The following is a 68,396-nucleotide window of genomic DNA, read 5'->3' as shown; positions in this document are numbered from 1 at the left end:
TCCTGTCACACCCCCTAAAAATATCATCACCGCACCAACACCACCCCCCCCCCCCCCAGATCCCAAGATCCCATCACCCCACCAACCTCCACCCTTTCCCAAAACCCCGATCCCTCCCACACCTGCAACCCAAATCCACCACCCCCCAACTTGCAGAAGAAGAAGAAGAAGAAGAAGAGAGAGAAGGAATTAAAAAAAAAAAGGAAGAAGAAGAGAGAGAGAGAGAGAGAGAGAGAGAGAAAGGAAGAAGAAGAGAAAGAGAGAGAGAGAGAGAGAAAGAAAAAAAAAGAAGGAAGAAGAAGAGAAAGAGAGAGAGAGAGAAAGGAAAAAAAAAAAAAAGAAGAAGAAGAAGAAGGAAACCCAGTTCGTCTGTATCCCCTCCCCCCCAACCCAACCTGCAGAAGAAGAAGAATAAGAGAGAGAGAGAGAGAGAGAGAGAGAGAGAGAGAGAGAGAGAGAGAGAACAAAAAAGAAAAAGAAAAAGGGAAACCCAGTTCGTCCCTCGCCCCCCAAAGCCAACCTGCAACAAAGAAAGAAGAAGAAGATGAAGAAGAAGAAAGGGTAAAAAAAAAAAAACCCAGTTCGTTCATCCCTCCCCCTCACCCAGCCTGAAGAAGAAGAAGAAGAAGAAGAAGAAGAAGAAGAGAGAGAAAAGAAGAAGAAATTTTTTTTTTTACTTTTTTTAAATATTTTAATATTTAAAATATTAAAATATATTTTTTTTTTTTTAATAGAAAGTGGGTCTCGAATCAAGTCACATCAACATTTAACTGAAAAATACATAACCAAGTAACGGAAGGTATAACATTAGACCAAATTCTAAAGATGAGGTATGACATTGTCAATTTTAAAAGATAAGGTATGATAGTATCGTGAGACCAATAGTTGAGGTAGTTTTTTGTAATTTACCCAAAAACATTGTATGTTCATTTGCTCCAACAAAACATCAAATTGTAAAAAAAATTTAAAAAGAAAATCCAATTAGTAAAAATGAGCATTTTTTGACATTTAGTTGTAGAAGGATCAATTTTTAGTAAAAACAACATATTGATCATATATTGATATCTCAACGATGCATTAACAACCACACAACAATAATATGATGACAACATAATAAACACTAATCATTTATGCAACCAAATGTCAAAAAGTGGTTATCTTTGCTAATTACCCAAAAAGAAAAGACATGCAAATTGTCACCAAATTAAGTATAGGTTTTACTTTTAGAATTATTGGTTGCCATAGTAAAAAGAGCGTTATTCTTCAGTTCATTGTGTTTAGAGTAGCAATATTACTTGTAGTTGAAAAGAAGCACCGCTCTTTCTCTCCCAAAGTCGAGAACCCCTAAATCAAATCTTACATTCAGCCGCCAACCCTTCCTCTTGGGTGAGGTCGGTTGCAACCCCATATTCTTCTTCTCGAATCCCTTTCTCCTTCTTTCCTAACCCTATCTTCTTCTTCTTCTTCTTCTTTTTAGCCTTGATTTATGGTAGTTTTACCAAATTTCCTTGACCTTTGTCTCAATTGTTGGCAAATCCTGTTGCTGATCAAAGTTTTATGCCTTTTGTTTCCAAATTGTTATTTTTAGTTGCGAGCTACTGCCCACTTAGTTCGGCTATTCAGCTTCTCGACTTCTTCCTCCATGGACTTTGGTTCGAGGCTTGCTTTGGGTTTCAGTGGCTGCTAAAGTGCAATTATTTAGTAAGATTATGGCTTCTAGTGCAGGTCGCTTGTCCATTCCTATTTGTCCATCCTTTCAGTTTGTTGGTTCTTCTTCCTAATGGCGACAACTTGGCTATGATGGTGTAGCTATTTTGGTGGAGTAGGCTGGTTTTCGTTTTCAGATCTAGAATCTTTGGCTTAGGCATTGTTATGGGCTCAATTGGGGGCTTGTTTCCTTGTTTTACTTTTATAGTGGGGTGCAATATTACTTTAGGGTTTTGGATTGTTCTTGAACTTACCTCACTTTGTATTAGTGTGCTTTATTTTTAATGAAATTAGTGGCTTGACAAAAAATAAAAAGAGTTTTACTTTTTTTTAGGGATCTTTTGATATAGACGTCTCAGTTTTGAATATTCTAAATTAAACATCCACGCCTTTTAGTCATTTGATTAAACTTTTTTTTTTTTGTCATAATTTTGGTGCTATATGTATTAGAATTAATCATTTTCGTTATCAAAATTGCATGACATGTCACTACCCATCTTTACTAAAATCTGACGCCACATCATATTGAAACAAATTTCCTATAATCTAGCCTTTTGATCTCCTCCATTAGACATAATTGTTAAAAAAGTAACTTTTTTTTAGAGTGCAAAAAAGTTGGTTAGATTTAATTTATTTTCACAATAATGCTACAATTAGCAATAATTATCTATGATTTAAGGAAATTTTCTTCTCCAAAACAGTCTAAAATATTTTTATATCCCACAAAATCAAATGTACCAAAATAAGTTTTTCTTTTAGTACATTGAGAGAAAATAGGATTCAGAACAACATAAACGTACCAATACACAATGTGTACGAAATCGAACATACCAAAATAAAAATATTGTACTAATCTCAACAATAAGTATTAAATCAAACGTACCAAAATTGCAAAACAACATACCAATCGATGATTTTTACAAATTTAAACGTACCCGAGATAAAAAATAGATAATGTATTGTACCTAATAATAAGTCATCAATAACTACACATAAAAAACAGCAAAAAAAAAAAAAAAAATTCACAAAAGAATGCTGAGATGACTATTGATCAAAGCACTTTAATCAATCTTAAAAATGCAAAGATGTTTAATTTAAATGATATAGAAAAATTGTAGAGGATTCAAATTTTCTCTTTTTTTTTTTTTTTCATTGACAGGGTTATTAATTGAGGAAACGACTGCAACCTTTTGCGATTAAAATATTAGTTTAACGTTAAGTTAATTACCTTTTGAAGCATGTTTGTAGCCTTTATGTTTTTAATCAGCAAGCACATTAGTCATGCATACGACGCAATAGCAAGCAATTAGAATATTAATTTTATTTGAGTTCCATCCTACATATTATATGATAATGCTTGTGTCCCTCCTAGGAGACTTATTTATCTACTGTTTACAATTAACAAATTTTTACTGTTTAAGCATTTGAAGATTGTTTAGTTACTATGCATAAACAAATGAACGGTACATTCTAAAAATGCTACTTGTTATCAAAATTATTAATTGGTTTAACATGTACGGATGACTAAACAATCTCTAAATTAAATGATTTTGCATATATGATCCTTATATAATTATGAAAAGAATAAATAATTCTGAAAATTATGTTCAGACAATAAAAAAACGTTTATCGTAGGTGAGACAGATATATTTCCCATGAAAAATGCAAGCATTAAGCATAAACTCGTGGAGTAAAGTACAAAAACAGATATGCCAATTACAAGCAGCATAATAAGGCATATATTCCTACACTTTGAGGAATCAAATGGTATCCACACAATCTCTCAAATTATTTCAAAAATGATCTTACGTAACACATGTTCTTAAGTAACACTGCATATAATCGAAAATATTAGCAACATATAATATGATTAATAATTATTTGCTACTGATGGTATAACGTGACAATTTTTCATCACTAATAATAATGTTTTTGAGAACACCAACTATATTAGCAATATTATGTCAGAGCATTTTTAGCATTTTTTTTTCTAAATTGTAATCTTTTCTTGATGCTATGACAAAAGACTTATTGCTACGTGACAACTTTTTTCCATTGTTTTTTTATTTTTCGTTTCAATGATCTCAAATTTTAATGTTTGCCATGAAGCGGAGGCCAACGATTTGTTCATTTTCGACGCATTAAGGAAATGAACCTAAATAAATTACAAAGATTGATAAAAACGCGTTGGAATTCTTTATGTTTGTTTTCTTAAACAACAATTAGACAAAAATGAAAGCTCAACCACTTAAGTTCTTAACGACGTAACTGTTGAAAGTATCAATTTTACATTGAGAAAAGGAATGTTACACCACTTAAGTTCTTAAGGACGTAATTGTTGAGAGTATCAACCTACATCGAGGAAAGTAGGGATTTTGCATGTTGAAGAATGTTGAAGCTCCACCATAAAACCAATTGTCAATATGAAGAATAGCAAACTTACTTATAAGTCCATGCAAGGTCCCTTCTCCCATCAATGTAGGATTCATTCTCAAACACCCTTTCACATGTGAGGAATTTTCAAGCCTAACACGTGGACAACACAACGGGGTTACGTGGAGCGTGTGTGACAGTTTGGCTTCACACGTGAGACAATTTGCTCTGATACCATGAAAAAAGTTGGAGTTCCACAATAAAACCAATTAAAGATATGGGGAGTAGCCTAATATACTTATAATCTCATGCAGGTCCATTTTCTCATCAATGTGGGATTCATTGTCAAAACATGTGCTTGAAGTAATTAGACTACTTTCTATATTGCTAATTGATTTTATAATGGAACTGTAGACATCGAAATTTCAGTAAAACAAATGTTCACCCAACGCATTAAAGTCTTGACGTGTCAAGGCATACATGGCATACGCCACGTGTCGTACAAATTGTACACATGGCATGTGACTCAACAAAATAGGAAGAAATACCCTTGGATGATTAAACAAGGTTTTTCTTCTCAATTTGGGCAATAACAAGGTAAGCACACTTCAATCCATTACGGATCAAAGCAAGTTTTTCTCATTTGGGCAATGACAAAGCATACACATTTCAAGTTTAAAATGGTGTTAAGTGGGAAATTAGGCCATAAGTTAGACCACTTCAAGTTTAAAATGGTATTAAGTGGGAAATTAGGCCATAAGTTACACCACTTCAATTTCAATATTGCATTAAGTGGGAAAATTAGGCAATGGTGCTTGGAAAGGAAAAAAATATTTTGTGGTGGTGATTCATTCTCAAAGCCTATAAATAGGCTTCTCCATCAAGGTATCAAGCATCAAGGAATTCACAAATACATTTCTCTACTCCCAAATTGGAAGAGAATTCCCCAAATCCTTGAAGCTTTGAAACTCCAAAGCTCTCAAGCATCCAAATTCCCAAGAATTCCGAAGGATCAAGAAAGCACTATTCGTTCTTCGTCAAATCCTCCTTCAAGATCAAGCCCCAACGGCCCTTGAAGAACTCCCACCAACTCAAGATCAAGCCCCGACGGCCCCTTGAAGAAAGTGTTCATCATTCATCATCCGTTCATCCTAAGATCAAGCCCCAACGGCCCTTTGGATCAACAACCTCAACAAACCCATACACCCATTCTTCAAGATCAAGCCCAACGCCCCTTGAAGATCCGTTCAACAACTGTTCATCCAAGATCAAGCCCCGACGGTCCTTGGATCAACAAACAAATCCACACATCTATTCTTCAAGATCAAGCCCAAAAGCCCTTGAAGAAAACCAACTGTTCATTCAAGATCAAGCCTCGACGGCCCTTGAAGAAAACCAACCGTTCTTCAAGATCAAGCCCAAAAGCCCTTGAAGATCCGCTCATCCATCAACATTCAAGATCAAGCCCCGAAGGCCCTTGAAGAAACTTACAACTGTTCATCCAAGATCAAGCCTCGACGGCCCTTGGATCAACAAATCTAGATCTTACGGAGATAGAATCAGAGGACCAAATTTAAGAGAGATCGTAACCCCAAAAATCATAAACACAAAAATATTATTTTGTACACGTTATTCTGGTTTCTTGTTTCAAGGAATCTTTCGTGTTCACAAATTTGGCACGCCCAGTGGGACCATCTCTACCTCTCATCTCTGTCTCCGTTCAAGATATTCAAGCACAGTCCATGGCTTCAAACAAAGAACAAGTCATGACTATCGGCACTACCTCCATTGAAAAACAGCTGGTTCAGATGAAGGAAACAGTTGCAAGGCTGATAAAGACTGCAGAGGAGAAAAACTTGCAAACCGCCGGACTCATCAACCGTCTGGAGGCACAGCATGGCGTCAAAGTGAAACCAAGCTCTCTTCCAACTAAGAAAACCGAAGAAGGCTTTGACCCAAATGCCTACGAACTCATGTCAAAGGCTAGGCATGACTTTGCTTCCTCTTCAAATCTTGGAAAGAAGGTTTCAAACACTGTCAACGACAAAGATCGTGACCTCACCGAGACTCAAAAGAAGTTGAAGGAGCATGATTACGGAGTTGACAACAACAAAGCTGGACTTGGCTTCACACCAAATGCACTCGTGAAGATTTCAAGCAAAGCGAAAAACGCTAGCGCTCAACACATCAGCGTGAGCATTGAACAAAATCAAGAGGAGCCTAAACCTCATATTCGAGTGTCAGTCTTCGATAGGCTGAATCATTCAAAACCCAGAATTTCGGCACTTGATCGTATTGGTGGGCAAGACCGAACTTCCGTCTTCAAGAGGCTTAACGCGCCAACATCCCAAAGCTCTGTTTTTGAAAGGTTGTTAAAGCCTAAGAAACAAAGCAACACAGCTATCTCTCCTCTGCGACGATCAGCTTCGGAAAGATTTGAAGATAATGAGAAGCCTTTTGGAAAGAGGAAGACAACACCAAAGGAAGAAAAGCTCGATGGGTTAGCAGAAAAAGGCGACGTTCGAAGCTTGATTCCTTCAAGGATGAAGCGCCAAGCAATCCTAGAGGTCGACACAAAAGGACCACTGAAGGTAAAGAGGCGCATCATCGTCCACACTGGCAAATCTTCATGCCAACAAACCCAAGAGGACGGCACTGAAGATGAAATCCCTAAGAAAGATGTCACTTCTGGCTCTTTCGACTCAAGGTCTTCACCTCGACTGTTGGGGGCATGCTCCAAGTCAAGTGAAATTGAAGGATGGACTCATGTCACTCCGAAGAAACTGCACGAGAAACATATGTCTTCTCCACAAGTGCACCAATCGGAAAGGGAGCAAAGCAGCTACTGTCAACCTTCAAAGCTACATGAAAATGTTGAGGATGATGAAATTACAACACAAAGATCGTTCATGCGGGATCTTTTCTTCCTCGAAGACGTCTTCAATTACTCGATCAAGGCTCCTTGCTATGAAGATTGTGAGGAATGCAGTTCAAAGATCGCTTCGAAGAAATTGGACAAGCAGCAACCATCTTGTCCACAAGTTTATCAGTCGAAAAGGGGGCAAAACAGCTCTTGTCAACCTCCAGAACAATGTGAAAGTGTTGGAGATGATGAAATTTCGACACAAAGATCGTCCATCCCCATCACAATGTGCGACCTCTTCCCAGAAGACTTTTTCAATTACTCGGTCAAGGCTCCTTCCTATGAAGATTGTGAGGAACGCCTCTCCCAGATCGCTTGACAAATCCACAACAACAACCAAAGCTCCTCGTTCGCACGAGCCTAAAAGGTGACACCAAAAGCTCCTTGTCTGCACGAGTTGAAACTGCAAACGACACCACAAGCTCCTCGTTCGCACGAGCCTAAAAGGCGACAACCAACGCTCCTCGTTCGCACGAGCCTAAAAGGCGACAACCAACGCTCCTGGTCCGCATGAGCATAAAAGGCAACAACCAAAGCTCCTCGTTCGCACGAGCCTAAAAGGCGACAACCAAAAGCTCCTTGTCTGCACGAGTTGAAACTGCAAACGACACCACAAGCTCCTCGTTCGCACGAGCCTAAAAGGTGACACCAAACGCTCCTTGTCTGCACGAGCTGAAACTGCAAACGGCACCAAACGCTCCTTGCCTGCACGAGCTGAAACTGCAAACGGCACCAAAACGCTCATTGCCTGCACGAGCTGAAACTGCAAACGGCACCAAACGCTCCTGGCCCGCAAGAGCATAAACTGTGTACGGCAAAATCATCAAAAAAAAAAAAAAAAAAAAAAAATCATCACTCATTTGAACTACGTCATGACTTGATCCCTCCTCAACCAAGGGTACGTAGGCAACTTGAAACTTCAAAACTTCAAGTACAGTCACATCATCAAAAAAAAAAAAAAAAAAAAGAGGAAATAACACATCTTGGTGATGTATATGTTTTATCTGTATTTAGCACAATACACTAAATAAGTAAAGCATGTTCATTGATCTCCGAGAAATTACAAGTGCGTACAAAAAAAAAAAAAAAGATGGAGCTTTCATAAAGGTTGTTCACGTGAAGCCCCACTACTTGGGAAAACTACAGAAGCGGGAGGCATCAAAGAAGAGGCCTCAATACTTGGTGGAACGCTAGATGAGCCAGGAAAAATGTGCCTCTGAAAAAAAGCAGCAAGCCTTTGACGGTCACTTTGAATTCGACCACTGGATTCTTGCAGCTCATCAAGCTTCCTCTTCATGCCCGTCGAATAGTTATTTGCAAGCACATGCAAACTTCTATTCTCGTGCTTAAGCTGTTTGATCTCTTGCTTAAGAGTTTCCACCTCCGCCATCAATGATTCCACTTGGCGGGATCGAGCAAGTAGGCGTTGGCCCATGTTGGACACAGAGCCTGCGCACTGAACACTGAGAGTTAGGGACTCTTGAACGGCCAACTCATCGGACCGTTCTGAAAGCAGCCTACTATCTTTTGGAGTGAGGAAGTTCCTAGCTACTATCGTAGCTGTTGTTGCGTCCTTCATCACAGAATCTTCACCTGTCAAAGGGCCATTAGAAGATAAGAAAGAAGGGCACCATACATTTACCTGACGCGGCGCACTCGGATCACTGCTGAGACTCAAATCTAAGCAAATGTTAGACGGGTTAGCCATTGTCAAAAGGTTAAAAGAGAAAGGTGGATGGAGTAAAATCAGAAAGGGCCGAAGACGATTTTCACAAACGGGCGATCTTCAAAGTGTGCATGTTGGAGGTAATCGATACCTCTATAAAAAGCCAAGGCGACACGACCACCGATTCAAAAAATCAGATTTTCCTGCGTGAAGTTTGGCGACGCTTTCACGGCTTTTCAGATAACGCGTTCAACTTTGTCAAAAGATCTCTGACAAAGTTGAAAACACGTGAAGGTTATTATCCCAACTACGCGCCTTTGCCAACAAGCGTGGTGACAGAGCCGCACCCGTGACTACTTTTTCGAAGAGGCGCTCGCTCAGAAATCGAAGAGACGCTTGTTAAAAAATCGAAGAGACGTTTGTCGACAAGGGTAAAAGAATATAACCACCACTTGCTATTGGGAAATCCCTATATATGTCGACCTTCATCTTTTATGGCAAGGAAGACCTGAAAAAAAAAAATGCCCAACTCTTCCTCACCTCTGAGGGCGCACTCCCAGCAAAGCCTTTCGAAATACTCAATTTTTTCTTCTTCCCCAAAGAAGATACCAGATGCCTGGAGTACAGATGACCCAGGAGGAAACGGTAGATTGAAGTATGTGGAGACAAGCACAACAAATACATGTGCTGATCCATTCGCCGCTTCTTCAAAAGCAAAGGTATCTCATATCATCAAGGTCGAAAGCAAAGGTATCTCATATCATGCTTTTTCCTTGTCTTTTCCTTTGTCCTTGTTCTTACTCGCATGGCAAAGTGAAAGAAGCAATCAGCCGGCACTTGGAGTCAGTCTTCCGATCTGGAACCGACTGCCTGGAATCTATTCCCTGGTTGCTTACCTAGCGTTGCTCTCGAGTAGTCATCTTCAACGGTTGATACACTTCCAGAGAAGGGACCACTTCTGCAAAGGGGAGCAAGTAAGGCAAGTGAAAATGATACATTAAAGCATGTGGAGACAAGCAACAACTGCATATGCTGAGCTATCCTCTAACCCTCTTCAATACGAATTGGAGAGATTGAACAAAGAAACAGAAAAAAAGAGTAAAGCTCAGACCTTCGGGGGAGACCAAAATTTCCTGCTGCCCAGTTCAAGAGTAGCACAAAGGAAAATCAACGATTGGAGGAAACCAGAAAATCTTCCAGTCGAACTCAAGATCAAGCCTCGATGGCCCTTGAAGAAATTTCCTGCTGCCCAGTTCAAGAGTAGCACAAAGGAAAATCAACGATTGGAGGAAACCAGAAAATCTTCCAGTCGAACTCAAGATCAAGCCTCGATGGCCCTTGAAGAAATTTCCTGCTGCCCAGTTCAAGAGTAGCACAAAGGAAAATCAACGATTGGAGGAAACCATAAAATCTTCCAGTCGAACTCAAGATCAAGCCTCAATGGCCCTTGAAGAAATTTCCAGCCCAGTTCAAGACTAAGCCTGTGGAAAATCAACGATTGGAGGAAACCAAAAAATCTTCCAGTCAAACTCAAGATCAAGCCTCAATGGCCCTTGAAGAAATTTCCAGCCCAATTCAAGATCAAGCCTCGACGGCCCTTGGGTTGACATCTACATTAAGGGACTTCAAAACGCATCTTCTACACGTGACAAGCACATGTCTACGACGCGCCTTGAAGTGGGGGCATTTGTAGACATCGAAATTTCAGTAAAACAAATGTTCACCCAACGCATTAAAGTTTTGACGTGTCAAGGCATACATGGCATACGCCACGTGTCGTACAAATTGTACACATGGCATGTGACTCAACAAAATAGGAAGAAATACCCTTGGATGATTAAACAAGGTTTTTCTTCTCAATTTGGGCAATAACAAGGTAAGCACACTTCAATCCATTACGGATCAAAGCAAGTTTTTCTCATTTGGGCAATGACAAAGCATACACATTTCAAGTTTAAAATGGTGTTAAGTGGGAAATTAGGCCATAAGTTAGACCACTTCAAGTTTAAAATGGTATTAAGTGGGAAATTAGGCCATAAGTTACACCACTTCAATTTCAATATTGCATTAAGTGGGAAAATTAGGCAATGGTGCTTGGAAAGGAAAAAAATATTTTGTGGTGGTGATTCATTCTCAAAGCCTATAAATAGGCTTCTCCATCAAGGTATCAAGCATCAAGGAATTCACAAATACATTTCTCTACTCCCAAATTGGAAGAGAATTCCCCAAATCCTTGAAGCTTTGAAACTCCAAAGCTCTCAAGCATCCAAATTCCCAAGAATTCCGAAGGATCAAGAAAGCACTCTTCGTTCTTCGTCAAATCCTCCTTCAAGATCAAGCCCCAACGGCCCTTGAAGAACTCCCACCAACTCAAGATCAAGCCCCGACGGCCCCTTGAAGAAAGTGTTCATCATTCATCATCCGTTCATCCTAAGATCAAGCCCCAACGGCCCTTTGGATCAACAACCTCAACAAACCCATACACCCATTCTTCAAGATCAAGCCCAACGCCCCTTGAAGATCCGTTCAACAACTGTTCATCCAAGATCAAGCCCCGACGGTCCTTGGATCAACAAACAAATCCACACATCTATTCTTCAAGATCAAGCCCAAAAGCCCTTGAAGAAAACCAACTGTTCATTCAAGATCAAGCCTCGATGGCCCTTGAAGAAAACCAACCGTTCTTCAAGATCAAGCCCAAAAGCCCTTGAAGATCCGCTCATCCATCAACATTCAAGATCAAGCCCCGAAGGCCCTTGAAGAAACTTACAACTGTTCATCCAAGATCAAGCCTCGACGGCCCTTGGATCAACAAATCTAGATCTTACGGAGATAGAATCAGAGGACCAAATTTAAGAGAGATCGTAACCCCAAAAATCATAAACACAAAAATATTATTTTGTACACGTTATTCTGGTTTCTTGTTTCAAGGAATCTTTCGTGTTCACAGGAACCCCAACTTCTTTTATGGTATCAAGTCAGGTTGTCCCTCGTGTTAAGCCCAACTGTCACACGTGTCCCACGTTACTTGATTTTTGTTGTCCACGTCCTAAACTTGAAAATTCGCCACACGTGAGGTGATGTATTGAGAATATCAATCCGACATCGGAAAAAGAAAGAACATTGCATATGTAGCACATCATGTGCTTACAAGTGATAACACTACTCTTCATTTTACCAATTAATTTTATGGTAGAACGCACCTTCTTTAGTAACTATATTTTAATACGAGTATACACTTATTTAGTCATACTTCGTTCCTAAGTTAAAATTCTTTTGTTGTTTGTGTTTGTTTTTTTTAAGAAAATTAATAAAGAAGAGGAAAAAAGCATATTCATCATCAGAAACGAATGGGATGCTATGCAGGAAACAAACATATAAAACAAAACATAATAATCTTTCACTTCTCATTTGACATAAGTCAAATCTTGTGATCTACTTGCTGCCTGACTTGCGAAGCTTTGAATTCTTTCCTCCCTGGATCTGACCTCGCCCAAAGGAAGTGATCAATTATTCATTTATGTTACTGACTAATTAGACGTCCTTAAACAAAGCTTAATGCATCTCTCATAAAAAGACAATGCCTTAATGTATCTAATAATTACAATATTTTCTCACTTTCATAACATGACATTATTTCACCGTAAAAATATTATAATCGAAAATGATATTCTCTTTATCATCATCTGAAGGTATTTTTAGAATAGTTCATCGGTTTAGATGCCGTTTAATCATTCTAATATATAAAAAATAATAATTGAAAATTCATCATGAGGATGATACTAATTACATAATCATCTATTTGTTTGATACTTATATTGGATAGATAAATGATCTTTAAATAGAATATTTTTTTAATGATAATTTTATATAATATTAAATAATAAAGATAATTAATATTTCGACTATGACGTTTGTACAGTTAAATAATATCACACTAAGAGCTGATTTGGTATTGTTGTGCTTTGAAAAAAAAGATGCTTCTGCTGTGCTGTGAGAATAAGCAGCTGTGAAATAAAGCAGCAGAGTGTTTGGTAAACTTTTTTGTAAAAGTGCTTTTGAAAAAAAAAAAATGCAGTATTATAGTGTTTGGTAAACTTTTATGTAAAACAGATGTGAAAAAAAGCCAGTTTTTCAAAGCTAGGTTTTGCAGCTTCTTGTTTTTGGCTCTTTTTTTTCACCTAAAACTGTGAAAAAAAACTGAAGCTGAATGTTTACCAAACACAAAAACAGCTTCCAGCTTTTTTTGATACCAACTTTTTTCAGAATCACCTCAGTACCAAACCAGGCCTAAATGAGAAAGATGACTTCCCCATTTATTGGAGGGATAGTGCTATAAGTAGACCAAATTTTTAGATCAAATATGCAAATCTTGTGACGTGTCATCAATAATAAATGAGCACGTTAATCAACAGTTAAATAATAATTCAATTATCAGCAATTACATATGGTTTACGAAATATGGTTTAAACACGGCTGCAGATTCGCTGTCCCCTTTTACGTGTCTTCTTTGTATCTTGTTTACTAATATTTTGACACATATCCTCTAACTTAACTGAGAGATAACACCGTTAAGTTTTTATTTGACATTTAAAAATTAAAAACAAAATCAAACACAGGAGGATCCTTCTACAGATTTTTGAGTTCCTTCAGATCAAAATCCATAGATCAAAATCCCTAACCAAAAACCCCAGATCAAAATCCATAACCAAAACCCATGAGACACAACGAAGACGACGATAGGCCGAGTTACTGAGAGAGAACGAAGATCCGCTTGGATGCCATCTGCGAAACTCATATTTTTCTTCTCAAACCCTGATAGGCCGAGTTAATGAGAGTGAAAACGAAGACGGCGACAAATCGAATTCGGTTGAAGCGGAAACGGAAAGAAAGAGGAAGGGAAATGCGATTGATTTTTGATGGCGGAGATGGGTGATTGAGAGTGCAGAAGGTGTTTGAAAATACGACTGAGAGAGACTTGGTCTTGGAATTCTATGATCAGGTGTTACTGCCAAAAGGTTCTTCACCATGAGTCATTGAAGATGTATAATGGGTCTTGATGGGTTGCTTTCGCCTTGTGCTCAATTGGGCTCATTGAATTACTTAGGAATTTTTAAATGGCGAAAATTGAAATAACGAGATTTTATTTTCTAGAATTTATAAATTTTCTTATTTGGTTAACCTTAAAAAAACAATAGAATTGAATACCGACTTTATTATTTTTAAACTCTTAATCATAGAAATTGGGAAATGACATCTATTTACATGGAATTTAAACTTGAGAATTGGACGTCTTAAATTCCAATTTTTTTTTAACGCGGAAATTCTAAATTTCTATGTTTATGAATCCAAACAAGGGAATTGGTGCATGTCAATTTATAAATTCCGACTTTTATCCAAGTTCCAAGTTTATTTCCCTCGTCCAAACATAGTGTAACAGAGTTATTTCTTAGTTAAGTTAGAGAACATGTGTCGAAATATTAGTAAACGAGACACAAAAGAGACATGTAAAAGGGGACAACAGATCTGCAGCCTTTAAACACATGCCTCCCCAACATTTACCCTATAAAGAATGAGAGAAGTATAATCCACTATTCATGACTAATTTGGAAGTGATTTTAAAATGACTGAAAGCGTTTTAGAGAAAATGTTTTTTGGTTCCAAAAGCACTTCAAGTGCTTTTCAGGATTCACTTGCCTCTTTTACTAAGGATTGATTCCAAACACATTTTCATCAAAATCACTTTTAGTCATTTTAAAAACCCTTCTAAACAATCCCTAAATTATATAGTGAATTTAGATCATTATTCTATACCTACTATAATAATAACAAATAAAAAAGTTGGAAACAACAATAATTTTTCGTGAGTTGAGGTACCAAGAATAGATACATTGTTGGTTCTGTGTAGAAGGATTTATTGCCTTTTGGAACTTAACCTGTCGGAAGGTATGATTTTACACCCCACTCCATGGGGCCAAGACTTACTACTCTGATTGACATGCATTGGCTACAACCATATGACTTCAGAAAACATGACAAGTACAAGTTGAAAGAAACCTCCTGCTTAGTGCTTACAGCTCGAGTTTGGTCAAGCATATCTCGAACCCACGTCGCATTCTCAACTAGGTCTAAGATTGAATTAAGTTTTGGGTGTGATTTGTAGTGCTATCAATCTTTTTAAGTTATAACTTATAATACAATGTTCTATTTATTTATATAAACCTTGTGTGCATGACATATCAATTATAACGTTATTTGCACTAAAGAAAGGTGTATACCTAGATAATGCACTCAAAACAAAATAAGGTTACGAGGCTAGTCAGTACCCACAAGTATTAGTTATCCAACTCTCTATGCATCCATGTGGTAAACAATTCACGTCCAAAAAGCTCCAATTCACAATTATGGCGATGGTAATGACTGGCAGTGGTGGTGGTAATGACAATTGTGGTGGTGGTTGTGGTGACTTGTGGTGGGGGCGGCGGTGGTAGCTGTGGTGGTGGTGGTAATGATAATGATGATGTAAGGTTAGTGATGGAGTAGTAGGTGGTGGTAATCACTTTATTCTCCAAAGGAGGACAAGTACATGTAGAATGATAAATGATGTCATTTTTAAAAATTAATGAGGGTGTACATGAGTTAAATACTTATTGAAGGCTCAATGCCGATTTTACAAAAGAATCTTTTAAAAACAATATACATGCTACTTTTAAAAGTTGTTGTCTAGAAGTCATTGCTTTAAAAAATAATCAAAATATTTTATTTTTACCAAACACTTTTTATTGCTTATTTTAAAGTAAAGTAACTTTTGGTTAAAAAAAAAAAAAAAAAAAAAAAAAAAAAAAACCAAATAGACGAGAAAGAAAAAATGGAATTTATTTTGGTTGTGCAAAATTTAGTTAATAACAAGTAGAAAACATATGAATTCTAAGTTTCCAAAAAAAAAAAATATATATATATATATATATATATATGAATTTTAAATGTCTACTAATATTATATAATACCCGTGCGGTATGGTATACGATCGTTAATGGTTGTAAACATTATTATCAAACTGAAAATGTACAGTTCGGTACAAATACATTATCATTACCAATTGGTATAAAATTTTGGTACATATTTAGTATGATACAGTTGGTAATTCGGTTAGTGCGATAATTTGATAAAAAATTTCATTCTTAGTTAAATGAGGATGGTGGGACATAACAGAACACAAATAAATAAAAAATTCTAATTAAGTGGACCAACTTTTTAGATTAAAAATTAAATTCAATCCCTTAACCTCATGTCCATGTCAGCATGCATATTCCACCTCATATTTTATTTGTTTTTATAAGGTTTTATGGTTCTTTTCTTTTCCTATAATACCCCATCCACATATTTTTCTGCCTCATTCGAAATTCAAACAAACAATAATATCTTAGCTGCATATATAATATATGCACTTCATATGGTAGGTATTTTGATTTCTTTTGTTTTGATTTTATAAGGGTTACAAAATTGAAAAATTAAATATGGCTACTAATTATTATAAAATTGGAATAACAAGATCTCCATATAACATTGAAAACAAAATTTCTTTCCATGATATGCTTTTGCAATTAGGAGCCATGAAAGGGAAAGATGGAGAAGCCCATATCCATTTTTTTTTCATTCATTCATGCCAATTCCCATATCCGATATCTTATCTCCTTCTAGTTTTCTCTTAATCTTTAACATCGTGGAGTAAGGTTTGTGTATCTATATATACTATATATGATTGCGTATTAATAATGTTTCTTTATGTTTCAAATTTTTCATATGAGACTAAAAAAAGGTTGGTCCATGCTCTTCATGTGGTTATGCAAATTATGTTGCCATATTTACGAGAAAATATATAAAACAGCATTAGAGTAGTTACAATGTTTTTTTTCTTGGGTCATACGAGATATACCATATACGGTATTTATGATTAATTAGATACTATTTAAATTCGACTAGGCATTATACAATGTTTTTTATAGCCTCAATTGCCACACACTCGCTCGTTTTTATTTTTTACTTTTCTTGTTTTAATTTTTTTTCTTATTATCTTTGATATTATTATTTTTACTAAAATATAATTTAAAATAATAATAAATTTATTAACCATTCTCCATAGTTTTTTTATATTGTTTTTTTTAATGAAATTTTAATAAGAGGAGCAATTTGAATATTATGAAAGCTTCACTTTTTAGCCTTATATATATGAATTAGATACTGTTTAAAATTGACCAGGTAAAATGAATCTTTGGAATCTATGCAATTTTCCGGTATATTCATCCAAATGTGACTGTTCATGAATTAATGGTGGATAATATTCATTGAGCTAATTGGAAATTTCAGGTATTAATTTCCACAAAAAATACAAACTATATGATACATTCCCGTTTAAATAAATCTCCCCCATATGAAGTTTTATGTGACCAAACATTTTTCTAAATTTGAAACGATCACCAACCCTAAATAAAATAAAAGGGCAGTACTGCCCTCAATTCCATATTTCTCTTGGATGTGGATGATACCTTCCTCCTAGCAGGAATCTCTTGGGAAGTCCCTTCCTGTCCTCTCTCTCTCTCTCTCTCTCTCTCTATCATATTTTCGCTACTTCTACTTCCTCCACGCAGCAAACCACAATTTCCCCACCATCATCATGTCTTCTCATTCCACCCAACTTTTTCTCTCTGCACTTCCTCTAACTCTTCGACCCACCACCTCATCCTTCTCTGCCTTTAATCAACCAAAATATTTATCGGGTGAGTTCCCAAAACTTTTCATTTTTTGCATAATCTATTTTATTGTTTTTTTAAGTTTCTCTCCGACCCACACATCTTTGCTTTCTTTTTTCCCTACAGAGAAAAAAAACAAAAGATAGAAAAATACTTCCAGACCTTTTCTATTTTCTACCCTTTCTCTCAGCCATATGATCACTTTTACCTTGTTTTCTTTTAAATTCCCTACTGGGTTTTATTTAAACATCTACAAGATTGTCGATCTCTGGTTGTTCCGATCGATCTTGTTTTCTCATCATTTTCTTTTCATTTTCCTTCCCATTTTCTTCCATGTATGTTTGGTTCCCCAGAAAATTCAAGAAAAAACTGGTTGGACTTTCTTTGTTTCACGGCTTGCATGCAGAGGAAGATCTTCTCAAATTCCGATCATTTTTTGAGTTTTAATAGTTTGGTGTTTTATCACAAAAAATCTTGCTAATTGTAGTTATGAACTTCTCTCATATATTATTTTGTTGTATTAGACTCTGTTCTTGAATACGATCTTCTCTTTAGAGATAGCTAGAAGCTGTCTTCTTCTTTTCTGTGTCTTCTTTTTCTTGAACTTCCATGAGGTGTGCTGTCTTGGATTCTCCTCTGTATTTGGCAAAACCTCGTATATTTCACCATGCAAGCAACTGCCACATACTCTCTGCGACCGTTTCTTTGCATTAGACCTTTGTCTTTGTCCCATTTACGTGATTTACGTCACAGTAATTAAATTTCATTTATCCAATTAATGTTATTTCCGTTACAGTAATTAAGTTTTCACCACCTTTCCTTACAGGTGTTTGGCTATTTGGCGCTAATGACAAAAGAGATTTTCGATCCAAATGCAGTGCGGTTTCCAAATCCCGCACTCAAGGTGATCATGCTATAGTATTCTTTTATACTTCTATTATTTCTTTCCTTTTTTTACATTTTTTTTTTTACTTTTTACTGTGGTTGCTTCGTAAATATATACATACAGTTTTATATATCCTTATCTATGTACGATCAGAATATGCAGACGTGTTGCAAAATGGTCTGCCAGTGATAAAGTGGCATGAGATTGTGGAGGATGACATAGAAGGAGACGAAGCTCCTGAGGTACTAACAAAACTACATTTCTACTTTCAACAATATTTTACCTTTCTTTCAACTTCAATTTTTTTCTTCTATTTTTCTGATTTTTCCTTTTTGTTTTGAGAAAGGATTTTGGACAAATTAATAAGATCAAGCAACATGTGGAGACCATCAAATCGATGGTGGAGTCGATGGATGACGGAGAGATTACTATTTCGGCGTACGACACCGCTTGGGTGGCGTTAGTGGAGGATGTCGAAAGAAGTGGCTTGCCACAGTTCCCATCCAGCCTCCAGTGGATTGCCAACAACCAACTCCCAGATGGTTCTTGGGGAGATAGTGAGATCTTCACTGCTCATGATCGCATCATCAACACCATAGCTTGCGTTGTCGCACTCAAATCATGGAACGTTCATCCTGACAAGTGCGAAAAAGGTAACCGCTAACTAACCGGTCAATAAGTCAATACAGCGCTAACGACTAGTTTGGAATCTTATCCGGTCATTTTTGGGTCATCTACTGTGACCCTTTTTTTTTTTTTTGGCCGATGTACACGTAGGAATGACGTATTTCAAGAAGAACATAAGCAAGCTTGGCAACGAGAATGCCGAACACATGCCGATCGGGTTCGAAGTAGCTTTTCCTTCGGTTCTCGAAATGGCTAGGAGTTTAAACCTGGACGTGCCTGATGATTGTGCTGTGTTGCATGAGATTTACGCCATGAGAGATCTAAAGCTCACAAGGTACATAGCACACAAGTCTCATAAACTTTTGGAATTTTTAAGTTTGTTATTTTTCAAATTAATTATAAAGAAACCTTATCCACTGTGGATATATTATAATTTGGTCTGCTGGGTGTCTGTGAACTTTTGTACATGGTGTAATTATTAATCCTGGGTGTGCGCGGGTATGGGGAATAGGATACCGAGGGAAATAATGCACAAAGTGCCCACAACACTTCTCCACAGCTTGGAAGGAATGGCAGGTTTGGACTGGGAAAAACTTCTAAAACTGCAGTCCCAAGACGGCTCTTTCTTGTTCTCCCCAGCCTCCACTGCCTATGCACTCATGCAAACCAAAAACCCCAACTGCATGAATTATTTGTCCAAAGCTGTTCGCAAGTTCAACGGCGGAGGTAAGCAAGTGTGTCAGTTTTGCGTGCAAATAAATAGTATTATCCAAAAATCTGTTTAACAGTTTAACAGCATGCATGCCATTTGTGACTTCGCTGACCAAAGTTGGCCTCTCGAGCCGAATGATGACCCTAATTACCTTCTTCTATTTTATTTCAGTACCTAATGTATACCCAGTTGACTTGTTCGAACACGTATGGGTTGTGGATCGTCTGCAGCGCTTGGGAATCTCTAGGTATTTCGAGCCGCAGCTTAAGGAATGTATTAATTACGTAAGCAGGTGCGCTCGACAACTTACATTAATTTGACTAGTTTTTCAGCTTGACTGTCTCATTGTCGCATAGCGTATAAATAAAATTAACAAATATATTTTCTGTTATAGATATTGGACTGAGAAAGGAATTTGTTGGGCAAGAAATTCGGAGGTTCAGGATATTGATGACACAGCCATGGCATTCAGACTACTCAGGTTGCATGGCCACCAAGTGTCTCCTGGTAAGTTTTGTTACGCCATGTGTAGTAATATTACTGTAACAATCTGCATGCATAGGTAAAGGTATATATGTTTCTACTTTCGTTGGTTTAGTTAACAAATCTTGTTAATCAACCTAATTTGGTAATGAGGACAGATGTGTTTAAGCATTTCAAGAAGGGCAATGAATTCATCTGCTTGGTTGGGCAATCCACACAAGCTGTGACTGGAATGTACAACTTGCTTAGGGCTAGTCAGGTGATGTTCCCGGGAGAGACAATCCTTAAGGAAGCTAAGGACTTTTCAACCAAATTTCTGAGGGAAAAACAAGCTTCTAATGAGCTGCTGGACAAATGGATCATCACGAAGGACTTGCCCGGCGAGGTATATATAAAACATCAATTTTCCAAATTAGTTCATTTTTAATGAGAGAAATAGAGGGGCGTTTCAGTCTTTTCATTTCAATTTCGGGTCGAATTCCAAATTTACTTTTCAGTAAAAGAAATCAATAAGATGCCAAGCAATTTTCCGTTAAGGTCATATTTTTATGCGGTATATGCTACCAATTTATTTTATAACACAAAACCTTTTGTTCATGTTATACTCTAGCTAGTTACATTACTGACAGTAAATATTAAACTTGTTGTCTGTTTATATTATAATATAAAATTTGTAATGTCACATATTGCTATCACAAACTTCCTTTAAAGAATGCGAAAGAGTATACATATACGTATGTTCCATATATCCTACTTTCCAAAAATAAATAAGAGTATTCTAAAGAGAAAGGGTCAGAAAAAAAAAGTTGATATTATACTCTAGTTACATTAAGATTGTCGTCTTACTCATATTAGAATATGAAAATATACCCGAAAAATAATAACGTCCCTTTGCGATGTGTAAAGCAACTTACAACCGCGATTTGTCTTTTTATTAAGATTTATGCGTGTCTTATTGTACTCTCCAAAAATATAATAAGAATATTCTAAAGAGAGAGGGCAAATCAAACAGGTTGGGTACGCACTAGATGTTCCATGGTATGCGAGCTTACCTCGGCTGGAGACCAGATTCTACATCCAGCAGTACGGTGGCCGTGATGACGTCTGGATTGGCAAGACTCTCTACAGGTATTTTTATTTAATTAATCAAACAGATGTCACTCAGTATTACGGTCTGATGGTATTCCTCTTCACTTATAAGTGAGAGGTTTTAGGTTCGAATGTCGTAGATAGCGAATTCAATACCAAATTAGGCTGCCTATTGTGTAGTTTAACCAAACTTTCACTCTTTAATGTAAAAAATATCGATATACTCAACCAAAAAAAAAAAAAATCAAACAGATGATCTGCCCCCGTAAGGGGACAGCATATAGGACTACCCGAATGAATAGTTAATTATTAACTAATTATTTCAATTAATTATTTGATATTTTCTAATAATTTTGAACTTGGAATCTAACGACTTGTTTGGTTCTAGGATGCCTTACGTAAACAACAATTTGTATCTCGACCTGGCAAAACTGGATTACAACAATTGCCAAGCACTGCATCTGATCGAATGGGACAACATTCAAAAGTATAAAACCTAATAATATTATATTTATGAATAGAAAATTATTATTAATTTTTGGGACTTGATTTTTTTGCATGTATACGATATTAAATTACGACATATATATGCAGGTGGTACGCTGAATGTAAACTTGAAAACTATGGATTGAGCACAAGAAGCCTCCTCATGGCTTATTTTGTTGCGGCATCGAGTATTTTCGAGCCGGAAAGAGCCAACGAACGACTTGCATGGGCTAAAACGACGTCATTAACTGAGACAATTGGGTCTCATTTCAGAGAAAGAACTTCTGAGCAAAGGAAGGCCTTTGTACATGAATTCAAAACTAGGTAAGTGAATGTTATACAATTGTTGTTTGGTCTCTTGGGGTCTTATTCATCTGCCAGACACATTTGTGCCAATTCCAAAAGTAGGGTTCATTGCTAGGGTACCCAACAAAAGGCTACTAGGTAAACACAGACAAATCTTTGACCAAATAATAGTGTCATACAAAGCACCAAATAATCTACGCAAAAGTGGAAGTCCCAAGATTTAGATCTAGTAATAATGCACACCATCCATGTTACCAATTATTACTTTCTGCATCACATGATGGAAGCTACTGATACCCACTATGGTTGTTGTCGAGAAACACTACTTCGCTATTTTTGCGTATTAAATTGTTATTTGTCTACAAGGAATAATTGCGTACATAGAATAACGACCCTTGTATTTTCCGTTGTCGTGGAAGAGTTTTAGGCATTTTGGATGAGGCAGATTTACATGTGGCTTGTGTTACAGGAAGATGAATACCAACAAGAAAGGGCAGGGACTCATTGAGATCTTGCTGACAACCCTACACTGCCTCTCGTTGGACGCCATGGTGGCGCATGGCCAAGACATCAGCAACCCTCTACGCCAAGCTGTGAGTTTCTAGCAAAACATCCACTTTTTTTAGGCTTTGTTTGGCTGCCAAATCTCTATGTGCATTACCCAACTATTGAAATTAAACATTTCTACTGATCCCTAGCTAAAACTTTAATTTTGATTTTTTTTTCTTCTGTTTTTTCCTTTTTAATAAAAATGCAGTGGGAAAAGTGGCTTCTGAAGTGGCAAGAGAAAGGAGATGTGCACCAAGATGAAGCCGAGTTGCTGGTCGAAATGATAAATCAAACCGCCGGCCTTTTGCCTTCAGACGGGCTGTTGTTGTCCAGTCCAGAGCATGAGCAACTTTTCAAGATCACCAACACAGTTTGTAACAAACTTCGCTGCTACCAAAACCAAAACCATAAGGTCAGAAAATTAAACCTATTTCTGCATTAGGGTTAGCTCCTTTCTCCACGTTTTATGTTGTCAGGCTGTTTTTATATATTTTTTTTTCTCTTTTATTTTCTCAGGTGAATGAAAACGGCAGCTACATCAAGACAGCTCAGGAAATCGAACCAGAGATGCAGCAGCTTGTGCAAATGGTGCTGCAAAAGCCTTTAAATGGTGCCATAGAATCTTCGATCAAGCAAACCTTTTTCACGGTTGCAAGGAGCTTTTACTACTCTGCATGCTCGGATCCTGGAACAATCAATGGCCACCTTACCAAAGTACTGTTCGAGAGAGTATTCTGATTGTTGTGTATAAGATTAGGCCCCAGAGCAATGCCTCTTTTAGTCATTGCATTTGTACTCAGTTCAACCCAGAAAGGGAAGTAAAAGTAAGTCATTGCGCATGTTCTTTGTTTTTGTGTGGTATCTGATGTGTTCCTCAATCACAACGGGGGAGAAACAATGAAAGTGAAGAAGGAAAAATTAGGGCTGTTCCCTTTCACGACAACACTTTAAACACGGTTTTAGGGTTTCACAGTAAAAAACACTTACAAACTTAAAAGAGAACAATCCTTAGGCTCGACTATTATTACACCCGATGTTATTTACCCGACGTTGTTTCAGGACTTATTATAGAATTTGATCTTGAAGTCTCACTAACATTAACAGTTGTCACGGGAGTTAAGCTAAAAAAATTATTAGAGCTAATTCAACTGTCCAAGGAATGAAGACTTGCATGATGGGATTAAAATGAGAAGCAAAATAATGCACCATGCATGCATCAAGATCAATAATTACAAATTATAGAATAAATATAAACAAGTAAGGGCAGAAACACAAAACACAAAAGGTGATGGACACATCGAATGAGATAGACATTGTTGTCTGTCCATCAAACCCCTGCGGCAAACCAAATGAAAATTATCATAAAAAAATGAGTTCATCAATTTCAACCAAATTAATAAAACTGTGGTAAAAGCAACCATGATTAGTGAGTAAACAAACTGTTAATTACGAGCTTAACTAGCACATGAATACCAAAGCAAAAATAGCCAAGACAAACACTCTCACACTCTCCAGGAAAACGTCAACTCAAGTCGAATCCAAACACGGAAAAAGAACTGAAGAATTTTCAACATATATTGTTAGCATGAATACCTAAAGCTGATATTTTTCGAAGCAGCCAATCTCAGTGAGGATCGTATATACGGTGGTTTGCACAAATGTGGTTACTGGACAAATAGTTTAGTTCTGTAAGGAGTTTCATATCTTTCATACCTGTTGGTTTAAAAGAAAACTAATGAAAATGGCTTGAAAACTTAGAGTTTTAATGATAAGGACAAAATAAAGGGTAAAGTGAATAGTACCAGGATTGACTTTTTAGTGTAAAAATGTGGTTTTTCGTTAAAGTGAACAGTACCATGGGATTTTCGTTAAAACTCCCTTGATTTAATGGTTTCCTGCTACGTGTAAGCATATTAACAATGGTGGACAATATTTGCATACATAACCCATGAAACAGTTCCTGGATTGGCCTTCACCCAAAGGTGGAAGTTCACCGAATCCCCACATCTCACATCTTAAGATCTATTATCTAAAGAGGTAATGCACATAACGAGTGTTGTAGACATACGTGTAGAGCAAATTCTCTGCTAAATAACATCTTATAACGCAAGGCTACGTATCCCCAATTCCGATTGTAGGGTATAATCTCTCCTAAATGGCAGTCATATCACATCAAGAAGTGAGGTCCCATGAATGTAAAGGCAAGAAGGGTCTACCAAAGCAAAGACATAAGGTATAGAGAGAGCATAGATCGATGGTTGGCATCATGATGTCCCTCCGTGGTTGAGTTCAATCATGGAATGGAGTCCTTAAAATGTACTCCCTTCTTTTTTTTTTTTATCTTAATCCAAAAAAGCACTTGACGAGATTGGATGGTGGGTGTGCATGTAGTGGAACCGCGGAAGTGTGATCTGATCTGAGGGCCACGACAGACAATGACAATGGGCTATAAGAGCTTTGAATGGGAAAAAAAAGCAGGAGGAAGATTTTGAGTATCAGAAGCATGAGACGCCAAAAGCAATATGACCATGCTTTTGGAGATTAACCCAGTTCGGCAAAAGTGCTTCACCACCCCAAAAATCCCCCATATCTTGCTTTGTGGCTTTTGATGGTTGGTTCAATTTGGATCATGACGAGGGCACGTGAGGCATATCTTCAGTTGCTACTTTGTTGCGCAAGCGGCAAACATGTCATTTCCGCCCACCTCCCGCAACATGGTGGGTGCACTGCACACCCTTAGCCAAATATGACAATAAAAAGAAATCCCATTTCCCTTTTCCTTTTTTAGGCCCCCCACGAGAGGGAGATATGGTATTCATGGGTCTGACGCGTGGACCGCGTGACCTGTCCGGCCACTCAACAATACCCCTTGCATCAAGAGTGGGACCAACATAGAGGCTATTAGGACCTCAATGTAGAGAGGGTTCTCTATTTGTGTGTATGGAGAGATTTTTCAGTGTAACCAGCACACTAGATGGTACACTACATGTCACTATACAATTTGTGAGATATAACGGTCTCTCTATTTGTACACTACATGTTACTATAAAAATAGAGTGGTCTCTCTATTTGTGTGTATGGCCAGACATATACATGTTCCACCTGCCAAACCAAAGAATTTCTCCGCAAAAGGTCCATGAGCACGTAAAATGGGGATCCTATCAACTTGTTCCTACCTGGATTTCTATCACAAGCAATTTCATCTTCTTTTTCTTCCATGAAAGTCAAATGAAAAGGGATTCTAGGCGTTTTGGTTGGACCGTAGGAGACATAACATTTAGCCCATTTAGCTTAGGCTAGGTTTCCTAAAAGGTAAAAAGTGCCAAATAAACAAGATTTACGGGCAACTCATTTGGACTGGATCTCAACATTTCAGTTGCAGCAACCCACTTCCCAATCATCTCGATGGACTTCCGCCTAATCAAATGAAATCGATTTTGTACACATCGAACCCAAATTTGGAGATTTTTTTTTCCCCTTCTCTTCTCTTTTCTAAGTTAAATTTGGAGAAAAATTTATTTTAAATGAGATGCTTCAGAGGTTTTGAAACCGCTAATACACGAGATAATCTTCAGTAGGGAGGCCACATGGTGCAATCACCCAATAACAAAATTGTAACAAATCCGCTACGTTTTAGTGTAATATTCATCCAAATCACACACTGGGATCCTCAGTTTCACAAAAAGCCATAAGCACAATGTAACGCATCATCATCATAACACTTAGCAGGAGAAAACAGATTTAGTCATACTCTAATTCGTCAGGAGTAACTGGCCTTTTGAGGGGAATGATTGACTTCTTTTCAACGTCCCGAGATAATGCTTTCCTCATATCTGAAACAGCCACAATCACAATAGGTGAGAGGCCACACAGTTTAACATAAAGAAATTTGGATGGGGGCGACTCACCTAACCCATCTTCATCCCCTGAATAGTACCGTAGCACTCGTCTATAGATTACATAACCAAGCTGTGGGAAAAAATAAAAGCAGAAAACAAGATAGATAATGAGCATCACTTGTCCCAAAGGAAATTCCAGAAATATCCAAGTCAATCCATGTCTGGCTCCCACAAAACTCACATAGAACCCCCGAATCATATACTTATGTTCCACATGGAGTTCTCAAAAGGTTCCCATTCTTATATTGATGTTCAAGGAATTATTTTCATATCTGTACAACAAACAAGATCCTCCTAACGAAATCGTAAAAATGGAAAGTACGCTAGAAATACAGGGAACCTACTTTCCGCTCATTTCAATTTTGGTTGACAATACAATGCAAACCATCTCTACAGTTAATGAAACATTACCTTTTCATACATCTTTATGGCAGGGGTGTTTGATGCTCTCACAAAAAGATCAACAAAGTATCCCTTATCACTGCCAAAAGAAACTTCTCGTTAAAGAGCTGATGCATATATGAAAAAGACTGAAAAATTACACAACCCGGTAACACTTCATATTGTTCTCAACCTAAAAACTGATTCAGAAGATGAAATGCTACGAGACTCAAAAGATGGTGGAGAATTCAATGCTCACTTCGATAAGATAGAACAACATAAAAAAAAACAGACGTCATAATAGTCATAGGATCATTTCACCTATCAACATGTCTGAGCGTGTTAAGAAAAACTATGATCAGGTTTTCCATTATTGCAATTTGCAAAATAATGATTTGTGCAAGAAGATGCCCAAGTTTCTACTCCATACAAAGAAAACTATTGATATATGAATTGAAAGTTAATCTTAATCAAGGTATGCCCCTCTTACATCTTATCGCTGAATTCTTCAAGCAAGTTCATGAGCTTCTTGGCCAGTTGCTGCCTGCGATATTCTGGAGAAACGGTTACCGCAGTTACATGACCATGCCATGACTCACCTTGCCCCTCAACCTTTCCCATAACTGCAATCAAATCAAAACCAGATAGCTATTTATACACCTATCAAAACTAAAAACAAAGCTTAGAAGGAAAAGAGAAAGAGAAGCTAATCACATTAGCTCGAGAAGAAAGCCAACAAACGGTCGCCCAGTGGCAACATCCAACCTCTATTCTTACCTAACCTGAATGAATAAATGAGTGAACATCTCACACGCCTCACAACACCGCTTTTTAGAACAATCGGTCATACAAACCTATCTTAGATGCTCAATAAAATGCTGCGCAAAATTTGATTCTTAGCACACCCCGTACCCTAAACAACAAGGACCCATTTCTTAATCTGAAACCTCTACTCCCACAACCTTGGTAATTGGTCCAACCAAGTAAACAAATTTATACCAACATCGATACAACAAACTTAGTAATTTTACGACAGAGAAACGAAACGGAACTTGTATACCAAGTGAAGTGCTAATTAAAGTACAATGTTCCTTTCACCCAAATCTAGCATAGAAGAAAAAGCTTACTCCTAAGTTCCCAACTTCTTATTCAGTCATTAACCCTCCATTTTTATACTTAAAATTCAAAACTTTCGACCAGTAACAAACGGGATTGCAAGATAGAATTTGTAATTACGGAAAATAAAACAAATGTAAATTTGCAGGGGCGAAAGCGAATTTGAGAGAGATTTGGTGTGCTTACTGTAACCCATGATTCGGTGTCCAGGTGCTTCGGCAACGTGAAAGTAGTCGGGCCATCTCGCCAAATACGTCATGTAAAACGACATATTGAACTGCAAAATCACCAGATTTATTAGAAATTTGCACAACAATTTCAGGAAATTGGAGAAGAAAAAGGAGAGAACTTTACGGTTTCAGTGAGGTGGTCGAGATTCACAGAGCTGAATCGAAGAAGATCATTGCAGCAGAATCTGCGTATCGTCGTCATCTCTCTCCCTCTCTCTCCTGGATGCTTGAATAGTTGAATGAATTCGACCGGGATTTCGGGTCGGTTTTACCGCTGGACAAATAGGACAATGAGGTTTGGGGAATTTGCATAGTGGCCCCTTAATATTTTCCCAGTCAGCGCCTTAACTATACAAATTAACAGTTAAGTGCTCATTCTTCATATTGTTTACAATTTGCCACCCTCATCCATTTAAATCCACTTTTCTATTAAACAATGGCACGCGTAAAAAACGTGCGCCTTTTTCAATGAGCATTCTCGTCATTTTTGCTGCTAAACTAGGCACAACATAAACGTAAAATGTTCTGAGTTTTGATTTTAATACGTTGAAATTATTTTTATTTTTTATTTTCATGAATTAATAAATTATGAGAATTAAAGTTCTGTATTTTAGTTACTAATTTTTCATGTGTTTACTAATATATATATATATATATATATATATATAAAATGAGGATCCCTTTTGCATAAAGGGCATATATATATAAATTAAAATGGTGTTGTTTTACATTAAAATCTATGTAGATGAAGAACATTTTTTTTTTTAAAAGGGAGACAACTAGTGGCAAGTCACGGTTATCCACCTCTTTTGGGGTTGAGAATACTCATATAGGCATTTCAACCTCTCTAGCCACAAGTCTGGCTTCCACACTAGCAGTGGGTTTCGAACCCAAAACCTCCAGTTTTTAGTTTGAAAGAATCCTCATAATCTACCATTTACTACTGAGCTACCAGCTCGTGGTTGTAGATGAAGAACATTTCATAAATAGATCCAACTTCAAGTGACCCAGTGTACAAAATGACGAGAATGCCCTTAAGTATGGGTGCCAATTGTAAAATAATGTGAAATTTGGGTGGTTCATTCATAAAAGGATTTTGTTCAAGTGCCATTCATGCAATTTTCTCATTAGGTTATTTTAGACCCGAACCGAAAACCTAAATTGCGCTCCGTTTACTACCCCACACCAAAAAGTATTTATGGCTTTCTCGATCTATTTAATTCAGGAAAATCAAATCATCGTCTTCTTCCCCAAATCCGAAATCCCATTCAAAACCCTAGATGGACCTGCTGAAGGAAGAAATCGCCAAGAAACGGCAGAGGCTCAAAGAAGACACCGGCGGCAAGCGATTCTTTAAGCGCTCCGAGATCGAGCAGAAGCAAACCCAGAAGCTTCGGGAGCAAGAGAAGCGCGAATTAGAAGCCAAAGCCCAGCGTCAAGCCGCCGCGTCCAACACCGCCTCCGCAAACTACTCTTCCGCCGCTAATTCGAATTCCAATTCCGCCGCAGCTTCTTCCTCCGCCAATGCATCCTCCAATGCCACCGCGTCGAAGTCGTTAACCGATGAGCAGAACATCGACAAGATGAACCTTCCAAAACAGGAGGTCGTCCGCCGGCTCCGGTTCCTCAAGCAGCCGATCACTCTCTTCGGCGAGGATGATGACGCCCGGCTCGACCGGCTTAAGTACGTGTTGAAGGCTGGTCTGTTCGAGGTCGACAGCGACATGACGGAGGGGCAGACGAACGATTTCCTTCGCGACATTGCGGAGCTGAGGAAGCGGCAGAAGTCGGGGCTTGTGAGCAAGCGGCAGAAGACGGAGGTTGATGGTGGCGTGGAAGATGGTGAGGGCGGGGTCCGGGAAGACGATTTGAGCGCAGATGGGTGCTCTAGCGGCGTCGATGCTGATAAGGATTTGAAGCGAATGAAGACGAATTTCGAGGAGCTGTGTGATGAAAATAAGATCTTGGTGTTCTTCAAGAAGCTGTTGAATGAATGGAACCAGGAGCTGCGCGAGATGCCGGATGCGGAGAGGAGAACTGCTAAGGGGAAGTCCATGGTTGCTACATTCAAGCAATGTGCCCGCTACTTGCATCCTCTGTTCAAGTTCTGCAGGAAGAAGGTAAATTGATTATTGCTTTCTGTGTTTTCATTCTGTTTCGATTATATTTAGCTCAATGATCAATCGCTCAACTTATATACATTGCGCGAAAAGAACTTGGAAATAGACATTGCGTGAAAAGAACTCGGAAATAGACAACGAAGACTACGCTTTTAAGTGTGAGAATCATATCGACTTAATAACAAGTTAGGAAAAGAACTCGAAGGTATGCTCTTAGGTGTACATTTTTCTCACAATTGAGCGTAGAATGTCAAAACCCTGTGCTTTTTTATTGCTGTAGTTCTCTTTGGATTGTATAGTTTTAGTTCATTTGATTTTTGGATATGGAGCATTGAATTGTTGTATTCGATTTGCAGATCCTTCAAGATGATATTCGCATAGCGTTGATGGTGGTGGTTCGGTGCTGCATGAAGCGAGACTACCTAGCTGCAATGGACCAGTACATCAAGCTGGCTATTGGGAACGCCCCTTGGCCAATTGGTGTCACTATGGTTGGTATCCACGAACGTTCTGCCCGTGAGAAGATTTACACCAACAGTGTGGCTCATATCATGAATGACGAGACAACTCGGAAGTACTTGCAGTCAATCAAGAGATTGATGACCTTTTGCCAACGACGCTACCCAGCCATGCCTTCAAAAGCTGTGGAGTTCAACAGCTTGGCTAATGGTAGCGACTTGCAGTCTCTGCTAGCATCGGAGGAGAGGGCAGCCTCTAGCGGAAATCAGGTTTCGGAGGAAAGGCTTCTGATACTGCCGGCTCCATAGAAAATCTAGTCATGTATATTTGTGTGAATTTTTTCAGCGCACAATCAAACTGAAACTTCGTTATGAAGATAGTTCGCATCTTTAATTCAATCGAAATCGTTAATCGATATTCATCTGGATTTAACATCTCGTAGTTCTATTCCTTAAAATTAAGATTGTTTTACAATCATTGTGAATGCATGGAGAGGGACAGAGAGAACAGAGATTATTGGCTCTTCCCAAAACCAAAAGTGTCTTCAACACCATTGTTCACCTTGCTCCGCCGCTCGGCAATCATATCTGCATACGCCTGGAAACGAAAATGACAGAAACTTTAGATGCATACGTGGGTTATGCCAGTTGACTAGGGTAGCGAATTTGCCCACCGAGAAGAGAAAACAAGAAAACAAATAATAGAGGGAGTGATGCCCACATACCTTAGGGTAAGAATAGAGAAAGATGTACCACCAGGTGCTAATTAGTAAGGTTGCCAAGATTGTCACTACTCCTGAGTGCAGAATCAGCCAGCTACCACCAATCACTACCACTCCAGTCAGCGTAATTGTCCATGGCTGACACCTGAGATTAACCAGAGAACCTTGTTATTTCTCTTTCGGGTCTGTTTGGAAGTACTTTTAAAATGATTTATAAGCGTTTTTCAAATAACCAAAAGCGCTTCTGATATCACTTGTATAAAAGCACTTGGAAGTAGTGTTTTTCCAAAGAAGTGACGTGCTTTTAACTAATGCTCTTATGAGCAAAAGTGCTTTCTAGATTAGCATTCCGGAACAGACCCTTAACTGGGTAACCTGAAATTCAATTCCAACAGTGTCCCCAAGCTAAGACGAATACAATAAAAACCGAACCGAACCGAACCGGTCCAAAACAATACGAAAAAACCTTATTTAGAACAAGCAACAGGAAATTAGGGAAGAGCGAGAAGAGGGTGAAGGGCTCACCAGGATGGCTTGGTGTCCCAAACGGAGTCGTATTCAAGAGAAAGGTAGTTCATGTAGCCATCCATGTCATCGACAACTCCGTCTTCGTCCAAGAACTGAGACTCTTTCGGGTCGATTGAATTGTTGCCAAAGACGACGACATTTTCGCTGCGAAATCTCGTCGGCTTCGGATAAGTTACGGAGATGTGTGGGCCGGAGACGGGGTTGCAGAGATGGGTTTGCGCAGAGGCGAGACGGGGTCGTGGTGGAGAATGGAGGGAGAGAAGAGGGGAGAGAGATAGAGTTCCCATTTTGTCATATTGTCATGATAAGCAAAATATCTGTTTGCTATATAATAATGCTTTGCTTGTTACTCTATTTTTTCCCTTTTCTTTTTTAACAATGCTTTATTACTAAAAAATGAGTAAAAATTTCTACTTAAAATTTTTCAAAATTTATCTTCGTTGTCAATTTATAAAATTTTGTGTTTATAATTAGAACCATTCATATTATAAATTATCCTATAAAAATCGCATCTGCAAAAAATCAATTAAAACTAAGATTGTTTAATTATCAAATTGTTTAAAAACAAATGAACGGTATTGGTAAAAGCATTACAAACTGTCTATGTATTTGCTACGATAGATTGATTAAACGATCTTAGTTTTAATTTATTTTTTGCAAAGATGATCTTTACAATGTAATTCATCGTATGAACAATTCTGATCATAAGCACAAAGCTCTGTAATTAAAACATTAAGAGTTTTGAGTATGAGTTCATACTCATCTTTGAGTAGCCAAATATTGTTCTTTCTTTTTACTACTTTGATATTATTTAAAAAAAAAAAAAAAATTGAAATTCGAATCTGGATATAAAGGGACGAACATGCTACGGTAAATTAGCCTCACTCGCACATGCAGTTCTCTGCTTAGTTCGCTAGTGAGTATGAAATTTAGTAGCCAAAAGCTACAAAAATTCTACAATGCACCGGTGAATAAGCTGCATTTTCTCAACGGATGGATGGATTTCTGTCCTTTAGTAGGCAAAAGACCACGAAAATTCTATTATGCACTCGAGAATGGGGTTGAAATTGACGCAGAAGATGCAATCGGAATGGCTACGGAGGGTCTTAACGCACTCACCGACGGAGAAACGAGCGTCCCAGATGTGAAGGGTGCGGTCGTTGGATAACCGGGCGAGGTCGGAGATGCCTTCGGAGTGGCCGAAGAGGCGACGAAGGAGGGTTAGGGAGGAGGCGGACTAGAGGATAACGGTCTTGTCGAGCGACGCCGAGGCCAGAAGGCTGGCGTCGGAATTTGGCGCACGACATGGCGTTTTCGTGACCGGGGAGGATCCTGAGGTGGCGGTACGGCCTGTAGGGTGGCGATGGTTGGTCACTGCCACTGCTTGCCATCGCTTCTCTGATCTGCTTTACATTCACACTAAACACACACTACATTATTGGGTACGATAATTTCACCCACTAAATTCTTCCCGCGGATACACCCAACACCAGACTTATTTTTTTTTCTTCAAAAAAAAAAAAAAAGGATATAGCTATTGGCTTCGTCAATAATCTATTCTTTCTGAAACCGAAAAGACTTACGAAGTCATTTCAATCTTTTCTAACCACTATTTTGTTATTCACTAAGCCAAAAATCAAACTCAAGACACGCCGTTTGAAATACGTCCCCACACCAGAATATTGGGTAATTGGTAATTTTTGGCACAATTTCCCCTCAATGTATAAGAAATTCTCACGATCCTGCTTTTTTGGTCGCCCATCAATGATTTTGATTTCAAAAGTTGATATCAAATCAAAGGGCGCGTGACCATGAATTTCTTGATCATCGGGTGACCGAGATACATTTCTGGTAAACAGTAAATGCGAGCATGAAGAAAGATAACTAAATTCATCAGATACAATAAAATCAGTTTCAAGAGATTTTTCTTTTGGTGAATAGTTGAGGGATCTTAATAATTACGTACAAAACGAACTCATGCTCAACGGATAGGCTAACAAATACGTTGACATCAAAGAAATGATAGAAACAGTATACTTCGAAGACCATGTTACTCTGTATACTGGAAGATACGCGGACGAGAAAAGAACAAGTCCACCAGGGAGCTTCCCATACGAGCCTAGGTTTGGCCACATACGGTTGTTAGATGGACAAGGAGGGTGATGGCAGTACACCTAGTGTCCACGAGTCTTATTTTTCGATCATAGTTAAAGCTAGATCTCGTATAGGGCTTCAAATCTTACACTTCGTAGGCACAAAAAGGCACTCTGTTAGAGGAATCACAAAGAAAGAACTATCAGTAATGCAAATCAATAACAGATTGTCGTGCAATGAAGATAATATTAAGTGCAAGATAAATAGAGCTGATGATTAATTTATCGCTACGAATCATTTAAAATCCCACGCTTCATTGGGAGATGAGATAGTTCAAAACAACATACGAACAACCGACATTGTTGCAAGATGTATGCTTATGTGTGATATGCACACCTCGAGCATGTTAGCCTACTCTAATTTGCAGAACTTTCGTCTTGCATGAGTGCATGAGCTCATGCAATATGTAAAATAATCACAAAAAAGATCACTCTGCAACTTATTAATTTGCATGTGTGTGTGTGTGTGTGTGAGAGGGTGAGGGAGAGAGAGAGGGGTACATGATCCATTTGGCGGCCACAGATTCCAATCCTTGCCATGCTTGGTTTTCTCCTACACGGCCACATAGTCTACCTCGTCTGAGCTTTCATCATAAATTACATAACGAGCATCCTCGTTGCCACTACCATGATCACTATTGTAACTGCTCTCAGAAAAACTCACGAACATTGAACCATCAGATAAAGGACTGCTCATCTGTGATGCCGAAGGCAGACTGAGATCACTGTATGGCTCACTGTCAAACATTGGGTCCATGTCTGGGTAACTGCAAACACATTCAGAACCAGAGACAACTATGATAATCCAATTTTCAAAGACCTATTAATTCTATATTTGGAAAAAGAAAACTAAAATAGAACAACAAAGCTGAAGTTCCATTGAAATACAACAGTTGAAGAGTAAGCAAACCTTCCTTCTGGTGGAAACTCAGCCAGCAGACAGAGATTGGGCCTTTCTTCTAACACCCGCTTCGAGGGAATGGTGCTGCAACAAAATTGACAAAACAATTCACTGTTAAAATCTCTGTGTGACACAATAGGAACCGAAGATCAAATCCCACCTTCAGTAAGGTGGTGGTTTAAGAGATGGGAAAGCTCTAGTCCATTACCTTAAGGTGTGGCATCTCTGAATCCAGTCATCCTCAGACGCCAAGCCTTCTCTGTTAGATATATCCTGTTTGAGGCAATAGGAAAAGTAAACACCACTTTGAGCCCTAGAACTTTACATGCATGCTTACACAACAAGAATATGATGATATTTTATACACCTACAAGATGTCTAAGGAACTTGAAATCCCCAGCAAGAATAGCTGTCAAAAACCGAGTTGCCTCCACCTTCAAAATTACAATTTAGGCTTCAGATAGAGAAAGAGAGGAGAGGCACAATTGTAGAGGCACAGTCCGAAGTGCTCACCTTGTTAAAAAAAAACAATTGATAAAAAAAAATGCTCACCATTTTGAGATGCATGCAATCCCGTAGAATCAAGACTTCCAGCGGATTCCCACCTGTGCTGCTTCCAAGGTTCCTGAAAAATATGAAGTTTCAATAAATCTATGATACAGAAACTTAATAAAAAATCTCCTCTATCAAAGATAACTGACCTTAAAAATGATCCAGTGATCGAGTAGGAAGTTGAAAAATCAACGTACTTTAATTTCTTAAGTCCCTGAACAAGTACCCAGACATTAGATTTCCAGTCTGACAAAACGCAGTTATTTCACCAAAAAATTGTTGTCAAATGTATTACTGCTCCCAGACCTTTACTCAATATGTAATAACTCATGTAGCAATTCTATCTACATATTGTTAGGATTCTACTATAACACAAAATAATATGATACTCGGGGGTAATGTTTCTTGAATTTCCCAAGACATACCTTAAGAAGTATACGAACTTTATAATCATGCAACTTAAACCCTCTGAAGGCCAATGATGTTAGATGAGGGCAATTGTTCACCAGATCAACGCAAGTTGGTGATTTCAAACTGTCATCTCTACCTGGGATTTGTCAAACATGTGTAAGAATAAATTCTGAGAACATAAGGTGGGGTTCCTCATGAAGAAGTGCAATACCTGATTTTGAAGATTCAAAGAACAGACGCTCTATTGATTGACAGTTTGCACTCACTGACAGCAATGTTTGCCTCAATTCAACATGACTGAAGATTGCACAAAATCAAAAATCCCGTAGTGTAATCCAACAAACAAGATTACATAATGTTAAGAACTGAACTTACAGGCCAACAATCTCCAAATCAATGAGAAATGGGCAAGCCATTAGTGCTCCACAGAGTGACATAGTATCCATTCTTTCAATATTGTAAAGGTGCAACCTCCTCAGAAGAGTCCTTACAACAAGCAAAAGAAAGTATAAGATAAACAAGTAAGTAGCAAAAACAAAATTTTCAAAGTCTTACAATTCAAGCATACCCTGGAGTATCAATGTTCCCACATAAAGGGCTTAAACAGGATCTAGAAAGAATGGATGACTCCTTCCCTTGTCGAGATCTCTTATCATTCCATGAAAAGTTGGACACGTCTACAGAATTCCTGATGGTATAAACTAACGGTTGGCAAGATCCAATTGGTGTAGTTGGGCCTGGAACTACCCCAAGCTTAAGAGACCTGAATATTAAGACGGACACATAGACGGGAAAATGTTATGAAAATGAGACTATCATATGCTAATGCAACATCAAATTAGCGTTAAAATAAAGTATGAGATTAGAACTGTAAACTACAGAGATGCATCAAAGCTTTCACTTGACACAAATGCATGAGCAGACTGTTAAAATTGAAGTTTTTGTTGGGTTGAAAACTCTTACTGGAGAGATTTCCCAGCTCGGTGGATCATTGTGGAAACTACCGCATTGTTAACTTTTGGGACAACTGTTGTCAAGTCAATATTGGCATAACAAGAGGGATCCATGGTACATTTATAAAACATTGAACAAGTAGCTGCAGCATAGCATAGGCTTTGTGTATCAAGCATGGAAAAGACCTGCATATCAGCACATGTACTCAGATAATGCATGTATTTCCTATCTAAATTCCGACAAATAAAGTACTTCTGGCATGCAAAAAAGTTTGACCCTAAAACTAGTTTTGGATGAGGGTTTAGCAAGTGCCACTGTACTTGGGCCAAATCAGTTAGAAATGAACTAGAAAACATTAGATAGCGGATTTGAAATGCTTTACATGATCATTACAAATACATAAGGAAGGGATTTGAACATGTCTCCTTTCATAGTGCATTTCTAATATTTCGTAGTGCATTTCTAACTAATTGAGCTTAAATCCTTGGTATTTGCAAACCCCTCGCCTGAACATTACCCACGGATTGACATGTCCACAGAATATATGAGAAAATACCAGCCTCACGCCAATGCCAATCATACTTTCGGTTTCGATTTGATGGGGTACACTAATCAGTAATCACAAAGAATCACATATGAATTGTTGAATCAAATCATTATGCAGCAGAAATATCAGTGATCAGGCAATTAAACACAACCCACAAACACAAATCAACCAAAATGCAACTATCAAATCTTCAGTTTCACATGCCCCAAAAACGAAAATCAACATTTCTATTCAAATCGATCCCCAAAATCCGAACAAATTACGCAATCAACCCGCCGGATTCGCATTCAATTCAGTTCGATTTCGATTCTGCGTACCTTGATAGTGAGGTCGGGAGGGAGAACCCAGGCGAGTGAGTTGTGCTTGGAGTCCCGCTTCCTGGCGGAGCGCTTGGCGGCCTCGAGGAGGACTGAGCCCAACTGGAGGGCGCGGTCGATGAGCTTGGTCTGATCGGCGTCGGATGCCCGGGACTCGAGGAGGCGCTCGAAGGAGAGGTCGATGGTGAAGGGCGGCGAGTCGGAGAACTCGAGAAATGTGTCGAGGAGGTGGTCGCGGTCGAGCTGGTTGAGGTTCGGGGCTCTAGGGTTTTGGGAGGGGCAGGGTCGCTTCGCCATGGATGACGGGCTGTGCAGCACGGTATCGGAGCCCCGTTATCACTGCATCAAATGCTTTTCTTCTTTTACTTTTCTGCTTCCAACCATTACTAGATTCCATAACATCATTCATTCTTACGTCATCATTTTACGTCAAGTCGATTGCACATTGTAATACGAATAATGTTAAAGTATACGAATGCATAATTGATTTAAGATATTGTTGTCATGAAAAATATTAAAAGAATTATTTCAAAAATGAAACTCTCTATAAACTATATATCACTTTACAATTTAACGTTGATTTCTGTGCCAACATTATATGTCAAAAACGTGAAGTGACAAATAATCCATAAAGAATATCACTTTTTATAGAGTTTCTTTAGCATTTATCTCGTTGTCATAATGCATCTACCATAATAGGTAAAAATTATTCATGGCATGTTTACATTTTTGGAATGGTGAAAAGTTTTGAATTAAAAAAATGATATGACCGAAGCTGAATAAGATAAACTAAACTCTTGAAGTAAGAATTGTAGTAATTGCAACGAGAATTGTTATTGACACTAAAAAATTCTCAATTTGCACTCCAATATGTAAAGAAAAATATACTTATAAGGAGTGTAAACTAAAATTTTTAAAATGCTAATAACAGTTTATATTTAAACACTTATAAATTTTTTTATTATAAGTAATATTCTACATTAATTTACGTCAAAGAAAATAGAAAGGTTTAAATATAGAACATAATAGTGAATTAAAAATCTTGATAATCAGAACAACTCACCAACTTGAAATAATAGCAAAAGAGTAGAAGAAAAAACTCTAAATAGTTTTGATACACATTTAAATAAACATGCCATTAGAATTTTAGTCATAGAGACAAATTTTTTAGTTTGAACTGACAATTTATATGTGAGCTAGAGGCCCAAGGTTTAGAGGATATCACATGCCATAAGGCCCAAAATAATTAAAAGGAGCAATTGCAACATAAGTAAACCCAACTTCACTATCTCAATTCATAATATTACAGAATTAAATATGTTTTAATTGCTGCTCAGTACTGCGGTCTAGTGATATTCATTTTTACTTGAAAATTAGAGGTCTTAGGCTTGAATCTTGTGGATGGCGAATTTTGTACCAAATTAGGCTGTCTATTGTGTGATTTAGCCAAACTCTCCCTCCCTGTAATATAAAAATATCGATGTACTAAAGAAAATATTTTAATTTGATCTAAAATAGTACTAATGACTTTTATACATCAATATTTTACTCTACATGGACCGGAGATGGTCTTAAATATTGAATTTAACACAAATATAGCATGTTACTAGAAACCTTAATTGTTTAATGTTCATAGAACACATCAAACACTCAAACCATTCAAGTTTTCTCCATCAAAGTCAAGTTTCATGATTAAACTAAGAGACTGAACCAAACCAATTACTCTTTTTCTTCAAACGCATACCAAATTAGGCTGTCTATTATGTGGTTTAACCGAACTCTCCCTCCTTATAATGTAAAAATATCGATGTACTAAAAAATGTTTTAATTTGATCTAAAATAGTACTGATTACTTTTATACATCTATATTTTACTCTAAATGGACCAGAGATGGTCTTAAATATTGAATTTAACACAAACATAACATGTTACTAGAAACCGTAATTGTTCAATGTCCATAGAACACATCAAACACGCAAACCATTCAAGTTTTCTCCATCAAAGTCAAGTTTCATGATTAAACTAAGAGACTGAACCAAACCAATTACTCTTTTTCTTCAACCGCAGACCGATTTAAAGAGAATTTGGTGGGATCATGGGTGGAGACGGGAGAAAGGGCAATATATCTGACCTCTTTCTATGTGTGTAGCTGCATAACTACGTGATTCGATAGTTAAACTCTAAAATTTGTCCTAACCACTGAATAATGCATATATCTACACATAATTTTTAACCACTCTAGCTACATGTTGTATTTGCACTCTCTTTTCTTTTTCAATGGAGCGTGAACAATGATAATAAATGATATAAAAGTGGTGATACTTTGTCATTCGCATTCAACCAAATTTGCGTTCCTGCACTCACCTTTTCTCCCCTTGCATTCTCTCTTTGTTTATACCATTGATATGAAATTGCTAAAGGAGAATCAATAACGAAAATAAAGAGAAGAGTCAAGAAAAAGAGAATCGGAAGCGAAATTCAATATCCTTCAATTATGTTGATATAAAACAAGAGAGTAAAGACTCATAGTTTGTGTATATATAAGGTTATTTTCCAAGCCAAAAACATAAATTTCATTTCAAGTATTTGTGAAACCCCGACAATAATAACAACAACAACAAAACCTTACTCCATTAAGTGAGGTCGGCTGTATGAATCCTAAAACACTACTACGCTCGATTTTGACGCCTAAGTATTTGTAAAACCCCAAAAACTGAAAACATAACTTCTTGCTTTTCTACTTCTATTCATTCTTCCAAGCATGCAAAACCAGTGAGAACCCAAAATCCTGCAACTGGTTCTCTCTCAACTGCTCAGAGGAAGAAGACCAAGTGAACACAGAAGGATCCAGAACTGGCAAACCAGTCCATAAATTCTTGCTTTCATCTGCAGCAACATTGAGGCAAGTTTGGAACATGAAAACTGCATCTCCCATTGAATTCCCAAACAGCCAATTGTGCACATCCCAAAACACTTCAACTCTCATCCCATCTACCACAATTGTGTGGTTGCCTCTGAACTTCCAATTCAACCTCTTCACCTGCATCACGAAATGTTTAGGTCAATAAAATAATTTCATATTTCTGGTTTCGTGAGTGGATACCTTGTTTTTCAACTTAGGTCAATGCCCCACTTACGACTTAGGCAGGCACCCATTAACTTATTTGTAACGCACAAAATATTGATTGACTGAATCCTAATTTCGAAAATGTACCTGCAATACAGTCTTGCTGTCAATGCAGATCACAAGATATGCCTCATGGAGGCCACCTGCAGTTTCACACTCAATTTTCACATCATGGGTTTTGCCCAAATCACAAAACTGTGCCTTTGCTCCATAAATTTTTTTCCCACAAATGTGCTCTCTTTTCGCAACGAATTCGGCTGTGGATTTGGATTTGGAATTGGAATTGGATTTGGACTTGGAATTGGACCCAGCAGGGCTTTTGAAATCCTCCCTCTTCAAATCCCCAAGAAACAGAACAATTTCTTGATCAAACATAAGAGCTAGATAAAACTTCTCTAATGGTTCAGGTCCTGAACCAAACTTGGCATTTGTTAAATCCCAAAAGATGTCAATTTTGGTAGAGTCCACCTCCAAATTCTTCAACCCTTTTCTCTTGGAGAAAATCCATGGCTTAATCTCAACTCTGCAGAGGCAATGACTGGCTGCATCGTCGATTTCAATGGCAAGGCCTTGCCCCATCAGATTCTTGGTCCATGTCACAGTGATCAAACACAATCTGCCCTTTAATTTGCACTGGTAGACGCAGGAAACCAAGTTCTGGGCAGCTTTTGTGGCTTTTGAGGAAGAAGATGATGATGAAAAATCTGCAACTTGAACACCATTTTCACCAAAACAAGAAGGGAAGTCCCTCATCATAAGCATCGATCAACAACAAGATAACAACTTGCAAACGTGAGTTATGCCAGTTGACTAGGTAGCGTGTCCGTCCTCTTGCACCAAAGTATAAATTCCCTCCCTGTAGATTAGAGCTGTTTAGAATATCGTCTTTTATCAAGAAATGAAAGATGGCTAATTTCTTTCAGGTTGTTTCGAGTTTTGCCAAGAACTCCAGGTGAGAAAGAAAGCATGCAGGCAGCAGAAAAATGGGTTACACAGAGAAAATCACTCCACCAATCAACATAGATGACAAATTACGCTAGTTAGCTAGAACAGTGTGTCCGCCAGTCCGAATGCATGCAATTTGAGGTGAAATGAAAGAATGCGGGCGGCAGAAAAATGGGTTCCAAAGAGAAAAGAACACCTACCTTCAAAAATTCAAAACTTGATACGAGCCTAAGCGCCCATCATTCAGATTTTCCAACCTGCAGCTTCAAAGTTGTTCATTCTTTATCTGGGATTTTGCCTTTTGAGGTCCAGAAAAAGAACCAGAATTTTGATAAGAAATTGAAAAACTGAATTGACAGAGAGAGATGAAGTCACATGGGGAGAGGTTCGAGAGAGAATAAACTGAAAAGGAAAGGGGGGGCTTAAAATTGCAAAAGGGTTTGGATTTTGCTGGGAAAAGGTTGGGTTTACATATTACGTTACACAAATGACCAAAAACAAAAAAGTCCTCCCTCATTCATGGCCAATTGGGCACTCTTTCGTTCTTTGTCCATAACCGAAAGAATCATAAATGGGACCACCCCTCCCCTCCTTCCTTTTAACCGACAAAAGATTTTTCAATAGGCTCGAAATACAGACATATATATCATATGTTATTGTATAAGTAAAAAAAATACTTAAAAAAATTTCATTCTACTTGTATATTAACATAAGACATATCGCATCGTATTTCGGACACAATAAAAACGTCATAATTGATATTACACATGCATTGCATTTTTGGAGCTGAAAATACAAACAACATATATTTGAAACTTTAACGTGACTAGAGCAGTATATTCATTTTGTTGTACTCAAGTTTAAATAAAAAACACACCAACATTTGAAATTTTCCTCAGCATGAATCTTTTACAGAAAAATTCAGCAACGCCTCACAAACTTATGATTTTGTTTCAACAATGCCTCACAACTTATGATTTTGTTTTAGTTTGCCTTCACAACTTTCGATTTGGTTACTTGTCTCATAATCTTTAAAAGTATGTGTCAACCTGCCGTTTATAATAAGAAACATCACGCTTTTTCTGCTTTCTCCATTCAAACAGATGAAAATAACCCTTAATTTGACGAAAAAAAGTTAACAGATTTGACGATATTTTCAAAAGATTGGTGGAACTCAATTACCAAATTGAAAGTTCGAGGGCATTGCGAGAACTTCCCCCTTTTTTGGTACTTTTTCCATAATTTGTTGTCACCTACTCACCTTGTCAAGTGAGACAAGGAATGTTTCTTTAGCAAATACAACAAAAATCAAAAGTTGTTTTGTTAAAGTGAAAAAAAGAAAAGGGAAGAGACAACATAATGCTAAATTTACATGCTTATGGCAATGCGCGTTTAATTGATGTGATGCATTTGTTATGCCAACATTTTAATTCTTTGGTTTCAATTTGTTGTCACCATCCATGATTTCTAATAGTAAAAAGCATAAGGGGTGTGCCGATTTGACGGTCGAAAATTAAAAAGATGTGTGAGAAGTAAAATGAGATGTGTGTATATCACATCTCAAAGCATAATCATATACTATTTTATTTTAGTTTTACAATCTATTTTTATTTTTGATTGTGCATAAGATTCTTTTCATGCCTTGCGTATAGACTTATCTACTAAAGTTGGTTCCAAAAATATTTTCACAAAAAACACTTTCAGCTATTTGAAAGGCAGTTCCCAACGAGTCATTAGTAAGAATACCTAATGCCTACTTAAGAGCCCTAGGGAGAGGACAATGAAGGGTCTAGGATGGGGCATGGAAATGAACTTGTAGGCAAGATTGCCCTTGACCAAAACCGCTTGTCAGCTGTCACAGGGGACCATGCCTTCCCAAATGTTGTGCCAAAACTGCCTATTTTAATTTAGACCCATACTTTTCTCTTGCTTTTTGGGTAGAAATTTAAGCCAAGGATAACATACTCCACTCCACTATATGTTCCTCTTTTTGTAGGCATTTTGGTTGGTAGGAACAGAAGAATCCATTATCATCATAATTATGGATGTTGGGGAAGTGATTAATTTGCGTTTAGCATAACAGGTTGTAGCTTAAGTGGTTAAAGTATACACTTATACACTTGATATTTTAGGCTCGACTCTCTTTCTTTAGACATAACAAATGTTCTACTAAAAGATGAGCCGATAACATGATATTGATATGGTGTTCACAACACGTCACTTGACCAATAAGTCTAAACTCTAAAGACATTCAGTTTTTGCTTAATTGAAGGAGATGTCATATTTAACTCATACTGAGGCGATGACGATACTGAAACGTCGTTTTTTTTGGTCATAAATATGAAAATGAGAGGGTTTCTTGACGACTTGGTGAAGGGTTTGCCCCACCTTGAACAAACTGATTGAACTAACCTAGTCAAGATATGCTAGATTAAGGGATGGACCTACAAAAGAGTTGGTAAAAAAATGAGACCATTTCAATCTTACCAGAAAATTAATCAAGATGTTGTCTTGTCTGCAATCATTTTTCCATCTTACTTAAGAGAGCAGCAATTTTTATGAAAAAAAGTTATCATTCCCCCTCTCTCTCTCTCCCCTTCTCTCTCCTCATTTTCTTTCTATAGAGCATGCGCGATGGAAAGGGATTAATGAATTACTGTATGTAATCAAAGGCAATTTACTACCTTTTTTTACCTTTACCGGTACGATGAATGTGCATCCACTTCGGAGGTTCCGGCTCCGTGCATCGAGTTCCGACGCTCGAGACGGGTAGCCGGATTTGATGATTCGGGACTAGGGAAGTGGACGCCGGCTAGCTGGTTTCAGGTCGGAGGGTTTCAGAATCAAACCGGAAAATCAATCGGCCGGGTTCTGAAATCCCAGGCACCGCATTCTGCGATTAGAATATAATGCAAGGGTGGTGATGTAGAGTAGGTGAACGAGGGAGGGAAGGAGAAGAAATGTAACCCCAACGGTGACGGTGGGTTAAATGACGGATAAGAATAGGCTAGGTTCAGAGTTCGAAATCCTCCATGAGAAAAGTAACCGAGACAATATATGTCATGATACCAAGCAAGCATCGTTACATACATGATCAGCAAAATTACACACATGAAACTCTTGGTCACCTTCGATTGAACAAGAAATTAGGAGTACAAACCGTCAAAGAAATCCGACTCCATCTCTTCTGTATTCTTAAAAGTCTCCACTGTCGTCAAACACAGCGGTGATGTTTCCGAATTTGCTCATTTCGACATTGTTACATTAAGCTTTAATTGCTATCGAGGCACGGTGATTACTCGTATTGTGCAATAAGATTGAAAGCTTCAATTCATAATCTCCACCAAAGTGTTTGTTTTGTCCTATCATCGAAGTCCCAGTTAGCATGCTCGAACTCACTCTGCCCGATGCTATTGGGGTGGTGCTTGTTGCGCAAGAAACTTGTGATCAAATAGCGAGCACCCGGCTTTTGTATTCTGTGGGCGATCCCAACTTCAGATAGGTTTGGTATTGGCCAGACCTTCCAGTATCATAAGCAGACCATAACTTCCAACTGCATACAATTGAGATAAACGAGTGAACACATATTACATATTGGTCAAGAAAAAGATAGCATCGGACGTAAAAAATACGTCAAGAATTCTGGTTCGGAGTATTCTTTGAAAAAAGAGTTCATATCAACATGAGTTCTTGATAGAGTGAGAAATTTCAAGGAGAAACCTGATATGATATGATTTTTTTTTTTTTTTTTCATTTGAACAAAGTACATAAATAAAGACACGAGGTAAACAGCATAAACGTCAAAACCAACCTACCTTTCCACCTCAACTCTACAAACAAAAAGGGGAAAGATAAAGAAGATTCAAAGACTGGAAAGCCAAAGTTATATGAAAGAAAAGCATAGAAACCATAGTAAGCTCCATGAAATTATGAACTCCAAAACACCAATACACCACAGACCATGCTGCAAAAAACTTAAAGAGTTCTTTGACCGAAACCAAACTGTCATAGCATCGAGCAGAAAGACACACGAAAAACAAAAACTCATAGACAAAGTACTTAAACACTATAACTATTACAGGTCCCTAGTTAGAAGTCTATACAGTTTTCCATGAGATGGAAATGAAAACTATTAGCCCCACAGGAGGTTGTGAATAAGTGATTGTATGACCAGCTACAAATATTCTGATATACCTATAAAATGTCCATGATTGAAAGTACCCGTACTTGGCTGCTAATCGGAGGTACTTATACATATGACCAACTATCGATGCGGAACAGAAGTGGTGGCTTTCCTAAATCAATGGGTGTTTTAGGATTCTAATATTTAGGGTTTTAGTCTTCAGATTTCCTATTCTATCTTGGATTAGATCCTATAATAAGTTTACTTTCCTGCATTCTTTCGGTTTAAAGGCATTATAAATATCCTTGTAATTCAGTATTCAAAAGGAATGAAGAGTTGATAAATAGAAAAGTTTGGAATTCTTATCCTGCGATGGAATTATTTTGAGAGATGCCAAAATTCTTGGTGAGAGGCCCCTGGAGTGATTCCAGTTATCCTTTATTATTGCTTTAGTTTATGTTGTCAGTGTTTTCATTTCAGCTGAGCTATTAAATTCTGCTGCCCGACTCTGTCCTACATCAACCACATATTATTCGATATACCAATTACACGTCTGTAATTGTAAGTACCTATCTACGCCTGATATTTTCAGTTTTTTTGGTTGCCTCTGTCTCATTCACCAAGGAAACAAAAATTTAAACAGATATCTACTCATAGTTCAGCCATCACATATTTAGTACTGAAATCCCCCCAGTTCAAATATTCCTCATGCATGACTTGTCAAATTCAAAATAAGTACAAGCTCCTTCCTAAACATTTAAAGTGTCTGTCATCACCGAAAATCTATACAGAACTCCAACAAGATGTGGCAAGTAGTCATCAGTTTCTATATACATTAGATCTAATAAACTCCAACAAGATGAAGGGAAAGAAAACGAATAAACATTCCGAAGCTCAAATACATCAACCACAAAAGTGACTGCTAGAATCTTGAGATTCAACTTCTTGCAGTAGGAGATTGCATGAATTGAGAACTGAGAATGCAATCACTAGCTTTGTTGTTTCCACAATTTGATATCTACTATGATAAAAAGCTAATATCTTTAAGCACCACAATACTAGATGTTAACAAACCAATGCATCCAATTCAATACTGCTCAAAATCAACTAGTAACATACATGACATAATTCATGAAAGAGAGAAAAGAAATCGACATTTCAGATAAAAGTAAACATACATGAAACTAAGCATCAGCAATCTCTTTTTCCTTCCCGGAAAAAGGGTCATGAGTAGGTCCGACATCCTGCCCAATATGGCGCTGAACCAGCCGCTGCAAATCTGCCATGACCTTGTGCTCGCGCTTAGCTTTCTCCTCGTAGTTGAACATGGCCAAAGCCCGCTTGTCCTCAGCACTGTAAACCTGGTTTTCCTTCCTAATACGAATGGCATTCATTCTCTGGTGCCTACTACCACTCATTACATACCCAAGGTTCTCAAACTTCTGAATCTCATCAGCCGAAAGACCCACTTCTCCTCTCCGCGGAATACGCTTCCCTTGCTGAACATATTGTGCAATGGCATCACCTTCACCAGGCCTCAGAGCCCCACCATAACTAATATGCCCTTCAGCTCTAGGCAAGGGCATTGGCCCAACCACTGGTTCATCGTCCAATGACAGCTTCTTCTGAGCCTCGAAAATCTCCTTAAACTTCAATGCCTCCGCATTACTCTCATCCTTCATCATCTCCTCTTCCACTAAAGTAGCAGCCATGGCATCAACCTCAGAATCCAAACCCTTCTCCGAGTCCGATTTCTCACTCTCCATTTCAGTTTCCGACTCTTTCTTCTTACTCCGACTGAGAGACTTTCGCTGTTTCTTCTTCTTCTTCTTCGAATCTGAAACCTCACTATCACTGTCTTCGCTCTCATCCGACTCGCTACTGCTACTACGCCTGCTCTTCCTCTTTCTTCTCCTTTCTCTTCTGCTCCTGCTTCTCTTACTCCTACTTTTCGACTTCTTTCTCATTCTACGATCCTCCTCTTCATCCGATTCATCATCACTTTCGCTCTCACTCTCCGATTCACTATCACTATATCTCGATTTCCTACTCCTGCGCTTCGAACCCGAACTCTTCTTCCTTTTCCTCGACCTCAAATCCTCCGATTCAGAATCGGATTTGGATTCAGACTCGGACTTCTCCTTCTCTTTCTTCTTGTCCTGCGATTCAATATTCTCCTCCTCGCCATACCGCTCCGAAATCACATCAGCCTTACCCACGAATTCGAACTCATCGTTCTCAACCCTAGGCGGGCTGGGCGTCAATTCCCAAATACAAAACTTCCCCGATTTCCTCAGCTTCTGCCTCTTGAGCCTCCTGTACTCCTCGAAACTCAGCCCCTTCAGCTCCTCGTCGGACTCCTCCGATTCCTCCCGTCCTCCATTCCGGTCCAGACGGTTCCTGCCACGCCCGAATTTCTTCGGCAGAGAGTCCGGCCCCCCATTAGCCCTAGGGCTTCGTCTAGGGTTCGGGTAATCGGGCGAGCCCGAGCGATTTCGGTGACGGCGGTTGTCGTGCCGCTCGTAGTCCTCATAGCTGGGGCTGCGACGCCGAGCCAAGGATTCCGGGCCTCCTCCGTTGCCCCTAGGGCTTCGTCTAGGGGGCGTTCCCGAGGGGTTTCGGTGGCGGCGGTTGTCGTAGCGGTCGTAGTTTTCGTAGCTGGGGCTGCGACGCTGGTATCGGTTGTCGCCGGATGAGTCGGAGTGCGGTGGGTACCGGCCGTTCTCGTGATCGGAACGGTGTCGTCTCTCCGGTATGTGGATGGTGGATGATGGCCTCCCCATCAGAGAAAATTGGAAGAGAGTCGGTGATGAACTTTCTATTTTGGAAACCAAAAGCTCGCTTCTGGTACTAAAGTCTAATATTAGTAAAAATACTTGGGCTGGGCTTTTCTTTGTCTTCCAAAGTTTATGGGCCTAAATAATGCTCTGGCCTAACAAGTACTTTCCACGTCATTGTTCCATCGACCTCCGTTTGAGGAAAAATGATCTGGCGATGATCCTTTCTTAGGGATCCTAGAAATCCAGTAATCGTGACCGTTCATCGTAAATATTACGATCAGTTTTCATTATGTATTATTTATATTTAATTTTAAATTTTAAAATTTGAAATGATTTCTAATCTCACGATATACGATGAAAGATCACGATCCGGCAAGGATCCTTTTCCTGTTTGATAAACTCAACGGAAAATTATTTTTTCTTCAATAATTGTCATATATGAGATTTAAGTTCATATTCTCTTAGAGCGCCTTTAACATGGAATGCATACAGATTGAAAAGTGCATGTCTACATCCCAACGATCACTCAAACTCATTTCTGACGTGTCGAAACCATTAATTATAAAGGAAAACTAATAAAAAGTGATTAAAAACTTTGAGTTTTAACGATAAGGGCAAAATAAAGGGTAAAGTGAATAGTACTATGATTGATTTTTTAGTGTAAAAATATGATTTTTCGTTAAAGTAAACAATACCAAAAATTTTTGGTTGAAGTTCTTTAAATATAAAAGACGACCAACCAATTGGAGTAGTGTAAAAATAATTGCCCACGATCAAGCTTATCAGCCCATGTGTTGGACATGTGCCCAAACGCATATTCAACCTTATATGATTTTCTCATTTCTGTAATGTTGGTAAACATTTCTTAAGACCGATAATCCATATTCAACCTTATTTGAAAAATATAACTGTCACAAAAGTAATTTTCGAATCTCAATCAATAGCCTATGCACAATATAAACATCTCAAAATTTATTTTCTTCAAAGTTTGCAACATCAACAATTTTCATCACTCTTGTTATGATCCAACAATTTTGATTAGATAATCACCACGGGATGGTTTGTGGTTGGTAACAAATTTCAGGTCCGTAATCCATACGGTACGTTTTGGGTTCGATTCCTTATGCTAGTGAATCGTATGAGGGTGACCATGGGAGATTAAAATGTCTCTACAAATTTTCCTGACCTTCGAAAAAGTGAACTATCATGAGCGAAGCCATTGGCTAGTTTCATTTTTAAATAATTAAAAATAAAAACAATTTCGATTAGATAAAATCTTATATTGGAGATTATGTTTGCAAAAAGAAAAGAAAAATGTCCTAAAAAAAGGTTGGGCCGGAGTTACCATTACGATTTCGATCGGCCCAAACATTTCAGAAAATGGGCTTTACCGCTCTATAAAAGATGCATAGTCCAATTCGAAACCCTAAAAACCTCCTATCACCCCCTCCTTCTCAAACGCGCAAACCTCTCGTACACAGTCCCCAACCGAACACAGAGCGGAGGCGCAGAGAGAGAGCCATGGCGGATACCAAGGCAGTGACGATCCGTACGAGGAAGTTCATGACCAATCGCCTTCTCTCCAGAAAGCAATTCGTGAGTACTTTCCCTGTTTGGTCAACTAGAAAATGCAGGAAAAAGGACATAGAAAATTACCCAGATGTGTTTTTTTACCTGGTCGGCTGATTTTACTGTGTGATTTTTTGGTTTCGATGTGTAGGTCATCGATGTTCTGCATCCTGGCCGACCCAATGTCTCAAAGGTTTGGTTTCTTTCTTTCAATGGGGAATTGTTTCTGTATATTTGGTGTTGGTTTTGAAAATATATAATTTGAAATCATGGGTTTGTCCAATTTTTAGGATTGTTTTATTACAACAACAACAAAGCCTTTTCCCACTAAATGAGGTCATCTATATGAATCCTATAGCGTCATTGCGCTCGGTTCTGTGTCAATTCTTTTAGGACACTTTTACTGCTAGATCTATTTATTTTATGGTTTTTATGGTTTTGTTAAAGAGATGGCAGAAGTACAATTGTAATAATGGGGCAAAGAAATGTTGATTGAAATGGGTTTCTGTTTGTTTTTGTAATGAAGGCGGAGTTGAAGGAGAAACTTGCGAGGTTGTACGAGGTGAGGGACCCAAATGCCATCTTTGTATTCAAGTTCCGCACCCATTTTGGAGGGGGGAAGTCTACTGGTTTCGGTTTGATCTATGATTCTGTAGAGAATGCCAAGAAGTACGAGCCCAAGTACAGGCTGATCAGGGTAACTTATCTTATTCGCTCCCATCTTGTTATGTGGTACTTGCATATTGGCAAATATCTGTTTTTAACCTCTGTAGTGATTCAAAATGTGCGTTAATGTATCTTTATATTTATATGGTATGGCCGGTTCCCTTGTACGGTGTTGGATTTGAACAAATCCAATGCGTATTGGGGTTGGAACTGGCAGAAATGAGACTGAGAGAGAGAGAGAGAGAGAGAGAGGATCTTAAAAATAACACTTCTCTGGAATGAGCTTGATACAAAATTTCTGTGTGGTTGTTGATTAACTGTTGGAGGAGGTTCATCTGTCTATTTAAGTTCGCTCATTTAGTTAGTATTTGATTCATGGTTTTAGAGTGGGTTCTTACTTTAATATCGTTGAGTATAGTGTTTCTTTTCGCTGCTTCCTGTATATTTATATTCTTCCATTATTGGGGTGCTGATCTGAACAATTGCTTGAAATGTTACAAAAGCGGGTTTTGCAATTCCTTTTGCTGATTTGTATGTAGTTTCACAGTCTATAGGCTTCTTTCAGTCAAAGAATCTGTCGTTTGTTTGGCATGAAATGCATATGGCTCTCAAAGCTTGTCTCTTTGACCTTATAAATTTTGAGATCTCTCTCTCTCTCTCTCTACATACTCATACACACACACACACACACACACACATATATATATATATATTTGTCTGTTGTCATCTCTCACACTTGGCTACTTGTGCAGAATGGACTGGATACAAAGGTTGAAAAATCAAGGAAACAACTCAAGGAAAGGAAGAACAGAGCCAAGAAGATTCGTGGAGTTAAGAAGGTAACGATATTGTTATTGTTTTGTCCTGGTTAGTGCTAGTAAAATGTGACGGTACGGTAGGGAATGTATTACCTTAAGCAGTGGGTACGCCCTGGAATTGGAAACACTGGCTATCGAACCTTTTCAATGTTTTCAGCTTAAAGTTTTACCCTGATGTTTTCTTGAGCTGGTTTAACATTTTCAAATGTTATATGTGCAGACAAAGGCCGGTGATGCTGCCAAGGCGAAGAAGAAATGAGCTTCTGCATGTTTTGGGATCGTATGTGTTCGCAGTAGGGTTCTGTGTCATCAGCCTAGCTGCATCTTGTTATTTTCTTTTGTTAGCGAGCATGAAATTTTGGGATGTTTTAATTTCATCAAAAATGTTATGATGTTTAATGAGTTGTGGAATGTTATGTATGTTCTAACTTTTCAGTAACGAAATGTAAACCATCAATTCGCATGTTTATTTACTTCGCACTTACCTACCCAACCATTCAAAGGAAAGGAAATCTCGGATGTTACCTAAACATGCGAGATTTCATTTCCTTTGCAACTCTCGGGCATGTTTCTTTATGAGAGTGTCTAACTAGCTAGTTGGGCATTGCTTCTTTGTGAGAGTGCCTAACCGGTTATTGAAAGTTGTGCTCACACGAGCTTGAATGATACTCAAATACAATGGGGCTTGTTTCTTTCAGATAGTGCATGATCAGCTTGAGAGTTAAGCACTCTCCGACGCATGAATTGCTTCTTTGTGAGAGTGCTTAACCGGTTATTGAAAGTTGTGCTCACACGAGCTTGAATGATACTCAAATACAATGGGGCTTGTTTCTTTCGGAGAGTGCATGATCAGCTCGAGAGTTAAGCACTCTCCGACGCATGAATTGCTTCTTTGTGAGAGTGCTTAACCGGTTATTGAAAGTTGTGCTCACACGAGCTTGAATGATACTCAAATACAATGGGGCTTGTTTCTTTCGGAGAGTGCATGATCAGCTCGAGAGTTAAGCACTCTCCGATGCATGAAATAAAGAAAATTTGGAAAGTCTCAAAATGCATTTTGTATTGCATGCATGAACCATGATGAATTCGATTGATTAAGGAGTAGTCGATCACATTCTCAATTATTATATTTTCCATTTTCAACGTTTTGTTTTCAAGTAAGTAAAAATATCAATTTGTCGCTATTTTTTTATCCACAGTCCATTCGTTTATTCATTCGCTATGTCCTTAAAGACATGATTATTTCATAGAAATGCTTGCCATTTTATCTTAATTTCATAAGATTACTTACCATATCCGGCCAAACAAAACGGATTACTTACCTTAACCATGATGTGAACGTCTTTAATTTACGCAACGCTTGTAGGATTAATTTGCTAATTAAGCTTTGCCCCTATTAGGCTCCTTGGTTGGTGGGTGACAGAATCCATTGGTCGCACATTACAAGACAGGATCCAACTGTTTTTGTGACTCATTGTCGACCTTATCATAAACAAACTCACAAGTCTTTCGGTCAATTTAGGAACACAAGTTTTCAATGTCCTCGATTCCGTTCGGACTTAGAATGACTTACATCTCGTTTAAATGTATTTTTAAAATAACTGGAAATACTTTTAGTGAAAATATTTTTAGAATCAATCTTTAGTAAATATGCAAATAAATCTTGAAAAAACATTTAAAGTGCTTTCTGGAAGAAGTACATAACTGATACTTTTTGCAGAAAGCACTTTAAGTGCTTTTGGAACCCAGAAACATATTCTCTAAAATCGCTTGTAGTTATTTTAAAAGTACATTCAAACGAGTCATTACTCCACCTCACAAAAAAATATTTTTAGTTATTTTAAAAACATTTTTAAACGATCCCTAAGTTAATAACAGATCAAAATCTATTTAATATAATTTCACCAATTAATAAGATCCCAGACGTTACTTCAAACCTTCAATACAATGGAGTAAAACCCAAAATAAAGATAATTATCAAAACTAATTAAGCATTGTAATTTTTTTTTTAATAAACGATATTATCTACACTAAGAGAAGGTGGGGTAGGCTTCAATGAACCTTCATAAAATTCACTTTTGACGAGAATCAAAACTAAAATCTCTCACTCAAAGATGAATACCAATAAATCATAACACTAAGTGACTATCGTAAACTTTTTATTAACAACAAAAGAAAAATTAAGCGTTGTAAATTGAGATAATATGGTAAGTTGAAGAGTCAAATATTAAAATAAACAAATATGTACAATTTAGATATCAATTAATTAAAGGAAAACTAATTAAAAAAAGGCTTGAAAATTTAAGCTTTAACGATAAAGACAAAATAAAATGTAGATTGAATAGTACCAAGATTGATTTTTTAGTATAAAAATATGATTTTTCGTTAAAATAAATAGTACCAGAAAATTTTCGTTAAAGTTTCTAATAATTAATCGTTCAAAACAAGATATCAATTAATTAATAGAAAAAGGTGCCGTGAGAAAAGGACTTATGCCCCATGTGACAAAAGATTACCATCCACCTCACCAAAAAAAAAAAAAAATTTAAATTAAAACAGAAATTTCCAATTTGTTGTAATTTATGGAGGGAAAACCACAAAATCACCCCCGAAAAAATAAAAAATAAAAAAGCAAAGGGAAAGCTTGCAAATCCCCAAAGGCTTCCTTGTCTCTATCAAGAATCTCTCTCCCCTTCAATTTCTTCCCCAATTTCACAAAGCGCCATGGCTGAACCACTGAAGCTTTTGGGTCACGTGCCGCGCACGCGCTCGTGAGAGAGGCATCAGAATTTCCCCCCGTGACTTTGCATTGACTGGGACCTTCGTCAACCCATTGTCGCGGCTGGTGATCTGGTCAGTCCGTACACGCTCAAAACATTTTACTGATTTCCATATATAGTATATATTTTTATGTAAATATTTTCTTTACTTTTTTGGTTACAGGGTAGGGTTAATTCTTGAGAGAAGAGCTTTTTAGCTGTTGGTTTTGTGTAATTAAGATCAAAACTGAAGTGGGTTTTCTGTGATTAGGGTGTATCGCGAGAGATGTTGAGATCTGGGAAGGTAAGGGGTGAGAGGGATAAGCAAATTGGTGTTCAGAAGAAAGGGGATGAGTTGAAACAGGGCGGTTTGGATTCTGGCGGGGAGAAAACCCGGCATTTGGTTTCGGGCGGGGCGGAGGAACCCGAGAAAGAATTTGTCGGGGAGGGTGGCGAGGAGGGTGGGACTGAAAATGGTGGAGCCGCTGAGAGTGGGAAGAAGAGGTGTGTTGGTAATGGTGAAGAAATTGGTGATGAGGGTGTTGAGATAAAGTGGGTGAAAGAAAAAGAGACAGATGGTGAAGTGCGAATTTTTGGGCTGGTTTTCCGATCACAGTTAGCGGCAGATGGAGGGGGTGATAAGGAGGTGAGCAATGGGGAACTGGTTGCGGAAAGTAGAGAAAATGACGGGTCTCAGAAACAATGTAGTGAGGTAAACAATGAAAGGAGGAAGGAAATGGAGGTGGATGGTAAAGTGCAAGTTGTTGGTCGAGTTCTGTGGTCACAGTCAGCCGTGAATGGAGGGTGTGATAAGGTTGTGAGTGATAGTGTTCTGGATGCCGAAAGTAGAGAAAGTGATGGGTCTGACAAGCAATGTAATGAGGTAAAAGATGAAGGGGTTGATCTGTTGGGCCAGAGTGAAAATGTGGGAGTAGGTGAGACTGGGAAGAAAAGGAGGCGGGTTGATAATGGTGAAGAAATTGATAATGATGCTCTTGAGAAGAAAAAGGTCAAGGAAGATGTGCTAACTACAGTTAGGATTCTGCGGTCACGAGTTGTGGTGAATGGGGTGTGTGATAAGGCAGGGAGTGATGGGTCTCGCAAGAAATCTTCCAAGGTTAACAACGAAGGGGGCGATCAGTTGGTTGAACGTTTTGCAAAGAAGTTGGAAGGAAAGAGAGGGGGCCTACTCAAGGTGGAAAAGGAAGAAAGTGATGGTTCGGGTGCCATGCTACAGAAACGTAAGCGCGGGAGACCTAAGAAGGTACAAACGGAAGAGAGTGATCTGTCGGTTGGTCCGTTGAGAAAGAAGTCAAAATTGCAGCACAAGAGACCACTTAAGGTGCAAAAGACTAATGTGGGTTTGAAAGGAAAGCTTGCTAAGGAAGGCAATATGGTTTTGAGATCACGAGAAAGAATTAAAGTGAATATGACAACTAACGGTTCATATCTGGTAAGGAGGAATATTGGGAAAGAGTTTGATGTGAAGGCCTTTTCTCCAGCTAAAAGGGATAAAAAAGGAAATGATTTGGAGAATGAGGACAGTGAGGATGGAGAAGGAAATAATGAATGGAAACAGAAACAGAAGGGAAATAAAGAACAGAAAAAAAAGCAGAAGGGTCAGGATCGAGATTGCGCCAGAAGTAAGCAAAAACAGTTAGTGAGAGATAAAATAGTGGATCTAATTATGCGTGCAGGTTGGACCATTCAATATAGGCCTAGGAATGGCAGAGATTACAAGGATGCAGTGTATGTAACTCCAGCAGGACAGACTCACTGGTCAGTCACCAAGGCTTACACAACCCTAAAAATGAATTGTGAAAATGGTGAAAATAATTCCGAATTTTGTAAGCCTAGCTTCAAATTTACTCCGATACCACCAGAGGAAATTGACATGTTAGCAAGGATACAAATTGTGAAAAGGGTGGGGAAAAAGAAAGGGAAGAAGGGGAAAAATGGAATGGAGGGCGGGATTAGTGAAAAGCAAAAGAAGAAAAAGGCCAGGAATGCAGTGGATGGAGTTATTGGAGAGAAAAAGAAAAAGAAATTGGGTAGGCCATTCAAGGGGAAACGTTTACTTATTGAGAAGGATGATTCAGCACATGCAGCGTGCAAGGGAAGGCGAAGTTTACATAAGACAAAAAATAGAAAGCGATGTGGTCTGTTGGTTCGGAACTCTGAGAATGCGGATTCAGATAATGATGGCCATGTACCATATGACGGGAAAAGAACAGTACTTGCCTGGATGATTGATTTGGGAACCCTATCACTTAATTCGAAAGTGAAGTACATGAACAAGAGAAAGACACAGGTGCTTCTTGAGGGTAACATTACAAGAGATGGAATTCATTGTGGTTGCTGTGGAGAAACAATCCCAATTTCGAAGTTTGTAACCCACGCCAAAAGTGATTACTCTGAGCCGTTTAAACATATATATGTAGACTCAGGGTCTACACTTTTGCAATGCCTACTTGACTCATGGAATAAACAGGATGAATATGAACGTCGGGGATTTCATTTCGTGGGTGTTAACAGGGAAGACCCAAACGATGATACGTGTGGAATCTGTGGAGATGGTGGGTACTTGATTTGTTGTGATGGCTGTCCATCAACATTCCACCAAAATTGTTTAGAGATAAAGGTACGTTTGTAGAGCCAATTATAAATTGTTCTAACTATATGAATAAACATTTATATCGCCATTTTATCATTGCCCATTCTGCCCTCTAAGACTGTTGTAAATATATAGTGCCCTTGGGGTATCACTTTAACTAATTGCATAGTGGGAATCTGGGATGTCCTGAGAATTAACTGGAAGCATTTTGATATGCCTAGAAACTGGAGATCATTTATACCTCTGGTTTGTTTTGAAGCAGATGAGAACTCTATTCTTATATTTTGCAGAAGTTCCCCTCAGGTGATTGGCATTGTGTATATTGTTCATGCAAATTTTGTGGGAAGTTTGGCGGTAATATATGCGAAAGCAATGGCATTGACACTGACACTGACAATTTAGCAGCGTCAGCATTAGTTACCTGCCATGTGTGTGAGGAAAAATGTATTAACTCTACATTCTATCCTTTTTCGTTTTCCGTGCTAGATTTGGTTTTCCCTTAATGTTATTAGTATTTGATCTGCGTTACCCAAATTCAGTACATTTGGCAAAATCTGATTAAAAAACCTTTTCTTTTTAGTTCACCAATCCTGTATTCAGGCAAAGGATGCTGTAAATGATGATTTTAATGGTCCATCCTTCTGTGGGAAGAATTGTCAAGAGGTACTACATTTGTTGTAACATTAGCTTGGGATTGCAATATTTGTGTGGGCTTTGGTGCATGCATCCGTAGTTTCATGTACTATTTGTAGTAGTAAAATGATATTGTGCTGCACGCATTCGGGATCTGCATGCAACAGGGGCTAAAAGATTTGACAGTTTTTCTTAATGCTTCAGTTGTAGGAAGATTGCTTACACTAGTTTTAAAGAGATGCTTACAAAGCGTTATCTATGTATATAGGAATTATTAACATTGCATGCAGATTTAGAGGTTTTATGAATTTGAGTTGTTTTCACTTTTCAGTTTTAATTCTAACGAGATCTCAGAGAAATTCTTTTGATCAATTTGTCTATCCATTATCTATTGTCGCCATTTGTATGTAATTCATAATGTTTTTGTCATGGCAGCTATTTGCGAGTCTTCAGATGCTTCTTGGAGTGAGGCAAGAAATTGAAGAAGGATTTTCATTGACTATGATTCGCCGATCTGATATCAGCTCAATTTCTATTTGTGACACACCACAGACGGATGATTGTGATTCAAAGCTAATTGAATGCAACTCCAAGCTGGCTGTTGCATTTTTAATAATGGACGAGTGTTTTTTGCCTATGGTTGACCACAGAAGTGGAGTCAATTTGATTCATAATATTCTGTATAATCGTGGGTAAGCATACTTTAATCCGCAGTTTTGTGTGCGTGTATGTCTATGTGGATACCAAACTACTTTTAATTGGTTTGGACTAGTATAATGTCTTTGTCTTGGAATAAGTACGACGGTGTGCAGTATCTCACTGTGAACATGTTTGATGGTCATAATAATATAAATATGTTTCGAGTTCAAGGTGGTGGATGTTAGAATTATGTACCTAGGTAAAGTTTTGGTGCTTGACCATATGAAAATAAATTTTTGTTTTTTTTCTAATTTTATGTAGAGAACTCTACATAATTTACTTTGTCCTTTTATCTTCTATGTGGGTATACTTTGCATTCAAACAAGTTTGAAAGAATCTTTCATTCCATATATTGCAAATTATCTCTTCACCACTTTTTAACGTGTAGAAATATATACTTTTATTAATGATTTTATAATTTTCAATTATCCAGGTCAAATTTTAGCAGACTGAATTATAGTGGTTTCTTAACTGCAATTCTAGAGAGAGGTGATGAGATCATTTCAGCAGCATCCATCCGGTATGTTACTGCCTCCTACATCACAGTTAATCAATGCAATTTCTACTAGTTCTGGGCAAGTTATTCTGACAAATAGTTTTAACACGGACTGCAAACTGAGTCTTGTAGAAAATTTCAGCCAAATGAACAATAATAAATAATAATAAAAATAAAAAAAACATTGAGCTGTAAAGGTTGCCTTTCCAATTACCCAGTTATTGTTCATTTTCTGAATTGCCTTGTATCGATTTTGTGGCTATATTTCTTGTAAATGATGCCAAAACTTGGGATGTCGCTTCGAGTCTTTCTTTCCAACCATAACTTTAGTAATTAGCAGATTAGCCTGGTTCAGAATTCTAGTTGCTCAATGCTGATAGGGACTTCTATTGCTGAATAAAGGAAGTTCTGGAACCAATGAGTTTGATTGGAATTTATTTTCTGCTGCTCCATCTCTCCCTACCCAATTAACTTGGAAGCAAAAAATCAGAAGAATTCAAACTTACATTTCACCTTCTCATGGCTAGAAGATTTACTGTTAAAATAATGGTTGTGATCATTCTTTAAAACCCGCTCCCCTTGCTTTCTTTATTATTTATTTGTAATTCCTCTCTTGCATTGGGTTATACATAGCTGTAATTCTAAGCAAGTAGAATGGCTTTTATGAGTTTGTGTTGTATGCAATTATGTTCTGACACTACGTTGCTGCTTGGTCGATCAGGATTCATGGGAACTATTTAGCAGAGATGCCATTTATTGGGACCCGCTATATGTTTAGGCGTCAAGGAATGTGCCGTCGGCTTCTAACTGGAATCGAATCTGTATGGTCATTGTTCAGTTCAAACGCCTTTGCTTTTTTTTTTTCCTTGTCCTTACACTTTCATAACTTTAAGAAGAATCTTTTTGTGTCCTCACTATGTACTGATCCCTAACTTTCTATTTCTTTTGTGCGGTTTTTCTGATCCACGATTAGGCTCTCAGCTCATTGAATGTTGAAAGATTGGTTATACCTGCGATCTTGGAACTCAGAGAAACATGGACTTCTGTTTTTGGTTTTAAGCCCCTTGAAGGATCAAGCAAGCAGAGGATGAAAAACATGAATGTATTGGTTTTCCCTGGTGTAGATATATTAGAGAAGCCATTGTCGAAGCACTTACCAGAAGCAAATATGATTCTTGCTGAAGGTATTTAGGAAATCAGCAGAAATGAGCATGTGTGGATTTAGCACATTGTTTCTGTCAATTGTATCTTCTTGTTGTATGACTTACGCTGTATTTGCTCTTGTAGGTGTGAGGTCCACCGAACTTGAGGATCAGCAACTCAAGCAAGACGTTTTATGTGATACTAATGACAAACGTTTGGCTGCGTCTGGAAGTGAAGCATCAGCACGCTGTGGAAACGAGGCAACTGATGAACTTGCTGATTTTGAATCCAATACACAGCATATCTGTGGTGTTTCTCAGGATAATCTGGAGGAGAAAAGCATTCCTCCTCAATCAACTTGTGACGTTCATGAACAAAGTGAGGAGGTTAATGAATATCAGAGTTCTGCTTCAGTTCCTGATGTAGCCACAGTGGAAGTGGAGACCCAACAAGGCCAGCATATCATGCCTGAAGTCGAAAGCAAATCTTTGACGTCACATCGTAGTGATTCTGATGCCACTGACTCTTGTGTAATGATTCTTTCTGCTTCCAGGGAGGTCACTGAAAAAATTGATTGTGAGGTCAGAATAGAAGATGACACGTTTGAGAATCACGATGCTTATGACGAAGGATCTATTTGCCGCTCTACTGAAAATGCCACTGAGCTGCAGCGCTCTACTGAAAATGCCACTGAGCTGCAGCGCTCTACTGAAAATGCCACTGAGCTGCAGAGCATGGTACATGAAGCAAAAGTTCCTGATGAAACTACTGTCTGCCATGATTCAGAAACTACAACTCGGGCATCTCAAGAGGCAAGCGACCTTAAGCATCAGGATTCTCAAAATTTGCAGGTTTCAGGATCTATTTCCTGCCCAGATGGAAAGATGCCTGAAACTTGTGCACCGGAATATAACCATACTGCTGCTCATCATACACCTGCAGTGATTGTTGAGGTGCATTCAGAATCTATCGAGTGTTATGGCTCTGAAATTCTGACTGAACCTAGCAAGGTTGCCAGAGATGTACTAAACCCGACTCCCCTGTTGTCTCACCAGAAAGCAGATGAGTTTGAAGGCAATGGGCTCAACACTCATAAAGTTGCACATGGGTTTGAAGGCAACGGGATCGACACTTATAAAGTTGAATCTGCTCCAGCTGACAGAGATTCTCATCTTACATGTGGACATGCCAACTCCCTGGAGGTTACTGATTTGAACTTAACCCCGGAAGAGTCTCAGAACACAATATCCGTAAAGCAATCAGAACTCAATTCTCAGGTTGATAATACAAGTCCCACACAGTGCAACTCGAGCAATACCCCTGCTGTGGCTCTTCACTGCACGTCCGTTGGGGGTACTTCAGAGGCGGTTATTCTATCAAACCAGGCTAGGTGATGTCGTATGTCGATATACTGACAAGTAAAACCAGGAGGCTTTTCCGTAACAGCAGAGTCTCCAACGGCGAAAGAGTAGTAGAAGTGTTTTGGCAAAGGGTTGAAAACTGATCTTATCGCTTGTTAGAAAGCAATACAGTTTTTGGTTCCTTAAGACTTGGAGCTACAAGCCATGCTTCTCCCATTGTTGGAAACTGGGGAGTAAATGTATAGTTTTTTTCCGGGGAATGATTCGTGCATGCTATTTTTTTCACCTTCCGCACGTCTCTATTTTTCTAGCCGCTGGATTGAACAAATCAATGGAAAATCAATGACCCGATTTAAGAAGAGTGCAGAAGTTGGAAAGGGTGTGCGTAAATCACTCCCATTTTTGGGGTCGCAAAGTACAGAAGTTAGAATTACCGGACTTTATAGCATTTTATGGCTTTGGTGGGTTCGCAAGTTTTGGCCTCCTGGTGCTCATTGTATTATCAAACGATTCATTTGCTTCAACTATGAAAAAAAAAGCCTATCATTTTTGTATAGATCTCTTGCTATTAATTGTTGAAAGTTTTTTTTTTTGTTCTGTCACCGTGACGGAGATATCACTAAAAACTCGTAGTAAAGAGAGATTCTTAAGCATCATCGGTAGTGTACGGTCATTTTTTTGTATATAAACTGTTCATTCAATAAGACCCATGATTGTGTTCAATCTATGATAAGGTAAAATTTTCTTCGTAATACGTTTCATCATTTACCTTTTGATTTAAGAAGGTTTTATTGACACTCCAAAACCTCATATTCCTACGTATTTTTTTCTTCCCCCGCTTTCTCATTTTTCTTTATTTATAGGTGCAAGACAAAGTAACTAAAAATCACGTGGAGTAGAATAGTCAAAGTTGACGTCTCTCGTACATCCGAGTTTGAATATCTGCTCTTATAATCAAGGTTAGTTTATGAAACATACTGAAGAAAAAAAAAATTCACTAATAAAACCCCTTAGGCCTTCCATAGTAGCTCAGAAAAAGTGAGTGTGATACCAATATATTGAACTCGTACAGGAATAACACTCCTACATTGGATTGAAAATTTGAATGTGATGCCAATATTGAACCCACGCTAGTGTAGTAGTAGTGTTATAATTATCAAAATCAAGTTGCATGATTCTTATATATATATATCTCATAGTCACTCAAACTATTGTAAAATGCCTTATAGAACAAGCATCTTTTAAACAAAGCAATATTTTAAACTACTTTAACTTGGAAATGAAATTTGAACTTGTGATCAAGGAGAAAGACTTAATCGAACGATCACCATCACAGTGTCATTTTTGTCTTTCAACACAAAGCCATGTGAAGTGAGATTAACATGTGACATTGTGTTAATAGGCCGGGAAGCACCGTGACCGTGTACCCAATCTATGAATCTATCTAAGTTTCTCTCGTAATCAAAATGATAGACACAACACCTTAATTAACTAACGTAACTCACATCTGCTTCGAGCCCGGGCCATACTTGATGTTGTTGGTCATTTTATCGACCGGGCTTGAAAAGAAAAGAACTAAACGAAATATTGGGCTATTTCATTTATATTGGGCCATGCCCCATTGGGTGGGCATATAAAATCAGTCACAAAGGCCGCGACGGCTATTTCTAGGGTTTCTGTTTGCTTCACTTCCGTCTTCACGGCACACACAGGCGCAGAGCTGCTCCAAAAGCTTCAAGATCCAAAACCCTAGCTAGCCATGGTCACTCTCTCTCTCTCTCTCTACTTTCTCTCTCCTTGCGTACTAATATATATGTCAAATGTCTGTTAATATATGAAGTTAATTTATGTGTGTGTGAATTGGAATCTGCTGCAGTCTCTGGTAGCGAACGAAGAGTTTCAGCACATTCTGCGTGTGCTGAACACCAATGTGGACGGGAAGCAGAAGATTATGTTTGCCCTAACCTCCATCAAAGGTATCGGACGTCGTTTCGCCAACATTGTCTGCAAGAAGGCTGACGTCGACATGAACAAGAGGTGCCCCTTCTCTTCGACTCCCCTTTTCCAATTTCATCTGATTTTGCATGAATATTTGAAATCCAATTGCTTTTGCTTAGGACTGCATCTGTAGGAAGCACTTCTGTTAGAAGTGATTTTATTGTAACGCACAGCAATTTTTATTAAAAATAGGAAGCACATAGGAGTGCTTCCTCGAGAAGCACTAGAAGTGCGTTCTGGAGAAGCACTTAGAAGTGATTCTTGAAGAAGCATATGGCAGTTGCTTCTACAGGAAGGGCTTCTATGACACACAAGCACATTTACACTTTTCAGCCGAACATAGGTAGAAGCTCCTTTTGTTGTCAGAAACCACTTTTAGGACAGAAGTTGCAAACAGGAGAGCAACTTTCATGGAACGGGATCACCACCTTGTGGCATCTCAACCCAATAATACATTGCCATGTGAAGAAAAACTTGCACATGGCAATTCATTATTGGACAAAGGAGGCCACATGATGGTGAACCCGTTCCATGTTAGTCCTCTTAAAACAGACTTTTAGATGAAGTGAAAGTTTGATTATGCATATGTTTGTGGTTGAATTGTGATCATATCACCATACTCGTTTTGGTTTGTTTGATTTTTGCTATTGATTGTTATCTTCTGGCAGAGTCTATGCTTAAATTTTCTCTTTTAATGATTCATTTTGAATGCATTGTATATGTTGTGCTGGCTGAGTTAATTGTAGTAGTGGTAGTGCATAAAGAGAAACCAGTTTGTTGTCGGAAATTTTGGGTTTGATGTGGATGATTCATTGTAGGGCTGGTGAACTGTCTGCCGCGGAGCTTGATACCCTCATGACGATTGTTGCGAATCCTCGCCAATTCAAAATTCCAGACTGGTTTTTAAACAGGAAGAAAGATTACAAGGACGGGAGGTTCTCTCAAGTTGTTTCGAATGCATTGGACATGAAGCTGAGGGACGACCTCGAACGCTTGAAGAAGATCAGGTTTGCTATCGACTATTAGTAGTTGTTCCTTTGATACGTGTCATTTGTGTGCTGCATTTCACAATGCCTTCTTAACATGGATTTCACAATCCAGTTTGATTGGGTTTTCTTGTATTTGTGATACTGTTTGCTCTCTTTAGCCGTTTATCATATACGATTGAGTTGGTGAGTGTGTGTAATATGACAGGAACCACCGTGGTCTCCGTCACTACTGGGGTCTCCGGGTGCGTGGGCAGCATACCAAGACCACCGGTCGCAGAGGAAAGACTGTTGGTGTCTCCAAGAAGCGATAGTCTGCTTACTCATTTTCCATTTCTTGAGCTCGTTGCTGGATGTTTACATGTTAGCTTGGGAAATTTTGCTTCTTTAGTATATCCGAGAATGTTTTTGAATGCTGAAATACACGTTTTTGGATTGTTTCGGGAATTTAATTTCTTTTTTTTTTTTTTTTTTTAACCCGAGGCATATTTTCGTTAATTGTAAGTGCACTAATTTTCCATAGTGAATGTGTTCCAGCATATATCAGTATTGTTAAGTGCCCTAAAAGTTTTCATTACTATGTTCATTTGGTGGTTGCTGTCTAGACGGATAGAATCTCTCTTGCAACTAAGATGTAGTTCTAATGTCGTTACTTGCTCAATAGATGTTTGTCCCGTATTTGAAAAGTGAACCACCCTTTTCGTTTAGACGGGATTGAGAGTGAGTTATCCAGTCGAATCCAATAGAGTAACCTCCCATCAGAATGGAGTCTTCTCCAATCCAATCCTATAGAGATCCCTCCCATACAGAATTGGGACTTGTAAGCTGCGTTTTGTTCGATGGTTGGTCAATGGATGTCATTTTTTTTTCTTACACGAGCAATATTGGATAAGGAAAACTCGAGACATCGGTTATAGGGGATCAATTGAGCTACAAACTCTGTTGGTTAAGAACAATTATATTTTAGGAAGGGGGTGGTAAGTGCAACGGTGGAAGACGATACGACTGAGGAATGCTGGTCACTCAGCTTTTGATTAGATATCAAAGGTGAAGAGTAAATGGATGTAATGCCTTAATCACAAAGGAAGATTCTATTCCTTCTAATGACTTTTCTCTTTTCTCTTCTCCTATTTGAATGGTTGCAATTATACCATGTCAACATCTTATATTGATTTTTTTATGGAAATTGTTATTAGCACTTCAAAAATCTCATTCTACACTCCAAACATTCTATATTAGGAAGAAAAATACACTTGTGAGGAATGTAGAATGAGATTTTTGAAGTGCCAATAACATTTTTTTTTTTTTTTTTTTTTTTATAAAAACAAAAAGGAAAGTGTGAGAGGAAGAAAGAAGGTGATGGTAATAGGATGGGAGAGAATTCTACTTCCTTAATCTCAACTCTTAATATCAAACCCAAAGATAAATTATCATAAAATCGTAATTGCCCAATAACCAAGAGATCGAGATTCCATGTTTATAAAAGTATAATAATAATACGTTGGACCTCCAATCTGCCCTCATCAGGTTCAAGTTAAAGCATAAACAAACACATTTGGCCAGAAACATTGAGGTTAACAAATTTAAAAAAAAAAAAAAAAAAACATAATATTTAATTACTTAAATATGAGTAGAAACTCATACTCAAAATTGTTCGTTGTCAATTTATAGAACTTCATGTTTATAATCAGAATCGTTCATATTATTAATCATCCTATAAAAATTGCATTTGCAAAAAATCAATTAAAACTAAGGTCGTTTAGTCATTAAACTGTTTAAAAACAAACGAATGACATTGATAAAAACATTACGAATTGTTTATGTATTGGTTACAATAGATTCACTAAACGACCTTAGTTCTAATTTAAGCACAAAAATCTGTGATTAAAATACTAAAAATTTTGAGTAGGAGTTCTACACATCTTTAAGTATTCAAGTATTGTTAAAACAAAAAAAAAAAGACAAAAACAAGATTCCATGATTTCTTTATGTGCTTATAATTAGAGGTGCTGACTTTTATCTGTATAATTTGTTTTTTGTTTTTAATGCAAAGACTTTGCCAATCACCCAGACCCACCTCTGAGCCTGCACCCTCTCTATGATTCATATGAGATTTGTTGTAAAGTGTTTTTAAAATGATTGAAAGTACTTTTGATGAAATTATTTTTGAAAATAATTCTTAGCAAAATGCAAGTGAATTTTGGAAGAAGAAAAAAAATAAAAAAACAAACTTGAAGTGCCTGCTTTATGCAAGAAGCACATTGCAAGTGAATCTTGAAAAATCACTTGAAGTGTTTCCTATAAGTGCTTTTGGAACCCAAAACCAATTTCACTAACAACAATTTAAGTTATTTTAAAAGCACATCCAAACAAGTTCATAATTTATCTCGCATTGTTTAATTAATGAATTCCCCGCCCCCGCCCCCCCCCCCCCCCCCCCAAATAAAAAAAAACTAGCATCATGTACTGCCAATTAACTAGACTTCGTAATTAGAGTTTATATTGTTCCTAATTGTGGATTAACTAGTATTGTTCCTAATTGTGAAACAAAGGGCGCACAGATGATTTGCCCGTTGAAAGTTCAGAAGTTCAAGAGCGGACCTCCTTTTGTGATTTGTGTTGGATTCTTAATTAAGGAAGCTAAAAGTTTCCAAAAAAAAAAAAAAAATGAAGGAAGCTAAAAGGGAAGTGTTGGATGAATTGGTTAAGAGAAATGCTAAGAAGACTCTTTAAAATTGAGATTCTTTATAGATTCTTTGACATCTTATGTTTTTGGAAAATGTTTTATAATGTTGACGCCAAAGTTGACATTAAACTGTGAGGTGTCAGAGAGATCTACTTTCAAGAAAGTCCTCTTAGCATTTCTCATGTGCTAAATTATTTGTTAGTTTCTATCATCGAATTAAGTAGTGTTTTTGAAATGCGTTTTCTCTTCTCACACTTTTTCTCTTGCTTTTGTCTCTTGATTTTTTGTTATTTGTTCAGTTCAAATATCGTTTGGATGTGCTTTTAAAATGACTGAAAACGTTTTTAGAGAAAATATTTTTTGGTTCCAAAAGCACTTAAAGTGCTTTTCCAGAATTTACTTGCATTTTTACTAAGGATTGCTTCGAAAAATATTTTCACCAAAAGCGCTTTCAGTTATTTTAAAAACATATCCAAACAAAAACATTAGTGTACAAGGAAAAGTGTTTATGAAAAGAAAAATGCAAAAATCATCTCTTTGTTATTTTATTTGTGAAATTAATTAATGGATTTATGAGAAGAAGAAAAAAAGATCATCCTCATGTTGCTTAAAACTGAAGTGTGTGAGTCGACATCAAAGCATATCATGATCAAGAAATGTTACCCAACAGTTACATAAGGTGATGGGGACTAAACTTGGATCACACTTGTCTCTATTCTCTACTCGGGAACCTTCCACCAATCGACAAATGTTTACATATTTTATAATACAGATGCTTTTCCTTCAAAATTACGTAATTAACTACCACATGCTTGTCCCAAACAAGCATATATAATAGCATTAACATCTTTGTTTGTCTTTTAACAAAATGTTTCGAAATGACCCCCCAAACGAAGATAAAATCTCCCCTCCTTTTTACTAGCCACGGGGATCCACGGAGTAGTTTCATGAGCAAATGTAGTTGTCGTGAAGATACCTTTCTTGTTTTTTTAGTGGAAGATCGGAAAAGATTTCTCTTCACCACGGACCGATTGAATCTGCCGTAGACACCCAATAACCCCCACAAGGCAGGCTAGAAGAGTAAGAGGACAATAAGTGAAGAGTTATGCTTTCGTTTCTTTGCTTTGTTGAAATTGAAATGAAATTC

The 68,396-nt window shown here is 38.0% G+C and overlaps 10 protein-coding genes across 11 annotated transcripts; 5 read left to right on the top strand and 5 right to left on the bottom strand.

The window, feature by feature from the left end:
* The first annotated feature begins 17,328 nt into the window (after positions 1–17,328).
* Positions 17,329–23,396, top strand: LOC103957280 (ent-copalyl diphosphate synthase 1). Of its 2 annotated transcripts, none has more exons than XM_048586742.1 (15): positions 17,329–17,446; positions 18,246–18,323; positions 18,468–18,547; positions 18,652–18,958; positions 19,083–19,266; positions 19,444–19,658; positions 19,816–19,936; positions 20,039–20,151; positions 20,286–20,512; positions 21,140–21,255; positions 21,605–21,703; positions 21,811–22,026; positions 22,478–22,601; positions 22,766–22,969; positions 23,074–23,396. In XM_048586742.1, exons 1-15 carry the CDS (start codon positions 17,344–17,346, stop codon positions 23,293–23,295), a joined length of 2,409 nt encoding a protein of 802 aa, XP_048442699.1. In that variant the 5' UTR covers positions 17,329–17,343; the 3' UTR covers positions 23,296–23,396. The 2 variants fall into 2 exon arrangements, with proteins under 2 accessions (XP_048442699.1, XP_009367698.2); XM_009369423.3 differs by having other exon boundaries at positions 18,459–18,547.
* A 2,731-nt stretch (positions 23,397–26,127) lies between these two features.
* LOC103957233 (N-terminal acetyltransferase B complex catalytic subunit NAA20-like) lies at positions 26,128–28,468 on the bottom strand. The gene is made up of 6 exons (XM_009369363.2): positions 28,308–28,468; positions 28,140–28,230; positions 27,328–27,460; positions 26,868–26,937; positions 26,466–26,526; positions 26,128–26,390 (listed from the first exon to the last, which is right to left on the bottom strand). Exons 1-6 carry the CDS (start codon positions 28,383–28,385, stop codon positions 26,299–26,301), a joined length of 525 nt encoding a protein of 174 aa, XP_009367638.2. The 5' UTR covers positions 28,386–28,468; the 3' UTR covers positions 26,128–26,298.
* An 871-nt stretch (positions 28,469–29,339) lies between these two features.
* Positions 29,340–31,189, top strand: LOC103957232 (pre-mRNA-splicing factor 18-like). The gene is made up of 2 exons (XM_009369360.3): positions 29,340–30,303; positions 30,660–31,189. The coding sequence occupies exons 1-2, from the start codon at positions 29,464–29,466 to the stop codon at positions 31,068–31,070; spliced, it is 1,251 nt and encodes a 416-aa protein (XP_009367635.2). The 5' UTR covers positions 29,340–29,463; the 3' UTR covers positions 31,071–31,189.
* LOC103957231 lies at positions 31,186–32,313 on the bottom strand. Its single transcript, XM_009369359.3, has 3 exons — positions 32,009–32,313; positions 31,487–31,628; positions 31,186–31,359 (listed from the first exon to the last, which is right to left on the bottom strand). Exons 1-3 carry the CDS (start codon positions 32,296–32,298, stop codon positions 31,276–31,278), a joined length of 516 nt encoding a protein of 171 aa, XP_009367634.2. The 5' UTR covers positions 32,299–32,313; the 3' UTR covers positions 31,186–31,275.
* Positions 32,314–33,882: 1,569 nt separating this feature from the next.
* LOC103957227 (F-box protein SKIP17) lies at positions 33,883–38,164 on the bottom strand. Its single transcript, XM_009369353.3, has 13 exons — positions 37,847–38,164; positions 36,992–37,167; positions 36,597–36,791; positions 36,404–36,514; positions 36,240–36,325; positions 36,043–36,164; positions 35,767–35,831; positions 35,618–35,690; positions 35,437–35,499; positions 35,274–35,338; positions 35,075–35,149; positions 34,666–34,931; positions 33,883–34,278 (listed from the first exon to the last, which is right to left on the bottom strand). The coding sequence occupies exons 1-12, from the start codon at positions 38,141–38,143 to the stop codon at positions 34,718–34,720; spliced, it is 1,542 nt and encodes a 513-aa protein (XP_009367628.2). The 5' UTR covers positions 38,144–38,164; the 3' UTR covers positions 33,883–34,278; positions 34,666–34,717.
* A 2,149-nt stretch (positions 38,165–40,313) lies between these two features.
* Positions 40,314–42,412, bottom strand: LOC103957228. The gene is made up of 3 exons (XM_009369355.3): positions 42,119–42,412; positions 41,061–41,829; positions 40,314–40,886 (listed from the first exon to the last, which is right to left on the bottom strand). The coding sequence occupies exons 2-3, from the start codon at positions 41,733–41,735 to the stop codon at positions 40,590–40,592; spliced, it is 972 nt and encodes a 323-aa protein (XP_009367630.2). The 5' UTR covers positions 41,736–41,829; positions 42,119–42,412; the 3' UTR covers positions 40,314–40,589.
* Positions 42,413–44,981: 2,569 nt separating this feature from the next.
* Positions 44,982–48,883, bottom strand: LOC103957229 (NKAP-like protein). Its single transcript, XM_048586881.1, has 2 exons — positions 47,220–48,883; positions 44,982–45,471 (listed from the first exon to the last, which is right to left on the bottom strand). Exon 1 carries the CDS (start codon positions 48,822–48,824, stop codon positions 47,226–47,228), a length of 1,599 nt encoding a protein of 532 aa, XP_048442838.1. The 5' UTR covers positions 48,825–48,883; the 3' UTR covers positions 44,982–45,471; positions 47,220–47,225.
* Positions 48,884–50,265: 1,382 nt separating this feature from the next.
* LOC103957230 (40S ribosomal protein S24-1) lies at positions 50,266–52,343 on the top strand. Its single transcript, XM_009369357.3, has 5 exons — positions 50,266–50,417; positions 50,542–50,583; positions 50,917–51,087; positions 51,809–51,895; positions 52,095–52,343. The coding sequence occupies exons 1-5, from the start codon at positions 50,343–50,345 to the stop codon at positions 52,131–52,133; spliced, it is 414 nt and encodes a 137-aa protein (XP_009367632.1). The 5' UTR covers positions 50,266–50,342; the 3' UTR covers positions 52,134–52,343.
* A 2,012-nt stretch (positions 52,344–54,355) lies between these two features.
* LOC103957226 lies at positions 54,356–61,612 on the top strand. The gene is made up of 9 exons (XM_048586678.1): positions 54,356–54,727; positions 54,818–57,274; positions 57,538–57,691; positions 57,828–57,910; positions 58,316–58,572; positions 59,013–59,099; positions 59,797–59,896; positions 60,049–60,259; positions 60,363–61,612. Exons 2-9 carry the CDS (start codon positions 54,920–54,922, stop codon positions 61,610–61,612), a joined length of 4,497 nt encoding a protein of 1,498 aa, XP_048442635.1. The 5' UTR covers positions 54,356–54,727; positions 54,818–54,919.
* Positions 61,613–63,193: 1,581 nt separating this feature from the next.
* LOC103957225 (40S ribosomal protein S18-like) lies at positions 63,194–65,104 on the top strand. Its single transcript, XM_009369350.2, has 4 exons — positions 63,194–63,341; positions 63,456–63,616; positions 64,396–64,584; positions 64,772–65,104. Exons 1-4 carry the CDS (start codon positions 63,339–63,341, stop codon positions 64,875–64,877), a joined length of 459 nt encoding a protein of 152 aa, XP_009367625.2. The 5' UTR covers positions 63,194–63,338; the 3' UTR covers positions 64,878–65,104.
* The last annotated feature ends 3,292 nt before the right edge of the window (positions 65,105–68,396 follow it).

The sequence above is a fragment of a genome, unplaced genomic scaffold (assembly GCF_019419815.1).
Source record: "Pyrus x bretschneideri cultivar Hongxiangsu unplaced genomic scaffold, Pyrus_bretschneideri_v1 Contig25, whole genome shotgun sequence".
Classification (NCBI taxonomy): Eukaryota; Viridiplantae; Streptophyta; class Magnoliopsida; order Rosales; family Rosaceae; genus Pyrus; species Pyrus x bretschneideri.
This window is presented reverse-complemented; position numbering and strand designations above follow the sequence as displayed.

What these genes read in the sequence shown, in the direction of transcription:
- LOC103957232 (XM_009369360.3), top strand. Translation starts at nt 29,464, where the DNA reads ATGGACCTGCTGAAGGAAGAAATCGCCAAGAAACGGCAGAGGCTCAAA. An exon ending in TCAAGTTCTGCAGGAAGAAG is followed by an intron (nt 30,304 to 30,659) that starts GTAAATTGATTA and finishes TTCGATTTGCAG; the next exon opens with ATCCTTCAAGATGATATTCG.
- LOC103957280 (XM_009369423.3), top strand. Translation starts at nt 17,344, where the DNA reads ATGTCTTCTCATTCCACCCAACTTTTTCTCTCTGCACTTCCTCTAACT. An exon ending in TCAACCAAAATATTTATCGG is followed by an intron (nt 17,447 to 18,245) that starts GTGAGTTCCCAA and finishes CTTTCCTTACAG; the next exon opens with GTGTTTGGCTATTTGGCGCT. An exon ending in TCGCAAGTTCAACGGCGGAG is followed by an intron (nt 19,659 to 19,815) that starts GTAAGCAAGTGT and finishes ATTTTATTTCAG; the next exon opens with TACCTAATGTATACCCAGTT.
- LOC103957227 (XM_009369353.3), bottom strand. Translation starts at nt 38,143, where the DNA reads ATGGCGAAGCGACCCTGCCCCTCCCAAAACCCTAGAGCCCCGAACCTC. An exon ending in CTTTGAATCTTCAAAATCAG is followed by an intron (nt 36,165 to 36,239) that starts GTATTGCACTTC and finishes GACAAATCCCAG; the next exon opens with GTAGAGATGACAGTTTGAAA. An exon ending in GAGTTTCCACCAGAAGGAAG is followed by an intron (nt 34,932 to 35,074) that starts GTTTGCTTACTC and finishes ATGTGTTTGCAG; the next exon opens with TTACCCAGACATGGACCCAA.
- LOC103957226 (XM_048586678.1), top strand. Translation starts at nt 54,920, where the DNA reads ATGTTGAGATCTGGGAAGGTAAGGGGTGAGAGGGATAAGCAAATTGGT. An exon ending in AATATTCTGTATAATCGTGG is followed by an intron (nt 58,573 to 59,012) that starts GTAAGCATACTT and finishes TCAATTATCCAG; the next exon opens with GTCAAATTTTAGCAGACTGA. An exon ending in AAATATGATTCTTGCTGAAG is followed by an intron (nt 60,260 to 60,362) that starts GTATTTAGGAAA and finishes TTGCTCTTGTAG; the next exon opens with GTGTGAGGTCCACCGAACTT.
- LOC103957231 (XM_009369359.3), bottom strand. Translation starts at nt 32,298, where the DNA reads ATGGGAACTCTATCTCTCTCCCCTCTTCTCTCCCTCCATTCTCCACCA. An exon ending in TGGGACACCAAGCCATCCTG is followed by an intron (nt 31,629 to 32,008) that starts GTGAGCCCTTCA and finishes GGTTAATCTCAG; the next exon opens with GTGTCAGCCATGGACAATTA. An exon ending in TTCTCTATTCTTACCCTAAG is followed by an intron (nt 31,360 to 31,486) that starts GTATGTGGGCAT and finishes TTTCGTTTCCAG; the next exon opens with GCGTATGCAGATATGATTGC.
- LOC103957225 (XM_009369350.2), top strand. An exon ending in GACGTCGACATGAACAAGAG is followed by an intron (nt 63,617 to 64,395) that starts GTGCCCCTTCTC and finishes GATTCATTGTAG; the next exon opens with GGCTGGTGAACTGTCTGCCG. An exon ending in GAACGCTTGAAGAAGATCAG is followed by an intron (nt 64,585 to 64,771) that starts GTTTGCTATCGA and finishes GTAATATGACAG; the next exon opens with GAACCACCGTGGTCTCCGTC.
- LOC103957229 (XM_048586881.1), bottom strand. Translation starts at nt 48,824, where the DNA reads ATGGGGAGGCCATCATCCACCATCCACATACCGGAGAGACGACACCGT.
- LOC103957228 (XM_009369355.3), bottom strand. Translation starts at nt 41,735, where the DNA reads ATGCTTATGATGAGGGACTTCCCTTCTTGTTTTGGTGAAAATGGTGTT. An exon ending in ACAGCAAGACTGTATTGCAG is followed by an intron (nt 40,887 to 41,060) that starts GTACATTTTCGA and finishes TTCGTGATGCAG; the next exon opens with GTGAAGAGGTTGAATTGGAA.
- LOC103957233 (XM_009369363.2), bottom strand. Translation starts at nt 28,385, where the DNA reads ATGACGACGATACGCAGATTCTGCTGCAATGATCTTCTTCGATTCAGC. An exon ending in CCATAAAGATGTATGAAAAG is followed by an intron (nt 26,527 to 26,867) that starts GTAATGTTTCAT and finishes TTTTTCCCACAG; the next exon opens with CTTGGTTATGTAATCTATAG. An exon ending in AGGGGATGAAGATGGGTTAG is followed by an intron (nt 26,391 to 26,465) that starts GTGAGTCGCCCC and finishes TGGCTGTTTCAG; the next exon opens with ATATGAGGAAAGCATTATCT.
- LOC103957230 (XM_009369357.3), top strand. Translation starts at nt 50,343, where the DNA reads ATGGCGGATACCAAGGCAGTGACGATCCGTACGAGGAAGTTCATGACC. An exon ending in GCCGACCCAATGTCTCAAAG is followed by an intron (nt 50,584 to 50,916) that starts GTTTGGTTTCTT and finishes TTTGTAATGAAG; the next exon opens with GCGGAGTTGAAGGAGAAACT. An exon ending in AGATTCGTGGAGTTAAGAAG is followed by an intron (nt 51,896 to 52,094) that starts GTAACGATATTG and finishes TTATATGTGCAG; the next exon opens with ACAAAGGCCGGTGATGCTGC.